At 44.8% G+C, this 71482-nt stretch overlaps 1 protein-coding gene across 3 annotated transcripts; it reads left to right on the top strand.

The window, feature by feature from the left end:
- The first annotated feature begins 16553 nt into the window (after positions 1–16553).
- On the top strand, positions 16554–48116 carry RGS8 (regulator of G protein signaling 8). 3 transcript variants are annotated; one of them, XM_030936481.1, is made up of 7 exons: positions 16554–16667; positions 17755–17828; positions 19727–19855; positions 22495–22596; positions 23443–23507; positions 41651–41817; positions 43045–48116. In XM_030936481.1, exons 3-7 carry the CDS (start codon positions 19830–19832, stop codon positions 43225–43227), a joined length of 543 nt encoding a protein of 180 aa, XP_030792341.1. In that variant the 5' UTR covers positions 16554–16667; positions 17755–17828; positions 19727–19829; the 3' UTR covers positions 43228–48116. The 3 variants fall into 3 exon arrangements, with proteins under 3 accessions (XP_030792341.1, XP_030792340.1, XP_010367221.1); XM_010368919.1 differs by lacking the exon at positions 16554–16667 and adding an exon at positions 17556–17636 and having other exon boundaries at positions 43045–43854; XM_030936480.1 differs by lacking the exon at positions 19727–19855.
- The last annotated feature ends 23366 nt before the right edge of the window (positions 48117–71482 follow it).

Genomic DNA, 71482 nt, shown 5'->3' with positions numbered 1-71482 from the left:
TTTCTCCTCCTGTACCTTAGGCATTTGTTGTGTTCCCTGTGACAGATCATACTGTATGGAAGAGCAAAGAAAGACTTCCTCAACAGTAGCTAATCAATCAGAGAGATAAAGCTATTTTTGCTGGAAGTAAGATATGCCGGGGAAGGAAAGGGATCCTGATAAATTATTTAAGATTGAGCTCAGATATTCACTTGTAGGGTGTGTGTGTGTGTCTGTGTGTGTGTGTGCACGCTCGCGCACGCACGCACAGAAGAGAGAGTGATGGAGGGGGAGAGAGAGAGAGATGCTGTTAGGGAGAGATTTAGATCTCACATTTCACTAAAAGGCAAAGGCCATCTAATTTCTGATTTTGGTTTTTCAACAGTCTTCTATATCTCTATATTGTTTTTTTTTTTTTTGCTTTTGGCTCCTGTTGAAATGCAAGACGTGTCTTTTCTACAACCAAGAACAACCCCTCTGTGTTAGTTTTCGGTTACTACCACAACAAATTACCATGGACACAGTGACTTAAACAGCACAGATTTATTATCTTACAGTTCTGTCAGTTGAAATTCACATAGGGGGCTCACTGGGCTAAAATCAGTGTTACTGGGTCTGCATTCCCTTCTGGAGGCTGGAGGGGAGGTTCTGTTTCCCTGCATTCAATTCTTTGTGATTACAGAACTGATGTCCTGTGTCCTTGATGAACTCCAGCTGGGGTGGTCTCTAGCTTTTAGTGGCAACTGTATTCCTGGGCTGCTGGCCTTCTTCCTCCATTTCAAAGCTAGCAAACATGGGTTGAATCCCACTCCTACTTTGAATCTCTCCTTCTTTGGCTTTATCTCTGACTCACTCTTCTGTCTTCCTCTTCCATGTTTAAGGACTCATATGATTTGATTGAGTCTGCCTAGATAACCCAGGATAATATTTTCATCTCAAAGTCTTTAACCTTAACCATATCTACAAAGTCCCTTTGCCAAGTAAGACAACATAGTCACAGGTTCCAAGGATTAGGGTGTGGACATTTTCTGGGGCCATTACATGTAACACTTTGCCTCTTTTTCTTCTTTTCCCTCTCTTTCTTCCTCCTCATCTTTCTTCTCCCTTTCATTCGTTCCTTCTTTCTTAAAAACGAAGATGAGAGAGAGAAAGAGAGAAAGTGTGTGTGTGTACTATCTACTAAGTAACAGGTACTGCACAGGGCACTGGCTAAAAAAGATGAATTAGTTATAGCCTCTGCTCTCAGAGAGCTTACAATTTATTGGGAGAATTCATTTCAATAAAAGACAAAAATCAAGACAAGGTGTTAGGTGGTATAAATTTCTTATACATTTAATCTCTTTAATCTCTTCCTCTGAATATTCAGATCTTCTTATCCTAAGAATAAACACTCTAACTAAATACTGGCAAGTGAATGAATAAAGAGATTTGCACAGTGGCAGAAGTTTCTAAAGCCTTACCTCTATCAGACAATGGGACCTATGGAGTTTAAAGGCTATGCAGTTTATCACAAGTCAGTGTAAATGTACCATAAATCCGTGTAGTCTGAGATGCCTTCCAATCCCTCTTCACTAAGGAAATGGTGGAGTTCCTTGACCAGGGATGGGTAAAGAAATGTTTCTGCCTTCTTAAACCTGGGTTTCTTTCTTCTTTATTTCTGTATTTTCTGTATTGGTTCAGTTGGTTCTGTATTTTCTGCAGGCAACAACTTCTCCTTTTTTCCTTCTCAGCCAAACTTCTTAATTTTATTCTAACAAATATAGAGTCCTTATATATGCTCGATAGTTACTTGGTGCTGGAGGTACAAAGATGAAAGAGAGTCCCTGTTCTTGAAAGCAAAATCCATTTCTGTTGCTTTGATAGCCTAGTGATCCACTCATATTTTGGTATTTTACCTTTTCCCCTTTTATCCTTCTCAGCCAAACCTCCCCAACCTGTTCACTTAGTGTACACTGCCATGTGCTGAGATATTTCTTCCCTCAGCCCTTGGGCAGTCTGGCAGAGCCCTGGGTTCCATTTACTCTGGTGTTCCATACAAAAATTATTTTCTGTGTGTGCCATAATTTGAAAATCTGAGAAGCAATACTCTAAGCCAATAGTTGTCAAGTGTAGTACCCAGACCAGCAACATTAGCATCTTTGGAAAGTTGTTAGAAATCCAAATTCCTGGAGCCCTCATGCCTGTAGTCCCACCTTCTTCAGAGGTTGAGGCCCAAGGATCCCTTGAGGGGCCAGGAGTTTAAGTCCAGCCTGGGCAACATAGTGAGACCCCATCTTTTGGGGGGAAATATAGAAAAAAAATGCAAATTCCTAGACCCCACCCTAGATCTGTTGAACTGGAAACTCTGGGAGTGGGAGCTAGAAATCTGTATTTTAATAAGTGTGCTAGAGGATTCTCATGCTCCTTAAAGTCTGAGGCCCACTGCACTAAGCCACATTCCCAGTGGTCACCTATGACTAAAATTCATTTTGCCATTTTCATCTCAGTTCTCACCCACATTAACTTCTCTGCAGTATTTGACTCTTCTCAAAAGCTCATCTTTCCCGGCTCCTGTGACACTTCATTCCTCTGGTCCTCCTACTCTCTTTCTCTCCGATGATTTTTCTCAGTATCTTTGGTCGGCTCCTCTTTCTCTGCTCCTCATGTAAATGCAGTGACTTCTCAAAGTCCTGCCCTTGGCCTCTCTTCTCTTGCTGTCCTTGGGTGATTCCATTTACTCCCCTCATCTGTTTTCTTCAGGCGGAGAGCTCCCAACTCCTACCTCTCTGGTAAGATCCAATGCTGTATTTCCATCTCCTCTTCATCTTCTGCCCTGGCCTATCTGCAGAGCTCAGCCAAACACACAGTAAGTTTTCATTTACAGGTCAAAGTCTGCTCTTCCTCTTCGGTCCCTTAGCCTTAAAAACTAGTTCTCAAATGGGATTGTAGAGTCATTCTCAGCTCCTTCCCATCCCCAAGCCCTCCATTCGGAGCTCACCCTATCCTGCACAGAGGATCACGTCATGCTAATTCAGTCTCCCCAAATCTCTGTACCTTGTCCTTTCCTCTCAAGCCCATTGTCTGTTTGTTGGCTCTCATCTTCTTTCACCTAGGAATTTATAATAAGTTTTGATGGGCTTCACTTGCCTCCAATCCCTCTCCACTTAGAATCTTCTCGAAACACAGATCTGATGATACAAAAAATACGTTTGATCAACACTTCATTGTTTAAAGTTTTTACCCTCTGGTCCCAATGGACCCTTTACATTGCATTCACCACTATGGCATCCTATCACACTCTGCTTTTTTCTCCTGCCTCCCTAGAAAGAACACTCACTGTTTCCCAAACATACCAGGTACCTCTAGACTCCATGCCATTGCCCAGGCTGTTCCTCAGCCTGGCATTCTCTAGCTCAGTCAACCCTGCTTGTCGAAATCCACATGTAACTTTCAGGGTGCAGGTTGTGTCCAGAGGATGCCTCCTCTGAGGGGATTTCCCTGACTTCCCAGTTGGACTTAATCCCTCTTCCTCTGTGCTCTCCCAGCATTTCCGCAGAGCTCTATGAGTACTGAACTCACTTCTCCATGCATTGGTGTCAGCTATTTAAATCTCTCTCCTCCACTGGGTCACCTAAGACATGACAAGGAGGTCTTAGTCGTCACCGCATCCCCCACAACACATACTAGGTTCCCAAGAGTTGTCTGCTGAATCGGCCTGATTTTGTTGAAATGGTGCAACAGTGAAATGGTGACCTGTCCCCTGAGGGGTCATCTCGTGGGTCAGCACTTGTTAGGACATCTGCAGTTAGGCTTGACTGAGAACGCCCAGAGTGCAGCAGGGAAGGACAGTTCCCTGGAGACCTGCAGCAGTCTCGTTCTGTGCTCCCTCTGCCTCCTGTTCCCTCCCTCCAGAGAAGGCCCTTGCTTGAGATCACTCTTCCCCTCATTAGCTGTGCTTGTGGAGAGTTCCCTAGCTGCAGCTTCCTTTGGTCTTCTCTGTCTTCCATGGTTTGTTGATTTACTTCCCTGTCATCCCCTTTCTCTGGCTGTGGTTGTAAATAGAGCTGGTGACTGTAAGCCCCGGGCCTGTGCAGTGAACCTGCCTCATATGCATGGCAGGTCCAGGAGACTGTGGGATCCATGGGAAGGGTCACCTCTCCATTCCAAAGCTGCTCTGGGCTCTGGCCCAAGCTCTCCTGGAGGTTTTGTCCTGACTCTCCGAATAGACCTTTACAGATAGAAGCATCACATTCTCTCCATTTCTCCACGATGCTCCCTCTTGCTCCTGTTCTTGTCACCATGACCCCCTGACCACAGGATGGGCAGGTGGTTGAGGGGACAGTCGGGCTTGTTTGCAGCAGAAGGTGACAAATGACACAGAACATTTCATGCATTACACCCTTTCATGTCTATTTTGTTTGTTTGTTTGTTTTGCCTCTTTGAGAAAGTCGGAGCTGTGCGTGATATAAATTGCCTTAGCCGTTGCTGAAATCCTAAGCAAGGGGCCTTGTTGGTTATGAAAGGAGAGCAACAATCTTGAAGCCAGACCAGGAATATGGGGCTTTATCTTTCCCCCTTCACTATCTCTCATAAAGCAACCACTTTCACCCTGGAATGTTTTTGAGCAAAAGCAGGTTATCTTTTCTCCCACAAGCCAGTTACCCTGCTTCACTTCCTTGTGTCCCAGGTGATCTTCTCCCTCCTTCACCTCCCCCTCTGCCATCCCCTCTGAGCTCTGCCTCTCCCTGAATTCTGGAGAGCCACCAGCCCCTCGGAGGCAGCTGCCCGTGAGTGAGCTGGGAGCGGGAGAGCCACACAGGCAGTGCCATCCTGCTGGAGCCTGTGGTCCTCCCCCGACTCTGCGTGGCAGTGCGCATCATCTGTCAGAGTGCCCCTCTCCCCTCCCTCTACTTCCCCACCCCCTCCCCTGCCGCTCACTCGCTCTTTCCCTTTTCATGAGATGCAGAGCCTGGAGAGGAGCGGAGCCGGCGGGAGCAGTATGTTGCAGCCGCTATTCTAGGGGCGCTGGGTGAAGTGGGCCGCCCTCTGCCACCCTCTCCCAGGTGCCAGGAGGAGGTGGCTGACTGTCACTCAGGGCCTCACCGAACCATGCCCAGCTGGGGACCGCACCAGCCACACCTTCCCAGCTGCGCTGCCCACCGCCAGGCAGGTAAGAGAGAGCAGCTGCTTCCAGCAGGGCCTGAGCGGGTCCCTGGGCAGGTCAGCCCGGGCTATAAGTCTTGCTGAGAGGTGCAGGACATTGCAGGACAGAAAAGGTTCTGGCCTCCTGTCATTGTCCCCATTTACTCTCTGACTCCTCAGAGCTATTAAGCCTGCCACCCCTGCCAGGAGCAAGGGTGTAGAAATATGTGTTCTTCCCAGTTAGCAGGTGCTAAGCCTCAAATGTCCTTTTTGTTCTCCATCCTCTTTCCTCAACCCCAACTCCTCAGGTCCCTTAAAACCTACTTTCTGTTCAAAGGTGATGCTGTTTCTTCTCTCAGCTCCCTTAGGGGGCTCTGAAAATATTGTAGGTTGATATCTGGACGATAACACTGTCTCTTTATTTTTAGTTTCATTCATGTCTTTTTCTGCTGTTGTTTTAAATGGGTTGCTTGCACAGCAGTCTGGCTGCACGCAGAATCTGTTTTGTTTCCAGTACATGTGCAGGTCTTTGGTAGTTGCTGGTAACTAACGTTGGTGATACATTCCGATGCAGAAGAACTCACAATCACAATGAGTTGGAGGGAGATTAAAATTGGAGGTCACCAATTTCTAAGCAGTGAGTTGAGGGCACAGTTACCTCCTACAGGGACTGAAGAGTCCATGGCATCAGCTAAATGTGTCCTTCTCAGCACTGTCTAGTTAGTGACTTTTTTTTTTTTTTTTTGATCACTAGGAGGAGGGTTGCTCTTCTCTTTCTGTGATAGAGTGGTGACTCAATATCAACCTATTGTTGAACTACATACTGAGAACCTGGCTTGCAAGTGTTTGTAGGTCCTGACCTTGGGGTGCTTACAATCTAATGAAATAATGAAGGCAAGCTTACCCCATCCTGAAGTGCGGGTTAATTCTGGATTATATGTTCCTATAGATTTGAAGAACTTTAGAGTTTTCCTGGAAAATGGAGGAGGTGCTGGCAAGTGGGAGTGAGATAACTGTATTCATGAGATCATAGTAGTGCTTGTTTATAGTTAAAAGCTATGAACATGCAACATGGTATTACGCTGATGATGGCTATTATTATTTTGAGAATGAGAGTCCGGTGAGCGTTCACTCCCGTAAACTAGTCTTTATTAACTGTTTGCTCTCCCCCCATTCTTAGAGCAGGTTTCCCGAAAGAAGTGTGTGTTAGATTGGAAAGTTGATGAGTGAGTGGGGAGTAGAGCGTGTAGTGTGGCTCACGTCTCACCATGGCCAGGCTAAGGTAAGCCTCCCTTGGGTATCACCTCCTTTTAGCTTCTTCTTTGTTTAAAAATATTTTCCACATAGTTTCTAACACACAAAGGGATCTGAAAACTTGCTCTTATTCTTTGTCCAGGTGAATGAAACATGCCAGTTAGGTGAAGGTCTTTCTCCCATGGGTCAGTGAACTCTGACCTGGAGAACACGGTTCCTTAGTCACAACAGCCATGCCACTACTGCTAGGGGCTCTTAGAGGACAGGGCAAGAGTGTGGATGGACAGCTGAGCCAAACCCTCATCTTTCTGTTAAGAAAACCCCTCCAAGTGTGGATCTCAGCCATGGGTCAGCAGCAGCATGAGCTGAACAGGCAGAGTTGGGGTGGAAAAAATACTGGAGGTCCTGGGTTCAAGTCTTCCTAGGGCCATTAAGTGAATTACCCTAAGCCCTCCACTCAGGGCCACTGAGCAGCTTCATCTGTCAAATGAGAGCTATAACAAGTGCCTGGCTCACTTTCAAAGGAGCTTGTGAGGATCAGCTGAAAGGAATGATAGCTCCCAGTGGTCAAGATGTGCTGAACAACTTTGCTAGGTGCTTGCCCTACATGAAGCTGTTTAATTATCCCAACTTGCTAGAACAAATTGAGGCTCAAAGGGGGAAAAAAAAACTCGATGAAGTTTAGCCAAAGAAGTGAAAGCACCTGTCCTTGTATCATCGTCCCCATTTACTGTCTAACAGATTCTTCAGAACCTTTAAGCCCGCCACTCTTGCCAGGAGCAAGGGTGCAGAAATTTGCCTGTTCTTCCTAGTTAGCAGGTGCTAAGCCTCAAATGTCCTTTTTGTTCTCCATCTTCCTTTCTGAATCCCAACTCCAACTTGTGACTTGTGATTATAAGTAACAAAACTCACATTTGTATAGCACAACCCCAACTTGTGACTGTGCTATACAAATGTAAATTTTGTTACATATTATGACTTTATGGCTTAGAACAATTTTCCTGTCCATTCTATTCCAGGCTGTCTGTGCTTTCTGGTTTCTTCTTTGTCCAAACACATTTCTAGAGATGTCAGAAATGCTTCCTTGCTTCCCCTCTGTGCCTGGGGGTATTTTTCACTGTCCAAGAAACATCAGCATCATCATCAGAACCTTTGCCAGTGTTCTCTGCATGGAATTTGTCAATGTTCTCTGTATGGAATTTTCCAAAGGCTTTTGAATTCATCTGTAAAAAGTTCTAGAAGGAAGAGGGTCTTGGAAAAGCTAAGTGACTTAAGGTAGATTCCTCCCAGGGCCTTGTCTCTCAAGGAAAAGTGTCAGGGGGAATTTGCTCAGCATCTCTGTGCATCACAGTGCACCCACCCACACAGCCCTCGTCCCTCCTCCCGCCCCCAGCACAGACATTAACGTGCACCAGCACATGCCCGCAAGCAAGGCATCTCACTGAGTGCTCTCAGTTCACAGTTCTCTGAATTTCGGAGCAGATACCAGTGGGGGAACTGTTCCCAGAGTCCCAGGCTCCACTCCACTATTCCCTGCTGCTGTTGCTGTGGCTGAACCCCACTCCTGGGTCTGATGGCTGTGGATTCTCCTTGCTGTGTGATTCTAGGTGTCTAGCTAGAATGGAGCTGGGAGGGAGGACATGAAAGCCATTGCCTGAAGTCATTAAAAATGAAGGATTAGAAAGAGCTTATTTTATATTCAGAGGAGGGGGAGAGTGCTGAAGCTGCTCTCTGCCCACAGCTGTAGACTCTGATGGCAAATGGTAAAGCTTTTGTTACTATCTGAGAAGGGGAAGAGATTGATAACCAGCACCCTGGCGCTGAGAGATAGGAGGGAAAGCCACATTTCAGATGTGGCAGGGCTTCATGCTTGCCTCTCAGCTCCATGGCTTTGAAAACTACATTCCTCTGCTTCTACACCTTTGGCCCTGCTGTCCCGTCCATGCAGCTTCCACACCTCTCCCCACTGGGTGTGGGGCTTCTGCCTTCTCTGACTCTGATGTTCTCCCTGTGACTTAAAGTTTTTGTAAGCCTTAGTGATTTACATCCAATGTTTACTTATATATTTCACTGAATTCTTGCAGTAACACAGGAAGTGGGCATTGCCTTAGTAATTCTGATTTCAGAGATGAGAAGGCAAGGTCCTAAGCCAAGAAGAACCTGCCATACAGGGGCAGAGTTGGAGCTTGAACCCTTGTTGCTGACCCTGGACCCTGTGCCACACTGTGACTCCACGCTGTCTCTGTTGGCCAGCATCCTACACCAAACATAGTTTCCTTACCTACCTGCTGGGGTGCTTATGTCAGCTCAACATACATTAACTGAGCCTTTTCCTGTTGCCAGGGACTGTGCTACACTTTGGAGGTATAGAGATGAAAAATACATTTTTTTTACCTAGGCAATGTACATAGGGAATGTAATGTACCCACGCCTGGGACCTTGCTTGGCACATAGGAGACACTTAAATGTTAGTCAGATGACTAAATGAGTGAATGAATGAATGAACCCATGCTCCCTGCCCTTGATGAACTTAGGGTCTGGTTAGGGGAAGACAGTTGCAGGTACCTAGCTATGCCAGGTGCTGACATAGAGAAGTGTGCCTGGAAGCCATGGGAGCACAGAGGACACTCCCTGAACTTGGGTGTTCAGGTGAGGCTTTTGGAGGAGTCGTCCTGAAGTGCAGCTTAAGGATGAGCAGGACTCACTCAGATCAAGAACATTCTGGGCAGAGGAAATGAAACAAAGGAGGCCCAAACCCATGGAACCCTGTGATGTGTGCTCATGATTGCGGAAAGTGTAGAGTTGTTGGGGCCTGAAGGACAAGCCAGGGGAATGGTAGGTGACTCTCAAGGTAGCCAGACCTTGGGGAGTTTGTGTGTCAGGATCCTTCTTAAGCTGGAACTTTACCCCTAGAGTAGGAGAGCTTAAAGATTTTGAGGAGAAGGAAATGCAGTCATGTTTGTGACTAACCAGGTGATTATGGCTGCAGATTGGAGCTGAATTTAAGAGAATAGGCTGTGTCATGGAGACCAGAGACTGTGAGGACATGAACCAGGACCATGAGGACATGAGCCAGAGCAGTGGTAGCAGGGATGGAGGGAAGGAGGCAGATTTGAAAACTATGAAAGATTTAATCAGTATGATTTGGTAATTGGTTGTCGACAGGAGATGAGAGAAAGGGAGTTGCCTGTAATTACTTTCCTATTTCTGGCTTGAGTTACTCAGTAGATGGTGGTGCCAGAAACTGAGATCAGCAATTCCAGAGGAAGCCAAGGTTTGTATGTGTGTGTAGGGGGTGTGAGTGGGGTGGGAGGTGGGCGTGGTGAGGGTGGCAGATAAAATAGGCCAAGAAAAGATGGAAATATGATGTGTCCATTATTTAGATATACTTGCAGTTGTTGGGCCTGTAGGATATCTGAGGGGTACGTTCAGCAACCCAAGGGCTATCTGAGTCTGCATGACTGGGAGCTATTGGTGTCTACATGTTGGGAGAGGGGCTAGAGTTGGAGAAAAATATTTAGAAATGGTCAATATACCCAATGTAGTTAGGACTATGGGCAAGGATGAGATTGCCCAAGTAGCAGGCAAGGTGAGAGGAGCAGGAAGCTAAGATTAGAGAGGAAGGAAAATAACAGTGTTTATGGAGTGGACAGAGGAGGAGTAGGAGGAGCCAGCAAAGGAGACCAAGGGGACGGGCAGCCAGGGGAGTGTAATGTTGGGAAGTCAAAGGAGAGAGGTGCAAGAAATGAATGGTCACCATGGCAAAGGCAGCAAAGAGGTTCATAAAGACAAGTACTGGAACATTTCCACTGGATCTTACAGTATGGAAGCTGTGTTTTGGGGCAATGGTGGGAATGGAAGCCAAATGGCAAAAGGAGCTAGGAGCGATAGGAAGTGAGGAAGCAGAGGAGACTCTTTCAAGCAGTTTTGCTGATAAAAGGAGAAATGCCCAACATGTTTCCCAAAGGGAATTTTTTTTTAATAGAAGAGATGAATATTGTTATTGTTAAGTGCAGAATAACATGTGAGAAAGAGAAAATAAAGATAGAGGGTTCATAAAGCAGGGTCCACGGGAAAGGATAAGCGGAAGGCCACAGGAGGAAGGATTCTCCTTAAATAGACATATTTGAGAGCAGCTGGAAGTGGGTCAGTGTGTGTAACATGGATAGATTAGTAAGGGTTAGGAAGCAAAACGAGGTCCAGGTATTTCATACCTGAGGCCTTGATGATCTTGATGGGACAAGGAGATCAGGTTGTGAGGGTGTGAAGAGTTGTGTGTGTTGGGTGAGCTCTCTCTCTCCACTCTACCTTCTTGCCCTTCAGCTGCCCTCACAGAAACCAGTTGGTCACTGTAAAGGTCATTTGTAAAACCTGAGTTCAGTGTTTAAGATTGCTATCATAGTAGGAACAGAGAAGGGCTGGGGAGGTGAGCAAACAGGCCATCATTTGTCTCCTTGTCCAGTGTTAACGTATGGCCCTGGATTCTGCATGTGTAGATAGGCAGCTCAGCAGTGGGAATAAAGGATGTGGCTGGATTCCACCCGGGAACTCTGAGTTGGAGTCCTGGCTATGCCTCTAAGAAATGCGACATTGGACAAAGTCTTCAAAGTTTAGTTTCTGTAGTGATGTCTAGGAGCTATATCCACTCTAAACCTCTGTGAATTTTAGCGCCTGCTCCTTAGGCATAAAATAATAGATTTTTTCTTAAAATGGATTTATTCAAGGGGAGAAAAACTTACAGTGGAAAATGTACAGAAAATCAAGTTCCATTCAAACAGTCTCCTCCTTCTGTATTTCAGTATTCTTGCACTTTACTGGCTATTTTACTGAAGCTACACGTTCTAGGCACAATTTCAAATATACACAAGTCAAGAGAACAGAACAGTGAGTCCCTATGTACCTACCACTCAGCCTCCCACCCAAGACGATGTTAAAGTAGTTCACTGATAGCATATCATTTCAACTATAATATTTCAGAGTATACCTCTAAAAGATAAGGTCTCTTAAAAAAACCTCAATATCAAAATTGTACTAGAAATTAACAATAATATCTTAATACTATTAAATATCCAATCAGTGTTTGGATTTTCTCAATGGCACTGAATTATTTTTAAAATTTTACATTTGAATCAGGGTTCAACACAAAGTCCACGTATTACATTTGGCTGAGGTGTTTCTTAAGCTTTATTTTTAACCCCGATGGCCATTGTCTGCGAGGGAGCACTGTGTAATCCTCTAACATCTCCTGGTTTTGTTTCATTTTCCTTGCTGTTGCTATACCATTTCATTTTAGGAGACATAAGGAAGAATTGCAGGGTTATAAACCAAAGCCTCCAAAATTTAACTTTGAAATTTCTTTCTAGACACACTTAGAAGGGGGAGTATAAAGATAGTGAATAAAGAAAAGAGGCTGGCAAGAGGAAAACCCTGCAGTGAGCAGTGAGGAGACAATGAATGCTCAAGAGGAACAAAAGGAAATGAGAAAGGTAACAGAGACTTACGTAACCCCCAGCCACCGAGCAGCTCGAGAATCATTACAGATGTGCTATCTTATGCATTTTTGTCTCACCTTGGTGAGCAGGTGGTAAAAAATGAATCTTTAAATAATGACATTCTATTTATATAGCACCTTTCCCCAAACAGCTTATTAAATAGCTGAACAGACATCTAAGTAATTATCTATGTAAAATGAGGAAGTACCAGGAAATTTAATTCCCATTTTACAGATGATAAAATATAGTTGAAAAGACTACGAATAATGATAAAAGTGGCTCACCCAGAACAGCTATTTGCCATTTGTCAAGAATTGTGGTGAAGACTCCATTACATTATCTAATTCAATCCTTATAACAAGACTATGACATTGCTATTGTTATTATCTTCATTTTACCACGATGAAAATGATACTCAGAGAGGGCGAGTAGTTTGCCCACAATTCTGGATCTGCCCTTAATCTGGAAAATTATGGAGTTGGGGTTGAAGCTCAGGGCTGTCAAATCCACCACACTTTCTTTTCCAGTCATTCTACTCTCTAGTAAATCAGGAATCTCTTTTTTTTTTTTCATCTCCTTGCTCACTGGCAAAATCCCATTTAAAGGGAAGCCAAAATCATCTTCAAATATAATAATAGGGTGTGATGTACTGGAATTTACGGCGCATTTCCCCCACAGACTTTCTCATTTCTTTGCATATAATCACCCTGAAAAATAGACTGGGCAGGTGTGTTAATTTGTGTTTTACAGATGAGGAAATTGAAGTTGAAATGTCTTGGTGATGTTAGTTGGTGATCACAGAGCTAGTAGAAGTAGTTAGTGTCATGGAGCTAGTTAATTGCAGAGTTAGTATCAAAGGCCCTTTCTTCTGATTCCAAATCCTGTGCTTCTTGGTTTTCTTTGCAAACCTCATGGGCACACAGCTTTAACTGCTGACTTTTCTACATGTCCCCTCTGATGTTCCTTATGAGGAGCTGAGCAGCATTATTACAAATTAAATATGTGGATGCTTGAACTGATGAACAGGAAATGAGGCTGCTAATGCTCAGAGGAATGAGATCGAGATGCATTTTTTAAAGTAGAATTTTGGGCCAAGTGGCCTCCTTCTGTCCTGCCCTTCCCTGTGTCCTTCCGGTCTCCATGGAAACCCTAAATCAATGCAGCATATGTTGATTCATGTTTCTACTGTTACTAGGAAGCTACGAGGTGGAAATTGCTTTTAAAAGATTTACGGAAGAGCTTTAGCATGCTGACCAGAATTCAAATCTAATATCCAAATGACTGTTTTATTAAAAGCTTTAAATGTGGTATTATCCTAGGTGGTATGTTGGTTAGATAAACACACAGGGGCATTTGGCAATAAACCTCCTCTTCCACTCTGGTGGCTTTTAAAAATATTATATTACAGATTTAAGCTCCCTTTATCTTCAATTTAATTACATTCTCATGGCCTGTGTGACAATGCCAGGTGCTCCTTCTGCTCTTGATGAATTCCACCCTGCTCTGACCCGGCTATTGGGTTAGTTTGCAAATGCCTTACGTACCTGTGCAGCTGACCCTGAGTGTCATTAGCATTCTGTTGACTTCAGTCTTGACCAGAAGGCTGCAGAAGTCTAACATGTTTCTGCCATAAAGAATCCTTGCGATTTTTCAGATTTTTTTCATGAACTCGAAATCAAATTTAGCCGACATTTACTCAACACCTGCTCTCTGTGAGGCAATGAGAATTAATAGTAAGGGCAGTAAGTAAGAGTCTGTCTTTTTGGAGCACACAGTCAGTTGAGAAGATCATAAAACATAAATCTCAACAATAAACTATGCCTGTGATGTGGGCTGTCAGAGAGCCTTACAGCAAGGTGGTGCTATTGGGATGGAGGGGGTTCCTTCTGATTGGGAGAATTCTGAAAAAGGTTTGGAAAGGAGAATTTTTAGCTTGAGGTAATAGGTTTAGGGAAGAAGCTGAGAGTTAACAGGCAGATCAAGGGTGGGGACATTCTGGGCAGAAGGGACAGCAGAGGAATCAAGCGTGTGTGTGGGATAGAAAACTGGGATAGGCAAATGGGACAAACTCATTGTCAGGCAGGACAAGGAGTCATTTGGATATTAGATTTGGGGCCCATCAAAGATGATTGCACAGATGATCCACTTTATGGCATCTATTCAGTGGTACTCCAGCAGTAGTGTGGTGTGCAAGGTTTGTGGGCGGACAGAGAAAGAAATGACGGCAGGGAGATCAGTTATTTAAGAGAGGGCAGGGGGTTGTGCAGGTGCTGGGGGTTGAATAACCTCTCGTATGTCAACATCAATGGATGGGAGGGAATGAAGTTGAGAAATATTTCAAAAATGTGACAAGATTTAAAAACCAATTTAGGAAGGGGAATGGAGAAAAAGAAGCCAGAAATGTCTGTACTTGTTGGGGTTAGGGTTACGGTTAGGGTCCCTTGTGGGACTTGGGCAGAGTAATGTCACAAGCAAACACAGGGAGCCCAACAGGAATGGAGGATGTGGGAAGGTAGTTGTTTAGAGACAGTACGGCATGCAGGGTCTATTTAGAGCCAGTATAGCGCGCAGGGTCTGAGATGTGAGGAGCTGTCCAGCAAACCTCTGGAAAAGCAGCCTAGAGCTGAAGAGGCAAGATTGAAGCACTGATTCTGGAGAGGAGTGGTGGGTGCCTGGAGAGGGCAGGGCTTCCCAAGGCAAGTGAGTATAGACTGGGAAGTGCAGAGGGGGGCAGGACAGCCCAGAGGCAGGAGCAGGGCTTGCAATCACTGTGTTCCTGTAAGAGACGTGAGTTGTGGCCAGTTGAGATGTCCTGTGCCAACTCCAGCTAGCAAGTCAGGAGCAGTAGCCGGAAAAGAACCCAGAGCCCTACATTTCTGGGGCAGAGCTCTAAGCCTGGGGACTACAGAGTCCAAGGTGATGAATTCCTTTCTCACGAGCACTTAGCCCTGCTTGCCTTTTCTGTTTATTTATTTCAGGAAAGAAGACAATGCTAGAATGCTTAACTTTAGGTTCAGCTTAATTCTCCTTGAAATTATGCACCGGTCTCTTTGGAAGATTATGCTGGTGTCCTCTTGTGAGAGGGGCCTGCGCTAGGTCTGTGCTTCTCAAACTGTGGTCCTCTGTGATTACTTCTTGACATTTAGCAGTGTTTTGGTTAGAAAAAAAAAAAAGCTTGGACTAGTTTTAATGTTCTGTTTCCTTGTATTATTCATGTCCACATACTTTTTTTCCTTCTGCTCTTTATATTCCTGTTACTTCTTTTACATTTTTCTTGTTTACTATAGCTCTTTTTAAACATTGGACTTATTGACTTCCTATGACTGTATTATTTCTCCAAAGGCTAATTGAAGATTCTGATGCCTGGTTAATATTGATTAGCTTCCACTTGTGACTCAGGCCCATTTGCAGCCCTGCTCTCTTTCCTTGGGGCCTTTACCCCCGGATAGTGGCCTGGGCAGTAAGAGATCTGGAGGAGACCTTTGTTCTACTGTTTTAGTGCTGGTAGGAAGTGTCCTATGATGGCACTACCTTTGTGTTAAAGTGAGGAGCAGAGCAGAAGCTGGAAGCACCAGGTTTGGTGCTAGATACCAGCTCTGCCACTTTTAAATGACATGTTTCTGTTTCTCCATCTGTAAAAGACGGGTGATAAAGGTGTTGGCTTTGTAAATTTGTTCTGAAAATTAAATAGATAACTCAAAGCAATGTTTGGCATAGTGTCTGGCACATACTAACTGCTCATTAAACATTAGCTATGTGGATTCACCTTATTCTATAAACATATCTTGAATTAGGGGAGTGCTTATCAATGGGCTTTTATTCATCAGTTTATCTGTGTGCCAGTTTCTTATGGTGCAGTGTACCAAGAAAATGTCCAGAAATGAAGGGTTCTCTTTCTGCTGACGTTCTAAACCCCAATTAGCAACAGGGCTCAAGAAAGGGGTAATAAGAAACGAGAAACTTTTCTTTTGCCTCTCATTTTATAACACAAAGTTCCCTTTCTTTAATAGTGGGGCACTGTGGACGATATCAGAAAGAGACAATGAGTCATTGTGGAGGCAGCATCAGAATTTTTATTTCATCTTATCATCAGGCAATGAGTAGTTGCGGCAGAATCATTTCACTGAGAGAATTCAGGTTATGCACCAATAGATCTGCCCAGCAAGACTGGGTCCTGGTATGATATACTAGAAAGAGCTCTGCTGTTAGAGTCATAAGGCTCAATTTCTGGTCCTTGTGCCTCCTCTGGCATGTTGTGTCGCTTTGATAAAGGTACATCACCTTTTCTGGCCTCGGTTTTTTCATCTGTAACATGGGAATAATAATAATACCCTCTGTGACGATGGCGTAGGATTGTTGAGTGACGATACGTGAAAAAGCTTTATACATTTAAAAAGGTTGAAAAATGGAATTCATTTCCATTATTATAAAGCCATCACTTTCTGTTGAGATTTCTGCTGCCTTCTGGGTTTTGGAAATGGTTTGCAGCTAAGGCTATGTGTCTTTGGAGCTAGTTCTGAGAGGGAGTATAGACTCAGCCTTAGGAACCTAGAGCATAATGAGAAGACAAGCTTTCTCCCAGGGCAGCGGTTTGCAAACTTTAGCATGCATCAGAGTCACCTGGAAGGCTGATTACTGTCCCCAGAGTTTCTGATTCTGTAGGTCTAGGGGTGGGGCCTGAACATTAGCATTTCTGATACTTCTCAGGTGATGCTGATGCTGCTGGTCCAGGGACCATGCTTGGAGACCCACTACACTAGGGCAAGCAGGAAGAGGGTCCTCCTTCTGGAACTGAAGAAGGCAGTGTGAAGACCCATGTGGGTAAGGAGGTTTGGAAGAAAAAAAAAATGGAAAAGACAGAAAAATAGGGATCATGTGCAGATCGGGCAGAACAAAGGAAAAAGTCTCACTCCATAACAAATGCAAGTAGGGGGAAGTTGCTAGGTGATGGATGAGGGAGAGAGGTGAGTTTCTACTGTAGGAAAAGCCAGGTGAGAGGCAGGAGCATAGAGTTGGAAATATGCCTGTTTGGGAAGGCAGAGGAGGTGGAAATTTCTCATTAAGAAGTGGGGAGTGGTGTGGTTGGTGCTGGTTAGGGTGGGAGTGGAGATGAGCTGGGGGAGAAATGCCTCTGTAGAGTAAGGGGCACAGCTGAGATGTGGCAGAGAGGTCGATTTCAGGGCTGTGTGGTTTGGCTTGGTAGCACAGCACAATAGAAATTTGGAGAAAGGGGGTGGAATTTAGATGTGTGACCTGCCCTGTAGCTTTCTTGCTCTCTGCATTTATCACATCACATCACACCCAGCAAGACAGCCCCCCTCCTCCTGGTTCATTAGGAGATTTGAATTGGAGTGGCTCCTGCTGTCAGCAGCTGTCTGGGGCAAGATCTTTACGCTCCCCACTGCCAGTGCAGCAGCCAACCTTCAGCCAGCAGCAGGGCTCATTAGAAGAGGGCCCCCTGGACACTTGATTTTCAGCTCACTGGTGACTGGAAAGAGTTAATACCTATTCTTTGCTGCCCCCCGCACAGCCTCTGGGTGCAGAGGGAGGCAGCTGTGGGCTGTGGGGACTTCTCCCTGAGCTGCAGCCAGAGGAGCTTCAGGTTAGTGAGGCTGAGCTCGGCTCAGGGGCACCTTCTGCATCCTGCCAATGAGGATGGGCGTGCAGACCGTGCCCGGGAGCTGAGCCGCCGCCCGCTGGGTGTAGGCTGCCTCAGTATTTACTGGATGTGACAAGCAGAGAGAAGAGCTTTCAGCGGGGCCGCTTGCTGCCTGGCTCAAGTGGTGGGAGGTGTGTTGTGCATGCCTGTGTGTGTATATGTGTGTGTGCGCGCCTATGTGTTCATGCACACATGCCCTTCACTCGCCGAGGATTTGACTGCTAAAAGAAAGATCTACTTTTTCTCCAGAGCGCCTTAACCCGCAGCCTCTCTGACCATCCAGTTGGCAAAGACCCTCAGGCCATGAGGACTGGCCAAAGACAGTGAGTATTGCCTTTGCTTTTCTCTTTCTTCTCCGGGATGTCTGTGTGCACCGATTGCATTATCCATATTTAATTAACTTGCCTCTTCATGCATATTGATTGCTTTCTTCCCGCAGAGGCTCTAGTTTCTCTCCCCCTCTGTATAAATCTTTGCTCTTTGCTTTTAACCTTTGTTTTTTCTTTGAGTATCCTCTCTTCCCATTATATCTCGTCCTGTCTGCCCCAGACGCACTTATGACTTGATGCCCATCTATGAGGGCACATGCACTGTGCGGGCAATCACACCATTGAACTTCCTGGGCTTTGGGTAACTTCTAACTCTCAGAAGTCCAGGGCCAAGTGGGATAAAAGCCCTGAGGTGCTGGGATGAGCAAGGCAGCTGGGTCAGAGTGTCCTGCTGATTCTTATTTATTGGCATCTGCGGCTGAGCGCATCAAATGGGTAGTGGAGGGTCTGAGCAGCAATTCGGGCAGTGCTGGATTTGAAGGAGAGAGACAGGCATCTGAACAGCATGGGCAAGCTAGTGTGGGCTGGCAGTGGGATGGGAAGAGAGACAAGGTGGGGACAGAAGGCTGGGTGATCCCCTGCCCCAAATGACCTTGCCTGCAACGTAGGTGGGTAGTCGTCTCTGGTTCCACTTGGCTCTAGGATAATAAAGGTCCCTGCATGGACTTCCCCTTCCCCTGAGGCCATATCCCACAGCAAGAGGCCTAGGTGCCCCAAACATGACTTCTAGGGACCATCACAGCTGCAAAAGCTTTGACTTCATGACTCCTGGTGTCTAGGTATAAGCCTGGTTAGGAGAAAGATGAAGGAAATGTCCCTGCAGCCGGGGAACACAATCCATGATGATGGGCCCTCATACACAGTCTAACTAATTTTTTTTTTCTAGTTTTAACAAAGCAATCTTTTAATTTTATTAATGGTAGTGTTATTAAAGAAGCTATTTTTAAAAGTGCTTGTGAAATAGTCACGGTAGTATAAAAATAATTTAAATGGTGTAGCTGACATAAGAGTCTTATCTATCTAAATTAGGTTTCTTTTAAAATGGGTTCTATGTTCAGAGTTCCCCAGGGGAGCGCTTTATGGATAGGCTGCTCTCCTCACGTGTTTCTTCCTATCAGAGGTCTTCTGCGGGAACAAAGGGTTTGAAGCACTGAGAATGGGGCCCTCAGGAGAGGAAGACTGTGAGTCAATCAGCTTTCAACCTCAGTGACCCCTGTCTCCCCACACTCATGTCCTTCCTGCTTCATGTCAAGAATAGGCCAGTCCCCAGACTGAGGAAGGTCATATAGGCTCCATATGGGCGAGAAAGGGTGACTTGCATATTCATTTCTTCAGCCTGCACCTGTGATCCCTGCAGAGGAGCAAGCCTGTGTAGTGACGGTGCCTGACAAGCCTCTTTTGGAGTTCCTCCAACCTCCCTCCCACTCCCACTTTCCCGAGTCTCCACGCACTCCCACCTGGGACAGGTGCCCTTGGAGGGAGGCGAGAATCAGAGCAGCATCCAATCAGATTATTTTGGAGCAAGTACTGACCCCCTCCTCCAACCCCGCTGGCTGGTCACTTGGGCCCCACTTTAGTAAGAGAAAGAGAACAGTAATTTTTGGTTTGCGAGGCCCACGCCTCCCCTGAGGCACACGTCCCAATTTATTTTTGATGGCCAATGGTTGGGGAATCAGGAACTCCTAACCAATAATCAACAACATGAAGCGGCCAACAATTTGCTCTTGTCCATCCTTGGTTTGTCGCCCCTGCTAAGGACAAGTGGACATTTGTGGGGCCTGGGGAGATGTGTGTGGGGAGGTGTTCCGCTGGCAGAAACCCGTCTGAGAGGAAATGTAGTGCAGTCAGATAAGAGAGGGTGGCCCCTCTTACAGCAGATTCTTTGATTTTAGGTGAGAGGACGTGCAAGGGTAAATTCCTGAGCCCCGCAGTCTTATTTCCTGCCCTGACGTCCCTGCAAACCAGCCCAAAGGTTAACCGTAAGCGGATGCCTGTATGGCGGCCTTACTGATGCCACGCAGGTAATGAATCAATGGCCTGTTTTCTTGCCTCTGACCCTTTCCTCTTTTCTCCACCTTGTCACCCCCTCTGCTATTTGAGCCTGGCCAAAGCCTCCTTAGCCCATGCGTGGTCTAATTGCATCTGTCCTCATAGGCCTCCTGTATGAACTGCACGGTTCTTGTCTGTATGCCTCTTGCAAAGTTGTGGCCTTGCAAGCAGGACCTGCCTTAGCTGAAGCCCTCCCATTGACTGGTGAGACAGCTTGGCAGTGACTTATGGGGTGGGATGAGGGACTGTGCATGAGCTTGTATGGAACCATTTAGGGATCTCTGTGAGTTACTGGGATAGGGGCTGTGGAAAAGAGACAGACAAGGGAAAGCCTCGTTGTTTTTAAAAAAGTATCCTTAACCTTTGACTCCTACTTCTAACCTCATTATTTCAGACCTAGCTAAGAAGATTATAATTGAGGTCTTAGCTGGAAAGATGAAAAATAAACCCATTTTGTCCCAAAGAATATTTTGTTGAAGATTTTTGCAAACTATTTGGGAGAATCACAGTTGCCTTGGTAACAAGTAGCATCCTTTACACTGGCCCCTGCTAAACCTTGTTAAATGGCTTGCGTGGATTTGCCATTTTTTGAAAGTCCTCTTGATTGCTCTTTGAGGACAGTGACCTGAGTGTTTTATGATTGATGATCCTGAGGCACGAGGAATGAACCAACTCACTGAAAGTTGGGCTTTGGCCTATGGGGCAGCCTGAGCAGGACCTTTACTTGAATTCATGGAATATGATGACTGGAGGGCCCTTAATCAGCTGCTCGCATGGCGTGCTGTCAGACACCCTGCAATTTGCAAGCACGAGTGGACACATAAGATACTCGCTGTCGCAGGAGAGAGAATAGCAGTAGCCAATGTTTGGAAATGCCATGAAATGGATGGCTTTACAACGCAGCCTGGCTGAGATTCAAGGTGGGAGCAGGGGACGTGCAGGCCCAATTTTTTGCAGGAGAGAGGATATTTCTGGGAACTTGGATGTTCCAGCCCTAGGAGGCTCTTCAGAGACGTGCTGTGGAATACAAATGCTGTCCACCCCTGCCAAATATAATACCATCCCAGCAGACATTTCTTGGATAAGATTTCTGTGAACGAAGACAATTACCAGGGATGAAAATCCATTTGAAGTAAAAGAGATTGAATTGGATGACCTCTAAGGTCTCTTCCCACCCCTAGGAAAAAGAGGAAAGAAAGCTAGGTCAGAAGGACTCCTTTCAATGTGCAGAATGTCATCTTCTAGGACTATTTCTGTGGCAAATTGTTGCGAACATGCAAGCGGCAGTCCTTTTTTCTAAGTCACTCTTAAGTCCTGATTTGATTATACTAAACCCGTCCCACTTACCTTTGCCCTCAACACAAGGAGTTGTCATAGTTAAAGGTCAGGGGTCAGCAAACTTATTCTGTCAAGGGCTAGAGAGTAAATATTTTCGGGTTTGTGGGCTGTATGGTCTGTGTTGCAACAACCCAACTCTGCCCTTGTAGTTGAAAGCAGCTTTAGACAATTTGTAAACAAATGGTGTTGTTGTGTTCCAATAAAGTTTTATTTACATAGACAGGCACCTTTTCAGGGCTACAGTTTGTCAACCTCTAATTAAAGGTTAACAGAGGCTAGCTGGGCATGGTGGCTTGGGCTACTCAGGAGGCTGAGGCAGAAAGATCACTTGAGGTCAGGAGCTTGAGACCAGCCTGGGTAATATAGCAAGACCTTGTCTCTAAAAAAAAATTAAACATATAAAAAAATGTAAACTGGTAAACGGAGGCTAATGTTGGGAGTCAGAAAGAGACATTAGAGTAACTTCTCACTGGATCTGTTATAAGAGATAACTATTTAATTGCCCGATGTCATTATATGGGTCCTTTGGGAAATAAAACATATGAGAAATGTAAACATACATGTTAAAAATTTAATTATGCTTATTGAGATGAGCCTACATGTAAATAGGAATACATGAGCTTAGTTAGGCAAGCATAAGAACTGACAAACGGGACATTGGTTCTTAATTGCTGATTGTACCAATTACTCTTCTCCCCCTGCAAGCATCAATCCTATGGGTTGACTATAGCTAGATTTGTGGGATGAGTGGGGAGAACTTGAGTTGGAACTGACCTGCCTTGAGGCCCCCTACTTTGTGCTTAAGACTCTGATATGCACCCTGCACCTTGCAAACATTCCTCTGCTCCTGGTGTGGGTACTCCTTCTGGGTCTTTGCAATCAGGAGCTGCTGCTGCTGCTGTTACTTTGCCCTCCTTGTGGAAAAGCAAAATGTGGATTGTTATTTTGTTATCACTGTATTTTCTTTCCCTACAGAGAATCCTAATTTAGAAATTCTTCCAAGCTAATGACCTTCATTGACTTACCATCAACTTGCCGAGTCAGCTTTAAAAAGCATTAAGCCTCTAGGGGGCCATGTAGGGTACCTATGACTGTTGAGGTAGTTATTGATTCTCTAGGTGTTCTCTTCCTGTTCGTGAAGTCTTCAGAGACCACCTGGGGAAGGGTGGGGGCAGTGCTGGCTCCCGTAGCAGCAGCTCCAGGGGCCCTGTATAGAGCTGACAGCTGTGATCATGAGAGTTTCCCCGTCCTTCTGCCCCTGTGCTTGTTGCAGGAACAAAGGGATGAGGACTCGACTGGGATGCCTGTCTCACAAGTCAGACTCGTGTAGTGATTTCACAGCTATTCTTCCAGACAAACCCAACCGCGCTCTCAAGTGAGTATTACGGCCACGTGCCATTCCCTGGGTAATACAGCGGGTAATATAGTTCACTTCTTTAGTGAGTTGCTGACCAGATGAGCCACAGGAAAAATCCTGTCTCTTGGCAGCTCCTTTTATATCACTGGATATGAGTGAAAGGAATGTTTATTTTCCTTTTCAAAATGTATAGCTTAGTGATCTCAGAATGGGAATCCTCTTTTTTTCCCTAAGAAAGCCATATCATCCATCACTCTTAAAACTGTGGGTGGCAAAGGATACTTCTGGGTTCTACTTAGTTGTCAATCTGAGCTCTCAATTTGGAAATAAATGTTCAAACTTACTCTAAAAATATGCTTAGATTCAAGTAACCTGAATTCAGCACCTCTTCTATGCTGGTGCTGTATTAAATGTCATAGATGTTACCTTGTGTAACCCTCACACAACTATGTTATGGGCATCATTATCCCCATTTCAGGAGTGCAGACCTTTAGGTGACAGTAAGAATGGAGTCAGGAGCTAAGTCTAACTTTTCTGACTCTAAGACCAGTTTCTTTCCATTGTTACCTCGACACCTTTAAATCATGTACTTACTTAGCTTTGTTCTTTAGACTAAAAGCCAACAGACAAAACTCACTGGATTCCAGTCTTGAGGTTTTTTTTTCATCAGTTACTTAAGAATGTACAAATTTACAGCGACAGAATTGCAGGAATCCAGGTATAGCCTTCATTTCATTTGCTACCTGCTCCCCCCATCCACTCCCCACATTTTTCCAATTTGTTTTTTTGAGAAAATCTTAGTGGTTGTTGAGGGCAAGGAGGTTATTTCAGAAACATTCAAGACAGATGTTTCTTTTTTTCTAGGAGATTATCCACAGAAGAAGCTACGAGGTGGGCAGATTCCTTTGATGTGCTTCTCTCTCATAAGTGTAAGTAGAATTCAGGTCATATCATGACATGGCAAATCATCCATTTAGTGAGAGATGTACCAAAGGCCTGTGATGATCCAGGTATGTAATAGGTGATCCAGACCTCTGTGGGCCATGCTGTCACAGAGCCTCCTGCCTAGAGGAGCATATAGAAAAGAAAATGAATGATTTAAATGCAGTGAGATGAGGGCCTTCTTTTCTGTTTTCTGGGTTCAACGTGTGATCCCAAGAAGCCTTTGTATTCTCAGCAGTTTTAGCAAGAGAGAGCTTAGCTTAGAAGTTTGGAATGATGGGCTCATTTGGGAATGAGAGAAGCTAGGTTCCAGCCAGATCTCGTTTGTAGAATTGAATGGCCTCCCCCCAAATTATGGGAGAGTCTTGGGCTATGCATCAGTCAAATGAATATTTTGTGCATTTTATTACTCTCTTGAGTTGACAGTTTTTGAGTTTTATTGTTGCTTTTTGTTTTGAGGGTTTGCTATCCCAGCTGCATTTTACCCCTCAATTTCTTACTGAGTATACATTTTACTGAAATACAACTTCTGCTATACTTCCTCTTCCATTTTTCCCTTCCTCGTCTGTGATGCCTTTTGTTTCCCACAAAGGCAGAAATAGTTGTGCATATTGTGGTGTGGAGAGGGCAATTTGATGTCAGCCAAACTTTTCATCTCTTGCTTTTTCTCATTATGTGCAAGTTCAAATTCAATGGCCTTTGAAACGAGTGGCATTTAACACCTGGAGATGGCAGAGCAGGGGTGAGGAAGAGGGAGGGGTTTTGTGAAGAGAAAGAAGGCTTCAAACAGACATTTCCTGCTCCTCTTAAATATGTCGCAGTGACACTAGAAGCCCTAAGTGATCTGGCAACAGAGGGCTGCTTTTAGTTTGGAGTAGTGTTTCCACTTACTTGGAGAAAATGGTTTGGTACAATTAAGTGAAAGGCACTGGGTGGAGGTCAGACCTGCGTTCTTGATTTTGACTCAGCGTTGTTACTAAGTAGTTGGGTGGTCTTGATAGAAACTCTCAGTCTTCAGATGTCTTTAGAAGTGATTTTGCTTTCAATTTGATGAGCAGTTCCCTCCAACCATGCTGCTGATCTCGATACACTGATTAATAAATACGTTTGAATAGATTTTAAAATGAAATGCAAAATCTAAGAATAAGTACATATTGTAACAAGCAGTTTTGTGAGACAAATAGTCACTTTAGTATTCTGTGGATTGCACTTAGGAAGGAAAATAAGACAGCATAGATATAGCATATGTAACATATGGCTACACCCCAAACAGCAAGCTTATGTGATGAATTTGCCAAGGTAATGGCAAATGTATAATAATATTAGGATTTGCAGTAATGCTATTTTTTTTTTTATGAGGCTATTCTGACTTTTTTTCTGGAGTCACATTAGGCTAAACAAGTATCACTACCAATTTTCGCCTTCTTTTCTGGCTGGATTTCATTCAAGGTCATCTTGAAGTTTGGTTTCTATTTTAGCCTCACAACTGACTCAGTTAGTTCAAGTCCCTGAGGCTGTTTTCTCATTCTAAAATGGGGATGGAGATGCTTGCTACCTGTCACTGAATATGAGAAATTTAATAAGAGGACACCTTTAGTTGATTTTGGGTTCTCTACTTAAAGATTCTCTACTTAAGAATCTTTTGTAAGGATATGGTGGGTTTTTTTTTAAATGATACTTTTATTTATCAAATGCAAAATAAATGTGCCTTGAGAATAAGATTACAAATTTTGCTGCCAGTTATTAATATTAAGCCATTATGGTCAGAGTTTATGGTGTTGAAATTAGTGATAGGAAGCTTAGGGTATATTTAGATTGCTGCAGTAGCAAGACCTAGAAATGTAAGAAGTTTAATTTTATTTGTCTGATTTGATGACTTTTAAATCTGAAGACACTTGGTTCTGCTTCTGTCAGGATGCTTTTGGTTTTCAGGAATGCAATGACACTTTTCTGAGATGGGGACTCTGATAAGGAGTTACAAGCTGACAGGTACAGTTGCTCAGACCTACAATTCCAGCATTTTAGAGGCTGAAGTAGGAGGATCACTTGAAGCCAGGGGTTCAAGGCCAGCCTGGGCAACATGGCAACACCCCATCTCTAAAAAAGTAATAATCATAACAAATTATCTGGATGTGGTGGCAGGTGCCTATAGTCCCAGCTACCTAGGAGGCTGAGGTGGCAGGATCACTTGAGCTTAGGAGTTCAGGGCCAGCTTGGGAAACATAGTGACCCTGTCTCTACTAAAATAAAAAATTAGTGGAGTGTGATGGTGAATGCCTGCTGTCCTAGCTACTCGGGAGGCTGAGGCAGGAGGATTGCTAAAGCCCAGGAGGTCAAGGCTGCAGTGATCTATGATCACACCACTGTACTCCAGCCTGGGTGACAGAGTGAGACCCTGTTTCTTAAAAAAACAAAGCAACAAGCTGACACCAGATTGCTTCTTTGTAAAACTACTGCAGAAATATGCTTTTTGAGCTTTGAAGTTTTGTGATCCTTCTCGGAGTCTGATGTTCTGTTTATATTTCTGTTTAGTATAGAAGTAAACAGCCAGGGGAGTAAATGTCTTTGAAAAGAAAGGGATCTTTATTCAGGAGTCACTGGTAGAATTTCAAGCTTTTAGAATTTGAGCATGTACTCCCCAGTGAAGGCTATGGAGTAGTCAGCCCAGGTTATCTTGAAAGATGTTGACAACTTTCTGAAAGTCTAATTAATTTGGGTTGGTATTGTGACTCAATTAGGGCTGACTGAGCTTTTCCAAAGGGATTGCACGTGTGCGGGTCTCTTAGGAGAGACTGTTGATCAGAGGTTTGTGGAGCTTGCAATTAAGACAATAACATGTCCTAAGAAGTGAAGAGTGAAGTATCCCTGAATGACTGGGCTCCAGAAAAAAAGTACATGAGTCTAGAACCCACTCCCTGGTAATTCTATCCATGTAGGCAGCCGTCCCCCTTAAGATTTCTATTTCAGAAAATACAGATGATTATTTTACCCCCCCTTCTCAATCTATAGTACATCTTTGCCATCCCTGTTCTGTTGGGTGTTTTAGGCACTCATTTATGTTTAAAAAGATGTACCAAGTGCTCATTATGTGCAAAATCTATGGTAAGCAGCTGGAGGAGGGGAAGCACAAAAATGAACAATGCATGGTCCATCTCTGGTGAAGAACGCAGCCTCTGAGCGAACAGGCATGCATACCAATAATACAGGAAACAATGCAGTGTGCTGACTGCACGCTGGGTGGCCTCAAGATTCCAAATAGAATCCTGACATCAGTGCTCCTCTTCAATTCCGTCTTGTCAATATTAGAAGACCTAACTGATCTGCGGGTAGAGGCTACTTTTGGTTTACAGCATGGTTTCCACTTAATTGGGGAACATGCTTTTGGACAATTAAGCGAAGAGCATTGTCTGGTAGTCACATCTGTGTTCTCGATTTTGACCCAGCTGTTACTGGATATCTGGATGATCAGGATGGAGTCTCTCAGTCTCTTAGAAATTCTGTTTCCTCATCTACATAATGAAGGATCTGGAGTAGGAGGAGGTGTCAGAAGCTGGATCCAGGATGCTCTCTGTAGCAAACAGAGAGGCTGGGCAATAACCAATCACCTTTGGCAGGTAGTTTGACTCAGCGCTGCCTGCAGGGTTATGTAAAATACTGCTTCAGAGCTGAAATGGCTCCAGCACCAGAAGAGGGGCTACGGTGCCTGTGTTAAAACGCTGCTCCTGCCGGGCGCGGTGGCTCAAGCCTGTAATCCCAGCACTTTGGGAGGCCGAGACGGGCGGATCACGAGGTCAGGAGATCGAGACCATCCTGGCTAACACGGTGAAACCCCGTCTCTACTAAAAAATACAAAAAACTAGCCGGGCGAGGTGGCGGGAGCCTGTAGTCCCAGCTACTCGGGAGGCTGAGGCAGGAGAATGGCGTAAACCCGGGAGGCGGAGCTTGCAGTGAGCTGAGATCCGGCCACTGCACTCCAGTCCGGGCGACAGAGCGAGACTCCGCCTCAAAAAAAAAAAAAAAAAAAAAAAAAAAAAAAAAAAAAAAAAACGCTGCTCCTCTCCTTGACTGAGCACCTCATAGGCTGAAATCTCAAGCAAAAGAAAGCAACTTTGCTATTTTTTAAACCTTAGAATTTAAATAATCTGGAGGGCAAATGTTTGGAGCCATTTTATTTCCAATTATATGTGTTTACAAACGCCACACAAAGTGGAAGAAGTACCCATGGCGGTCCGGGAAGTAACCACTAGCTAAGCACTCTTAAAAACAGACAAAAACTAACAAACGAACAATGAAATTGAAATTGCTGATGGCTTCATTAAGTAGGGAAGGATTTCTAATGTGCATTAATTTGGCATCTTTTTCCTGTCCACCAGTAACAATTAGTCTCCATGTCTATGAGTTGTGTGTGTAGTTTGGCCCCGAGTGTGTGTGTGTGTGTGTGTGTGTGTGTGTGTGTGAGAAAGAGAGAGAGAGAGAGAATGTGTATACACTCAGGAGACTTTCTGCTCTGCAGCTCATACCCAAGAGAGAAAAGATTCCTCGTTTGTGGAAGATCTTTTCTGACAGATTGCTGGGAAACAGGCACAAAATGCTGTGTATTCTTCTTTATTCCTCATGAGGTTCATGCAAATGTTTAGTGGGACATTAAGTCCTGAACTCTGAGTTGGTACTCCCTTCCTCGCCTTCACTCTCTCTCTTTCTTTCCTTCCTCCCTTCCTCCCTGCCTTCCTTCCCTTCTTTCTCCCTTCCTTCTTGCCTCCCTCTGTCCTTTGATACTTTTTGGACATAAAAAGTTAGGCTTATTCCAGTTTTAAGGTGAAGGTGAAGGCAGGGTTCCCTCCCCTTCCCTCTCACTCCTTATGTGTGACCACACACCTGAGTGAATGAGCACCTCACCCCAGTCATTTACTTGGTATTTAGCCTTGTTTCACTGTTTGCACAGAGCACAGAGGCTCTCCCTGACCCATCCCGCCAGGCCCAGCGAATGCTGGGTTAATGGATAGTACAGTTAAAAGCTCTTCTGCATTTGCAGAGCTGTTATCCACCTCTGAGAACAGGAGACCCACAGAGAAAGTTTAGTTTTTAAAAACTAGCCCTTTTGAGATAATGGTTGAGATGTAAAAATATAATGACTGGAGCTGGTCACACAGCAACCAAGCAGAAGACCCCAAACAATCAAATAAACAAACGTTAAAATGATCAATTCATGAAATTTCTTAAATTATTTGTCTAAATGGCCTGTAGCTCTAGAATGTACAGTTGAACAGTCAGGCTTCCATTCACTGCACAGCCCTCCCCACATCCCTCTCCAAGCCAAAACGTTCTAGAACAGCGTTACTCCAAGTGGTATCCAAGGGAGATGGCACCAATATCTGCTGGGAGCTTGTGAGAAATAAAAATTTGGGGATCCTCTCAGACCTACTGAATCGAGATCCCTGGGGCTGGGGCCTGGGAATCTTTTTCCCATAAGCCCTCCAGGAAGGTTTATGCACATCTCAGCTTGAGAAGTCCTGTTCCCAAAGGCACATAAGTAAAACCAGGAATCTGGAGCATCCCAGTGGGGCAGGTGGCCTGTGCTTTCCAAGAAACACACTAAAGACTGTATCTCGTATGGAAGCTTTCCAAAGTGCTCAGGCAGTGCGTCCCTAGCGGTGCATTGTGTATCCCAGTTTCCACATATGTAGGGAGGAGGATTCCACAGTAAACAAACAAATATGGCAGGTGTGCTTTCTGGATAGATTGAGGATAAGAGCTAGAAAAAGATGTGCGAAGTAGTAGGGTGGAAAATAAACGTCTGCTTCCTTGCCATCATCTTCACATTGTTGTAGTTTGCACTTGGACCCAGAAATGTGGGTGCATTTGGCCTTCAGTGAAGGAATGCCTGGAATATATTAGGCAACTATTAAAAGTCTGTTGAGAAAAGTCTGAATGAAAGCAACTGGACAGGCTTCTAACCCATTCTGTCACTCACCAGCGATGTGACCATATTCAGATTACTTAACCTCTGTGAACCTCACTTTCCTCATCTGTAGAAGGGGAATGATGAGACTTACCTTGTACAGTTGTGAGAGTTCAGTGTGATCATGGTTCTGAAATGCTAAGCATGATGACTTCTCCACAGAGGTACTCAATAAAAAATAGCTATTCTAATTATTTTTGCTGTAACATAATATTAAATTCATTGAGAAAACATGCATTTCATGCCTCTTATGTGCCAGAGATGGTGTCAGCTTCTTGATCCCACAGGCAGCTTGAGTTTGTGGATTGGAGGTAGTATCAGAATTGCCAATAGGGCTTCTTTGAATCCCATAATACTCGTCCCCTTTGCCTCATGAGCTTTTGGCAGCCCCTCTTCAAACCTCCCCATGCATGTGTGGGAATTCCATTGAGGATGTAGTTTTTAAAAGCCCAGAAGGTAAATTTGATATATTCCCTTTTGTGTGTGTGTGAATCCCTGCAGTATTTCTATATCAAACTAACTAGACCATTATTTCTGGATACTTGATTTTCAAAATCTTTTAGGCTACGGACTCGTGTTCATGGGGGTTTTTTGGGGGGCTGGGATATGGAGTCTCACTCATGCAGTGGCATGATCTTGGCTCACTGCAACCTCCACCTCACGGGCTCACGCGATTCTCCGGCCTCAGCCTCCTGAGTAGCTGGGATTACAGGCGCCCACCACCACACCTGGCTAATTTTTGCATTTTTAGTAGAGACAGGGTTTCACCATGTTGGTCAGGCTCAACTCCTGACCTCGCGATTTGCCCACCTCCGCCTCTCAAAGTGCCGAGATTATAAGCGTGAGCCACTGTGCCCGGCTACATGAGGTTTTATAATACTTCTCCTGTATTAAAGGATTCCTTTGTGAATGCTAACCTTCACCCTGTTAGGGGCACACTTCTTTTGTCTACCCCTTAATGGAAATTTCTTGCTGATTTCTTATAATAGTTGCAGATACAGGCTCCACCTTGATTTTCTGGTTACTTAATTCAGCTTCTCCTTGATAAAATAGGAAAGAACGTTGGAATAGGAGTTGTAAACCCAGGCTCTCCTTACTCTTCTGCTATCACATCCTAGGTATAAGAAGTCATGCAATCTCAGAGCTCACCATTTTTATGTCCGGTGTAGGGTTTGATCATAGGCTCTCTCATGTCCTTTCTGGTGCAAAGACTTTAAGAATCTTCAAGTCCTAATACAACTATAATAAATCACCTTGCTATGTATATATTAATGAAGTAGAGATCATTGAAGAATATTACATTAATCACACTACTGAAGTATAATTAGCATATCAAATGTTTGCCAATAAAATGTCACAACTGGAAATAGTTTGTTCTCTACATAATCTCTCTACATAAATCTTACTTAGCTCCAGTTATTTTTAGAATTTTTTAGAGACAGGGTCTTGCTCTGTTGCCCAGGTTAGAGTGCAGTGCAGTAGCATGATCATAGCTCACTGCAGCCCTGAACTCCTGGGCTCAAGAGATCCTCCTGCCTTGGCCTCCTGAATATTTGGAATTACAGGTACAAACCACTGTGGCCACCTCCAGTTATTTGTTTAAAAGCATTTATTTCACAGATTTCACAAAAGAAAAGCTCTGATCCTGATGCTATTCTCATCACAAATTTCAAAGCAGTGATTTGTTTCTGGATCAAAGAAGTTTTGGCATCACTATTAGTATATGTATCCTGGAGTTTAGAAATGTAATTTCCATTCTTCTCCTCTATCTGGTCTTGGAACACATTCACCAGCTTATTTTCTCCAGTTGTTCAGGGATACAAGAGGACTCTGGTTTTTGGGACAGCATTTTTCATAAATAGAGAACTTAAAATAAATTGTTGTTGTGCTCTTGTATTTTTCCAAGCCTGGGAACTGAGCTAGGCTCAAGCCCACCCTGATGCCAGCTACATCAGGGCTCCTGGGCCTTGAACTGTCACCTAAGCTCCACTCCCTGCTGTACCAGCTGCACTGCTCATTCATAGTGACCCAGATTCCTTTCTTATGTAAGCATCCTCCATCAAATAACTAGAGGGAGAAAGTCAGCTGCAGGCAGCATGTACAGCCGCGGTGTGTTCTTGGAGGTTCTGTGGATGCTCAGGTAGATGCCAATATTCTGCTCACTGTTCCAAGAATTCTGGACACAGGTCTTTCCCTTTCTGTCATTAGATGTGTATCAATCTCAAAAATTTTTAATTTTCTTAGCACTCTTGACTTCTTGAAGGGTCGTACAAAGAAAACCAAAGTGAAATAAAAATGAAACGACAAAACAGCAGGTCCTTCTGCCATTTCTCTTCCCATTTTCCCAAACTGTTCGCCACCTCCTTGCCTTTCAGTTACTCAGGATTGTTTTGTGTTGGGTATATTATGTTCTGTATGATGACTCCTTAAGCCACTGAAGTACAGGAGTAATAGTCACTAACCTGGATTAAGCAATCACTGTCTATGTGTCAGGCCTGCATGTTGTTTACACGTATGAACTTACCGCATCCCATAATCCTATGGAGCAGATGCTGTTAGGACCTGCACCTTACAAGTGAGAGAACTGAGGCACAGAGAGGTTAAGTCTCTTGCCCAAGCTCACACTTAGCTGGTATGGGTTAGAGCCAGGACAGAATCCCAGAATTCAGGGGTCAAAGAGTAGTCACTCTTTCCAACTACCTGAGGTCTGTTGGGGGAGACTGGGGGGGGCACTCCAGTTGCCTGGGCTTGGGGAAGGAGCAGGGTCTGGGGTACATGGGGCCCCGGCAGAGGAAACACAGCTAATGCAAAGCATGTCACCCTGAGAGATGCTGGGAGACACAAATGAGCCTTTCAGAAATAAACCAACGTCCTGTGTTTGGAACCAACTGCAGTTCATGGACAAGTAGGAGGGTCCTGGTGGAGGGAAAGTGGCAAGATAGAGGAAGAGGACAAAAAGGAAAGAGAACAGGAGAACAGGGAGAGGGGCAGGGAAAGATGCTGAGGAGTCAGGGAAAGGAGCAGATGAAAAGCTTGCTGGGAGGAGGTGGGAGGTAGATGGAAGGGGAGAAACAGTGTGGAGCTGGCTCTATTCTATGCAATAGGCTAGGATTTTACACAGTTGTGCTTGGATTTGTTTGCTTGGTCACATAAGCAGGAAAGGTGGGCCAGGTGGGTGGGTGGGGAAACAAGTGGTCTGTCTACAGAAGCCAGCTGCTGCCATCTGCTCCAGGCAAGAGGAGGGGCTCCTGCAGCAGTGCCCTCTACCACCTTCTCCCTTCCATTGTTCAGACTAAAGTATCTCTGTTCAGTGCAGGCTCCGGGAATATAAAAAGTGTTGGGGGAGATTGGGGCTGAGAGGGGTGGGCATACAAAGTGGGTGAGCAGAGGAGGAGGGGTGAGAGCAGGTGCAGTCTGCACAAGCCTTTGTGATCTGTGTCTATTGGGGCATCTTTGCCACAGTCTGTTCTCTGTTGCATCTCAGGTCCAGACCCTCCCAGGAAGGGCCCATGAGGGCAGGGCCATTCTCCCTTCCTTTCCCATATCTCAAGCGCTTTCCTTGAAATTCCAGGCAACTTTCAAGTTTCTTTCGGTTTTCCTCTCACTCTTTCTGAGCCTTCCCTGAAAATGCAGGCCACCACATTTTGGGCTGAGGCTACCTGAGAGAACATAGCATCTTTGCAAGGCCACTCAGCTGTTCTTCATTACAGCATCCCCTGGACATGGTTGGAAAGGATGCCTTTCTGCTCACACTTCAGCTCTTTTGACATGAAAAAGCCACTCCACTGGGCCATCAGTGCTGTGGGAGAGAAGAGACTTTACACAGGTTCCAAGTTAATGGTGGCACATAATGGCCTCAGTTCTCGCTACAGAAAAGGTGACAGCAGGTGTCCTTTTGCTGGAGAATCTCCAGGTCTGTGAGCCAAATGGTACACTTGCTGGGCCGTGGTATGTGTGTGATGTGTTTGCCTGATTTGGGCTTACTGTCTATCTCTCCTTTGGAGGCCTGCCAGCCATCACCAGAGTAGAGACGAGGGTGGCTATGAAGTCAGGCACATGTGTGTCCAAATCCACTTCTCACCTTTTACTGGTCAAGTGACTACAGACTAACTCTCCATGTCTCACTTTCCTTATTTATAAAACATACTTTGCTAAGAGCTAACACTTATTGACTGCTTATAATGAACTACTAGGCACTTTTACATGGCTTGCCTCATTTAATCCTTATAACAGCCCAATTCAGTAGGTCCTGACATTATTCATTATTCCCAGTTTAGATATGAGAACACATGGGCTTGGCGATGTTAAGGCACTTTTCCAAGGTCATGCAGAATTCAAACCCAGGCTGTGTGACTCCAGAGCCTCTGTCTGCTTAGGAGCAATGATGTAAGGATTGAGTTAATGTATATAAACTGGGCAGCACAGAATTCAGTGATGACATTGACATTGACATTGATGAGGAGAAAGATGGAGTCGTGGAACTGTGACAATCAATCCGCTAAGAGCTATGTCTGATACAGGCTAATCTAAGTTGCCATGAGGACGTGGAACAGAGTGCTAACTCTACCTGGGAAAGCTCATCATATTCAACCCCTTCAGTTTACAGATGAGGATGCTGGGGCCTAGTGAAGTTGAGTGTGTTGTCCAAAGTCACACAGTTAATGATGGGGCTGATTTTGGTCAGAACTGGTGCTGCCAGCTGAGACCTGTGGTGCTTCTGCCTCAGCAGGCTGCCAGGTAATGAGAGCTGGCTATGAGTTCACCACACATTTCCAACTCCAAATCTCCATCCCCGCTGAGTCAGCCTTAACTGCTTACGGTGTAACTTGGTTGAACTCTCCTGCCCATGTATACCCTGTTTCTATGTTGACATATGCTCAGATACCCCTCCGCCTTCCGCAGTGACTTTTCTCACTTTCTCTCCACCCCACCTGGAAATGTCACCATCTATGGTGTCACTTGTGACCTCTTTGTCTTGCCCTACAGTGGGGGTCCTCTCCCTCCACTTCAGTGGTCACTGGCACAGGCATCCCTCAGGCTACTGTCACACAGAGCTAGAGGCTAGACCTTCTACATGCATGAGAATGCTGGCTTTGCAGTTTAGCATCCTTGCCACTTACTGACTGTATGACCTTGGGGAAGTTATTTAGCTTCTCTAAGCTTTGTTCTTTTCTCCTAAAAAGTGGTGAAAATAACAGGACCTAAGCTATAGATGTGTTATGAGAAGCCAGTACTGTTAAGATTCATAAACCACTAGGTGTGATGCCGGGCCCAAAGTAAGTGTGCCATCAATGGTTGCTGATGTTACTTTAAAATTCTTTCTTTGGCTTCAACTGTTTTTTTTTTTTTTTTTTTTAAACTTCCTTCTTATCATTCTCCCCTTCCTCTATGTCCCAATTGCCACTTGCTAAATCCTTGCTATTCTCCAGCTTCAAGGATCATCTGCCGGCCTGGAACTGATGGGTCCTCTCTTTGAATGATTGTTGCACCATCAAATTAAAAGTTCTTGCTCCCTTTTTGATGCATTGTAACTCCTCCAGGAATCTAAGTCTAAACTTTTACAATTGTTTGACTGTTTTTTTTTTTTTTTGTTGTTGTTGTTGTTTTAATCACATGCTTATTTACTTTTCCAAGGTCGCTGTTCCAAATCCTTCCCACTCTCTTAGACTTCCCTACTATAGCCCACTCTACATTTATAATTACTCAATTGATTATTTTAAATTATTGCTTAATGTTGGTTACACTAGACTAGCCTCTAAATTCAATGAGGTGGTGACTTTATCTCATTTGTTTGTGGCATAGCCCCAAAACCTAGCACATGGATGCAGCCCACATTCACAGTGACCTTATCCCAAATTAATAACAAAGATTAAGGCTGTCCCACTTGACATATCTCATATATGTCCCTTTTCTAGCTGTTTTTCTCTATCTTCCTCTACCTCTCTCTTTTTTTCTTTGCCTTTATCCTTAAGGAAAAGAAGTTCTTTCACTTTTTCTTGGTCCCTCTCCTCTAAAATTTCTCTTCAGCAAATACTATTCTTTTGCTTCTTTTAATCTCCCATTTTCAGTGCCCTTTCCTTTCTGTCTGCATACACATCAGGAGAGACCTTGCTTTGGAGTCATACGGACCTGGCTGGGAATCTTGGCCCTGCTCTTGGTGGTTGTGTAATTGGGCCATGTATTCCACTTCTCTAAGCTTTAATTTCTTCCTGCAGAAAGTGGAGTGATATTATCTGTGGATCAGCGTTGTGAAAATAAATTGGGCTAATGTTTTGTAAAGTCCTGAGCAAAAAGCATGGTGTATAGTAAATAAGTAAAATTCCTTATCCCAAATCCTAAATAAATAAGTAAAAACAACACCTACCTCTCCTAGGCCCTATCATCTTCTCCCGCTAACGTCAGACAGACTTTCAGGTTCCTGCCTGAAATGAGAAACTTCCCTGCATTCACACATTGTCCTTCTTTTTGCTCCTCATCACATTTCTTCTACCTTCCTGGGTGCAACATTTTGTCAATTAGATTCTTTTCTTGAACTTCAATTCTTGCTGCTCAACTGGTCTTTTCTGATCAGATCAACATTTACATATACCCAAGTCTATCTTTTTTTGTTTGTTTGCTTGAGACAGATTCTCACTCTGTTGCCCAGGCTGGAGTGCAGTGGTGCGATCTTGGCTCACTGCGACCTCCACCTCCCAGGTTCAAGTGGTTTTCCTGTCTCAACCTCCTGAGTAGCTGGGATTATAGGCACATGCCAGTGCACCCAGCTAATTTTTGTATTTTTAGTAGAGATGAGGTTTCACCATGTTGGTCAGGCTGGCCTCAAACTCCTGACCTCGTGATCCCCTCTCCTCAGCCTCCCAAAGTGCTGGGATTACAGGTGTGAGCCACTGTGCCCTGCCCTACCCAAGTCTATCTTAAAAAAAAAAAAAAAAAAAAAAAAACGAAACTCTTTCCTGATCTCATGTTTCCTTCCAGCTATGCTGTCTTATTTCTCTACTTTTTTATCTACCAAATTTGTTGCAAGCGTCATCTGAATGACTGTTTCCACTTCCTTCAGTCTCATTCACCACCGTGCATACCATGGGACAGCTAGTGCCCCATTACACCGTGAAAACTCTTCCTGCCAATGCTTGCTGAATCTAGTGACTGTTTCTCAGACTGTATCTAGCTTGACCTCTGGGCAGCACTAGTCACAGTGACCACTTCCTTCTTGAAATGTTCTCTTCCTGGCCTTTTGTAGTCCTGCAAAATTCTTCTGTCTCTCTGGCTCTTTCACAGGCCTCTTGGTGTATGCTATCCTATAAGCAGGCCTAGTCATTTTCAGCTGTATTATTATTAAATGCTAGTCTTAGTGAACTACTTCCAATTACTCAAGTAAACTTTCTTAATTCTAGGCCTTCATTCCTGTGGTTCCCTCTTGCTGAAATTCTCTTCTCCTTCCTCTCCTTCCTTCCCTTGCTTAGCTTCCCTCTCCTCTACTTCCCATGTCAGCTTAGAAGCCTCTTCCTCCCACAGGTCTTCCCTTCACTCCTCAGGGCTGGCAAAGGCACCCCTTTTGGGTCCTTCATGACCCCTCTGCTTTCTCTATCATGTAACTTATCGCACTACATCATAATCATCATAATTATGTTTTCTTGGCTCAAGCTTGCCCTTGATGGCAAATTCTGTGAAGCTACGATTATATCTGCTTTTAGCACATAGCATAGCCTGAGTCACATAACAAGTGAATGAATGAATGAAGATGACATTATTGCTATGTTGGATTGAAGGTGAGTGTACTTTATATGAAGTTTTCAATGCTACATATTGTTACCTGTTAAAACCAGGCAAGTCCCTTTTCTTAGCATCGGTTTCCTCATCTGTAAGATGAGAAGTTAAGCAAGGCTCCTGAGAGCACGTTGCAGAAGTTATCTCTACTCATCCACACAAAGACCCAACAGAGTTGAAACCTGGATTTAAGGAGGTGATGCCTGTACCTCATCTAGCACAGGGCCAGACAGTTTCCTTAGCAAGGCTATCTTTACCAGCACCATGAAGGAAGGCAGAAAGGTAATATTCTTTCCTTGTCTATAACTACATTCACCTTGCTGATAAGCACCTGTTTCTGTTTGGTTAAAAATTAAAATCTGACACAAACAAGCTTAAACTCTCCCATTCGAAGAATGTAGTCTCTTCTGGTTTAAAACCAACCACAGGCTCTTCTGAGTTGCTTTTCCAAGTCACTTTCCAGTTACTCTTTTAGATAAACACACAGTCTTTTACGGCCCCCTCATTCCCCTCCTCATTCACTGAATACAGTGGAAGTGTGTTAAGATGGAGGCAGAGAGGGAACCTCTGGCCTACGGTCCCTCGGGTCCTCACTGTGTCCATTGATAGTGAAATTGTGGACTGGTCACTGCTCAGAGTCCCCCCTTGCTAAACCAGCCCTTCACTGAGTTCTCAAGGGCACTGGGTCTTCTGCAAGGAGAAAACCTCCTCCAAGAGCACTGAGGCTTCTACAGCTCCAACTATTTTTCCCTTCGACCTCTGCCAATAGCCTCTGCCTCAGGGGCCCCTCCTGTAAGCAGTGGGGATCTCCTGGCAGGGAGGCTGGTTCTCTAATCCAAGTTCCCTCCAGAGCCTGTGGAGACTTCTGGATCTTCTCCATGGAGGGGACAGAGTGAGGGAGGGGTGACAAAGAGAGTTTCCTTGAGAGATTTCATGGGCAAGGATTTTAAGATTTTGTTCTCTTACAGTACCAATGGTCCCCGACTTACTATGGTTCGACTTACGATTTTTCAGCTTTATGATGGTGTGAAAGTGATATATATTCAGTGGAAACCATACTTCAAATTTTGCATTTGGATCTTTTCCCAGGCTAGCAATATGTGATGTGATACTCTCTTGCAATGCTGGGCCAAATAATCTAACACAATGTCTGTTTTATAATAAAGTGCTGAATAGCTCATGTAATTTACTAAATACTGTACCAAAGTGTTCTGAGCACATTTAGGGTAGGCTCAGCTGAGCTGTGATGTTAGGTTTATTAAGTGCGTTTTTGACTCTTGGTATTTTCATTCTATGATGGGTTTTTCAGGACATACTCCCATCATAAGTTGAGAAGCATCTGTGCTTTGTTACATTAGTAGCTGTTTTAAAAGACATTGCTGAATTGAATGAATGATTCTCAGTCCATCTCTGCCTAAACATTGCTGTGTCATTGTTTCATTTTGATTTTCAGTTTATCTCAGGTTTCTAGTCCCTTCTTCCAGAGTTTTGAATCCAGTGTAGGAATGGGAGCAGGAGGTGCCCTGAGCAGACCTCTCATACGAGTCTAAACTACGTTACTCTCCTCTTCTCTTTCGGTACAGGAACAATTTTATTTTCCACCTGCCTGACAGGAAGTAACTTTACATTATATTCTACTTTCTCTATACTTTATGGTTTAGAGTTAAGGTGATCATGTGTTCTGGGTTTTGCCTGTGGTGGTCATGGTTTATAACTATTGTCTGCATGTAATTAACAGTAATGCAACCTTCACTCTCAAAATGACCTGGCTTGGGTAGTAAATAACATGGTCATCTTTCTTTTCTTTTTCTTTTTTTAAAGATAGGGTATCGGCCGGGCGCGGTGGCTCAAGCCTGTAATCCCAGCACTTTGGGAGGCTGAGACGGGCGGATCACAAGGTCAGGAGATCGAGACCATCCTGGCGAACACAGTGAAACCCCGTCTCTACTAAAAATACAAAAAAAACTAGCCGGGCGAGGTGGCGGACGCCTGTAGTCCCAGCTACTTGGGAGGCTGAGGCAGGAGAATGGCGGGAACCCGGGAGGCGGAGCTTGCAGTGAGCTGAGATCTGGCCACTGCACTCCAGCCTGGGGGACAGAGCAAGACTCCGCCTCAAAAAAATAAAAAAAATAAAAAAAAAAAATAAAGATAGGGTATCACTCTGTCACCTGGGCTGGAGTGCAGTGGTGTGATCACAGCTCACTGAAGTCTCAACTTCTGGGGTTCAGGTGATCCTCCCATCTCAACTTCCCGAATAGCTGGGCACACGCCACCACACCTGGCCAATTTTTGTATTTTTGGAGAGATAGGGTTTTGCCATGTTGCCCAGGCTGGTCTCGAACTCCTGGGCTCAAGCAGTCTGTTTACCTCAGCCTCCCAAATGTTGAGACTATAGGTGTGGGCAACTGCGCCCGGCCATTCCTACTTTTCAAAATGAGTTTAAACTCAGGTTTCCAAACTTAAATCTCCTTGTGACTTAAAGCTTAGTGTTGGGAGCCACCCAAAAACCTTTCTCTTAAGTTCCTGGCTCTTGCAAGTAAAGGTCTTGGCTTTTATGATACTGTTCTAGTATAGACATTAAAATATCTATTTTGAAAGACAAAGATATACAATGACTTTTTTATTCAGAGAAATGAAAACATTTCAAGAAAGTAAAAGTAAGCATTTGAATGTATCAACAGCCTGGCACCAGCAATCCATCGAATGACCCTGGCCAGTGTACGGTCCTGGTGGATAGTGGTGGACGTCAGATGCCCAGGTCATCCTGTCATCTAGAATTAGGAGTTGTTAACATTTTGTTCTTCTAGGGAATTTTAGAAAAGAAATAAAAGATTATTGCCAGCGTCTTTTATAACCAGTAGAACACTTCTTTATTCTATGTTGTATGTGCCCTTCCCCTGAGGACCGTTTATAGAAAACTATAGCTGTTATTTGATTAGAGGGGAGTGTGTTGAGGTTGAAATAACTTATAAAAAATATTTTTAAGTAAAAACATTAACTGGATGCATAAGCTATCAATAAATGTGATTTCCCTTTCTAACTGGACATGGTAAACCTGCTCATCTTGTGTTGGTTGGAAGCACTGCTTGACAATATGTATGATATTGATTAACAAAAATGAAAAGGCATATTAATTTGTTAAATCACTTGGCAGGAAAATTATGATCAATCTTAACTAAAACATAATTTGATAGGCAATATCTTTTAAAATAAAGTATACATGGAAGAAAAACATCAAAATATAGCACCTCAAATTTTTTTTTTTAAAAAGGCTTGCAACCCCATCCAGGTAACAGAATGACACTGCTGACTGCATTTCAGTAGGTAGTTTACTTTCAGATTTTTTTGGTAGTAGCAAAGGATGAGACATTCACGTTCCCTCTGGCTCATCTTGTAACAAGTTTTGTGTTTCCTCAGGATGGTTGACTTGGATTAGGTTAGAGAACAAATAATTTGACCTGATTATTAAATAGCAACATAGCTCACCAATAGACCTAGGGAACAGATACCTGTGCCCCAAACATATTACTACACCTTCCTAAATATGGCTTTGTAATATCATTATGACTCTTTATTTTATTTTATTTTATTATTATTATTATTTTTAATGAGATGTACTTTTGCTCTTGTCGCCCAGGCTGGAGTGTAGTAGTGTGATCTCGGCTCACTGCAACCTCTGACTCCTGGGTTCAAGCGATTCTCCCACCTCAGCCTCCCAAGTAGCTGGAATTACAAGCATGCACCACCACACCCAACTAATTTTTTGTATTTAGTAGAGATGAGGTTGTATCATGTTGGCCAGGCTGGTCTCGAACTCCTGACCTCAGATGGTCCACCTGCTTTTCCCTTCCCAGGTGCTGGGATTACAGGCGTGAGACACCGCGCCCGGCCCCGTGACTTGAATAAGAAGCATGGCTTGTCTCTGAGGACACTTGTGTGTCTAGGATAATGAAGTCTTTTTTTTTTTTTTTTGAGATGGAGTCTCACTCTGTCGCCCAGGCTGGAGTGCAGTGGCGTGATCTCAGCTCACTGCAACCTCTGCCTCCCAGGTTTAAGTGATTCTCCTGCCTCTCTGCCAAGTAGCTGGAATTACAGAAATGTGCCACCATGCCCAGCTAATTTTTTTTTGTATTTTTAGTAGAGATGGGGTTTCGCCATGTTGGCCAGGCTGGTCTCGAACTCCTGACCTCAGGTGATCCACCTGCCTCGGCCTCCCAAAGTGCTGGGATTACAGACGTGAGCCACTGCACCCAGATGAGAATGGGGTCTTCAAGAGGGTGTGGAGGAGCAGTGAGCTTGGACAATTAGGGGCACCCTCACACTATTACTTCCTTTCTTTCTTCTACAGTTCTTAAACTTAAGCTGCTTCCTATCTCTCTTCTTTTCTTCCTCCCACATCCACAGATGGGGTGGCTGCATTCCGTGCCTTCTTGAAGACGGAGTTCAGTGAGGAGAACCTGGAGTTCTGGTTGGCCTGTGAGGAGTTCAAGAAGACCAGGTCAACAGCAAAACTGGTCTCTAAGGCCCATAGGATCTTTGAGGAGTTTGTGGATGTGCAGGCTCCACGGGAGGTGTGTTGGCAGCGGCGACCATCCTGTCTGTCCATGGCCTCTGGCCTGCATTTCTCTCCTCAGAGAGGATCTGAGCCAGGCTTGATGAGGACTTTCTTATACAAAACTGAACCTCATCGCTCTGGTGGCCCTTGATGGGAAAAAAAAAAAACGATCATTTTTAAGAAACAGAAACCCAGGGCTTCCATCAGAGGAGCTCCATTAGGAGTGTTTTAGTTGTCTGTCAGTTAAGCATGTGCTAGCAGGAACTGTGTTGCTACAGAGATTTTGCAAGAATAAATGCTACCCAGTCTACGTTCATTTTCCTGGTGGAAGGCAGCATAGCTTAATGAAATGTGGATCTGCTTTGAAATCTTGTTTCAATTTTAGCTCCACCACTTACTAGCTATGAGATCTTGGTCAAGTTACTAAACATCTCTGGGTCTCAATTTCCCCAATGTAAAAGGGTACCTACCTTTCAGAGTATGAGAGATGAAGCACCTGTTCAGTATTTGCCACTGCTCATTAATGAGTAATTATAATTATTTATATTATTTAATTATAATGATTTATAGTAATAGGATGAATTTCTATTATATTGCTGTTCTGAGTTATAATACAGAATTTTACTTGGGAGGGGAGGGTTTACATGAAGAAAAATGTTTGCTACCAGTTTAGGTGCATTGCATTTTTAGATTCCTTCAATTATGCTTTGACTTGGGATGCAAGAAGTCTTTACCAGTTGTCTAGGATGCTACAGGCCCTTTATAATGCTGGTTGGAACAAAGATGTACATTCTAACCAGGGCCTCCCTCCACAAGGCATTTGTTTCCTTAGTAGACAAGAAAAGACAGGAGAAAAAACTTACTTCAGGGGAGTTGCATTAACAACTGGCTTGGATCTATCCCTTTGCCTGCCAGGGTGAAGGTCCCTGGATTAGGGATTCAAGTAATTTGGGATTTTGCCTTGGCTCTGTTGCTAACTTTCCATACTACTTTAAACAAGCTTTTTAGTTTCTTCTTTTCAGTATTGTTGTCTATAAATTGGGACTGAGAATATCTAGTCTTCAGACGCTGCAGGATTCTTGCTGTGATCAAAAGGGATGACCTCCATGGAAGCAATTTGAAAAGCCAAAATCGCCTTAAACATGTAGACGCTGTCATTAATAATTATTGCATAGTTAGGGCCAGCTGCCAGAAACCTTGGCCCTTGAGGGCCTGTGACCTTGCTCTCTGTTTGTATCTCTAGGTAAACATTGACTTCCAGACCCGAGAAGCCACGAGGAAGAACATTCAGGAGCCGTCCCTGACTTGCTTTGACCAAGCCCAAGGAAAAGTACACAGCCTCATGGAGAAAGACTCTTACCCCAGGTTCCTGAGGTCCAAAATGTACTTAGATCTGCTGTCCCAAAGCCAGAGGAGGCTCAGTTAGACCTCAGAAGCGGACTCCTGGAAATCACCGGCTTTCCCCTCCCCTTGCTGCAAAGATCATATTCTAATGTGAAATGTCATAGGTGTTCAAAAGCAGTGGCATTGGGGGTGGGAGGCTGGGGGTGAGGAGGGAATGAAGGGCCTTTCCAAAGTATGACCCAGCTGCTGGAGCTTGGACTCTATTCCATTTACCCATGTTTGTGTTTTGGTTAGTGGTAGCGCCTTGCCGCTGTCACCCTTTTCTGGGTCAGCAACTTGCCCTTCATAATGCCTTGGGTCACCTCTGCTGAGAGGGCAGATTTGCTGTGCTAGGCTAATCTGTAAATAATGCAAATGCAATTCCCACCACCTCCACACCCTCCTCAGTTAGGATTCCTGACTCCACTTGTTGTAAATCCCTGGAAGGAGTAGCTGAAAGACTTGGGCTCCACTCTGTGATTTGTGGTGGCCAGCTCTGCTCACTGGGACCTCACAGCTTAGGAGAGAGGTTTCTGTGGAATTCCAGGTTTCTAGTGCTGTCATTGACAGGTGACCTCTCGGAGAAGGAGTGAAATCCATGGAGTTGTTTGTTTCTTCCATTTCCATTGGACCAGTGTGAAAAACTGTGATTACTTTCCATCTTGGCCTAGGAAATTCACAAGACTACCCTACCCTTACATTTCCAGAAAGAGTCTTGGGACATGTCCTTCATGACTTCTGAAGTGGAACTGCCATTAAGAAAGATACAGCTTACAAATCTTCCTCAATTCTACGAAGAACTTTTCCAGAAGTCAGGAGACGAGGGAATGTAGCACCAGTAGATTTCTATTCAAAGGGGTACCATATAACCTGTCTGTTGCTCTGTGTCTTCTCTGCCCTCACCTCTCTGCAGCATCATACATCACTGATCTCTTAGGATGACAACTTGGCAAAGGGAGGTGAATTCCTGTAGCATGGAGTGCTCCCACGGTGCCTAGTACTTTCCCTGTATCTCCACCTCCCCCCTTCCATGCCGGTCATGTAATTATGATGGGGGAGAACGGGAATTTAGGCTGAAACTCTTTCCAGCATACTTCCTGGGAACATGCTTTCTTAGAAAGATCTCTCTCTTGGATACCATGAAGCAGCTTCTTTCTTGATCTTTGACCTTTTGGAATTGAGCATGAAATAGGAGGTGTGTCTAAGAAGATCACTGTGAACATCTGGACGCGGAGAACCTTCCTAAAATGCTTTCATGATACCCTAGAGCTGCTCTTGGAAGTGTGTCAGGCAACTCTTCCTTGGAGGATGAGTGAACAGCCTGGAACCTACTCTAGCTACCCAGGAAAAAGCTGACTTTGGCACAAGAGTAGTGCCAGCCAAGGAGATGAACCTTTAGCAGAGAGACCAGAAAGTGAAAGAAGGGCATGCAAGAGGTTGGTTTCCAGGTGGAGAGGATAACAGAGTGGAGTTACTGTTGGAATAATTCACGATCAATGGATTTGGATTCACTGCAGATCTACAAAACTTTCAGCTTGACTAAGTGGAACAGCACATGATTAGGTATAAGCTCTGTGCAGGAGATTGCAAACTGGGCTGAACCATTCTCGTTTTAAGGGGTGAGGGGCCTTTTAAGGTTATGCTGGTGGTGTTCTAGTGCTTGTGTTCCTCTCCGTTAACTTTGAGAATCTCTTTCTTTTCTAGCTATAGCTAGACTAGGCCAAGAAGGCCCTTGAGTCCCACTAGTGCTAGGGCCCACTGCACTGCCACGGCACATTGTTATCTGTGAGTGAGGGTGGGCGTGACTGTGTGAACCTCAAGGGGAGAGAAGAACACACATCTCCTAGCCCTCACACCGAAGAGACCTGTGGAATTTCGTGTTCGAGAACTCCAAAGCCTCAAATCGGTGATCCTAGTCAGATCAGGTAGTATCCTCTCAACCGTGGTTAAAAAAACAAATCATTCTTTCTTAGATAAAGCTGCCAGAATTAATTTAATGATTAAATTCTCTAACAGGGTATTTTAAACATTGTTTACATATGAAATGTGCATCTGCTGCCAACTCTACTGTCGAATATGAGGTGCATATAAATTGGAATTGCACAGAGTTATAGAAATGTGAAACATTCTAAAAGGGGCCTTTTTCACCACTTCCACTATCCCAAGGAGAAAAGCCTGAACAAGAGTGTCATGCTATGGCCTCATAGAGGGGCCTAGAGTTCTTGCCAACTATTGAGGAAACGAAGGCTGCAGATGGTGGTGTCATGGCGCCCTGGTGACTTCCTCCCACAATGGGGAGGTGTGAAAGACCCAACTTGGGGATCCTGAATTTTGCAGCTAAGCAAGAGTATGTGGGCGTGTGTCCGTGTGTAGAGGAACGTGATAGCTAAATTTATGGTACTCCTGTGGAGCGTCTCTGTGTGTTTGTGTGTGTGTGACAATTGTGAGCATTAGACTAGTACAAGGCAGACATGATCTTCCCGTGGGGTGGAGCTTTCCTCATACCCTGTATGCCCTGCTTCCCACAAGAGGCGCAGCACTCTCCATTCTGATGCCTAGTTTTAGGCACTCTGGTTGTGCCAACCCAGATTTTGGTCTGTGATAAAACAAAGAGAAATGTTTACAACATCTAGAGCAATATCCAAGCATACCTCATCCCTGAGCTTCCATGTTTCCCAGTCCTGCCCTCTCTCCCATTGCCTCTTCCACAAGCTCATGTCCTTGGGTATCACTTCCATTTATTGCCTGTCTTCCTTTGCTCCTCAAGCCGGGCCTGTGCTGTGGACTTGCTCTCTGGACTCAAGGCTTGCTGGGTCGTGGGCCTGTGCAGGCTCCAGGCAAGCCAGGGCAGGAGTCCAGGCAGAGCTGTGACTTCCAGAATTGCTCTCCATCCCTGAGTGACCTTGCCCCACTGGAGGGCTAACTTGTTTGGGGGCTGGCGTGAGATTCATCATTGCCCTTGGCAAACTAAATAGAATACTGTCAGTATCAACCATTCATGGCCTTGGGCACCTCTGGGGTGAGGAAGAATCCTCTGAGGCAGTCCTTCTCATTAAACTTGAGCATGCACAGGAATCACCTGGAAAGCCTGTGACAAGTGCTAATTCCCAGGTGCACACCCAGAGATGCTGATCTGATAGACCTGAGATGGGGCCCAGAAATCAATATATTTAATAAGTTCCTAGGTGGCTAGTGGCCTGTGGACTTGGAAAAAGGATGGTCTTAGACAGTGGCTCATGACCATGGCTGCTCCTTAGAATCACCTAGGGAGTTTTTAAAACCCAGATGTCCAGGTCCCACCCCAGAACAGCCAAATCAGAAGCTTTTGGTAGAGACCCAGGCATCAGTCATTTTTAAAGCTCCACAGGTGATTCCAATGTGCAGCTGAACTTAGGAAGCATTGGTCTAAGGAGTGAGGAGGAACACAGTGTAGGGGAGGGGAAAGGGCGGGGGGAACACAGCTGTGTGGACCAAGGGGGCTGGCACATTTCCAGATGCAAACACGTAGATACTGAGGAACCTGGCCAGTCCTGGAACCTGACTCGGGATGCTGCCTCGATGCCCTTGGGGTCTGACTTGCTCTTTTAAGATAAAGGTAATTTGGCCCAAGCTGCATGCATTGCTGGGCAGCGGCCTTGCCGAAGGTGGTAGCTGAAGGGATCCTTGATCGAAAGACGCTCTGCCATGCTTTCCGAGTCCTGTCTCCTCCAAGTTTGTCTCCTAGGCTGTTTCCCCTGTCTGTTTTCCTGCACCCTTGTGTTTGGCCATTTTTGCATTAGGGTGTGTCTCTGTACCCAAGGCCACACGACAAGGTAGTTGGAACCCCCACTCACGTGGTGAGTGAAGAGTGTCGTGGTAATAATAATAGTAGTAACACAACTTCCAAATTTCTCAGTGGAGAGTGTCACGTCCTGGGGATATCAAGATCTGTGAGGCCTTTCCAAGCCCTCACCATTCCCTCTTTGGTCCCAGGTTGGGTGGGCAGCTGGGAAGGTCCTAGTTGGTTTTAATCTCCGGTGCTCTCCCCAGAACTGCTGCTCTGAATAAACCAAAGCTGTGAAAGAGCGTTCTGCGCAGGCTGTGGGCCCAGCCTCTGGGTGCAGGCCCTGGGCACTTGAGCTGGGCAGCTCAGCTGGCTCTGCTGTGAGGGGAAGCTGTGAACTTAACGGTGCTGAGAGCTGGGGGAGGGTAGAATGGGGAAGACTGAAGAGGAAGGAGCAGGTGGGAGAGATCAGCCGCTAACATGGTGTCTGCTTCTCCGTGGACCAGAGGAGAAGGGATGAGTAGAAAATGCAGAGGCAGGATGGTCTCCCACCAACAAGAGTGTCCAGAGTTCTCCTGACCCTGTCTGTGCCCAGTTCCACGGAAGGCAGAGGCATCACGGTTTTCCATCCCAGGCCACCCTTCCAAGTGTCAGGCCTCTTTAAATCTGCGTCCCTCTGGGTTAGAAGCAAAGTCTCCCTGGCACTGAGAGCCTGTTCTACCGTGCCACTCGGCATGAGATGGTGGAGGAAGAAGCCAAGAGCAGAGATGCCTTCCTGTTCCCGTGGCCTCTCAGGACTCCACAAGATGCTATGGACCAAGACGGGAGATCTCAGGATGGGGCCACTGGCCTTCCTAGGTTGGGCTCTGGGTCCTTTTAATAAACTGTTCCTTTCCTGGTTCTTACGCCCTTTTGGTCCTTCCGCTCCCTTCCCTCTGCCAGGTATGGAAAAGGTGGCTGGGCTGGGTGTGCGCTCCAACCCCGGTAGCATTAGCTGAGTCACGCGGCGAGCACACAACAGATTTGTAGCAGCTCATCTGCCATATAAACCGCTTGGCTGATGGAGTCCTCATTGAGTTGTTTCATTACCATGTAAAGTGGAATCATGTCTTTCACCTTTACTATAAACAAGGCTGTGAGAACATAATAAACGGAACCTGAACAAGCTGCCCTCTGGTCTCTGCCCACATTTCTGCCCAGCTGACTCTTTATGAGGAAACTCTCCACATCACACATGGACTTGCTGGAGGGAGGGCACGTGGTCCTATCTGGCAGCAGCTGGCACAGGGCTGGCCATCAGGAGAAGCAGGGGTGTGGGTGGAAATGGATGGGCCTGGCTTGGGGATGAGCGTTGGGTGGAGAGTGACTTTGGGTTATGAAAGTTGCTTTGAAACTGTAAAGTGCTGTCCCAATTCGAGGTGGTGTTTTTATTACTACCACCTACTGCTTGAAAATGCAGAGAGGAAAAAAAGGGTGAGGATGGTTTGTATATTTGTTCAGCTGGAGCAATCTGGAAATGCAGTGGGTTGATCTTGCTTAGGGCTGTACCTCACTTTATACAATCAATGTGTCCCCAAAAGTGTGTAATAGTCATCAGATCTTTAAGTGCCTCTGGTGATCAGGTCCTGTGGAGGGGAGGAAGGAGAATAAGGCACTGTATCTGCTCACAAAAGCTCATTCTTCAAGTGGGGTGATAAGACAGAGATATGCAAAACCTTAACCATCCAAATAATTGAGAACGCTCTGGAAAAGGTCTGTCTTTAAAGGAAAGCTGATGCTTCTTCAAGATGAATCCTTTGGGTTAAAAGAAAAGTCCTTTTGTAAAGCAAATGATCACCCTCAATTCCAATTGGGCAAGGAGTAGTGGCAGGTTGGGCTGCTGCAGACAGGAGTCCACCACTGGGGAGGGGGTGTGGCTGGTTTCTGTCTTTCTGGCTTTGCTCTTCTACTCCTTCTACCCCTATTCCCACCTGGGGCTCCTGACCCCTGGAGGAGAGAGTGGAAGGGGAAGGATAAGAGGCCAAGGATGAGGCGTGTGGGTGGGGGGGTCAGGCCTGATGTAGATGCCATCTGAGATAGGCTGTGGGCTCTCCAGCCTTGGAGGACTCTATGGAGGGGAAAGGGGAGTCCTTCCTGGTTCATTGGAGACCCTGTGTCTTGGGAATCTGCTCCCTGCAAGTCTCCTGGTGAGGGTGAATGATTCCCTCTGGCAGGTGGACTGGTCCTTCCTGACAGTGCCCCAGCTTCTCTCTGCTGCTGTCCACTTGCCCACTTGGACAGGTCCTAGGTTGAACTCATGCTAGTCTCCTCTCCAGAGGCCCATAGCGGGCCCATTGGCACCACTTGGATCGTATTTTTTCCTAGAATTAGAAGAAAGCAGCTGCTCTTCTTGCTCTGCAGCCTGAGCCACCAGCCAGCCCGCTGCTCACATTTTTTATTTTCCAGGCTGGAATAGACACCAGTCTCCTGGGTCCTCAAGCATCAAGGGGGCACATGTCAGGCTCCAAGGACCCACAGAACCCACACTCTCTTGGAATGAGGTGAGAGTAGGCACCCTGCCCGTCCTTCCAGGGGGCTGGGGCTCACAGCACACAAACAGTTTTCTCCGAAAACCTTCACAAGTTCTCTCCAGCCCCTGATCTTTTGCTGAGGGACAGGTTCTCAGTGCCACTCACTGGTTCTCCACTCCCTCCCTGGAGTGTTGGCTTGGTCTGGAACCTACTTTGGTATCTGAGATCACTCTCTTAGACCTTGACAGAGGCTCTTACACATGTGAGACACTTAGCACTATGCCCGGCATCTCGCTAACATGCAGCACATGTAGCGAAACACAAGCCTAGGATCTACAAACAAAGCCACGGAGAGAGAGAGACAGAAGAGGTCACTGAGATAACTCCCTCTGGAGGATGTGCTTCTTAGTCGGGGCCTGTCTTAGTCTGTTTGGACTGCTATAACAAAGTGCCATAGACTGGTGGTTTATAAACAACAGACATTGTTCCTCACAGTTCTGGAGCCCAGAAGTCTGAGATCAGAGTGCTAGCATGGTTGTGCTCTGGGGAGGGCTCTCTTCCAGGTTGTGGACTATCGATTTCTTGTTGTATCCCCACATGGTGGAAAGAATGCTACCTAGCTCTCTGGTTTCTTATAAAAGTCAATAATCCCATTCACAAGGGTTCCACCCTCATGGCCTAATCACCTTCCAGAGGCTCCACTTTTAAATACCATCCCATCAGGTTCATGGTTTCAGTATATAAGTTTTGGGGTCTGGGCACAAATATTCAGTCCATTTTAGAGTCTGTCCTAGTCCCCTATCCAGAAAGGAGAATAAAGCTGGAGGGAAAGGGTGGGGACATGCCTCCCCTGTTCTTGCCTCATTCCACAGCACAGAGGGACATCCCAGTCCACACCCCAGGTCACTGGCTGGATGCCCAGCCATGGAAACAGAAAAGCCATAAGCCTGAGAGCCTTTGACTAGGGTTACGTGAGCACACTGTTCCTGATAATTTGGGCTGTGATGCCAGATTGGGTTGAATCTCAGCTTTAACTCTTACATGTTGTGTGATCCTAGGGAATTTACTTCCCTGTGCCTCAGTTTTCCCATCTGTGAAACTAAAATAATAACAGAGTCAACTGGTTGGGGTCATTATGAACATTAAGCAAGGAAGAACAAGGCACCTAGTAGGCACACAGTGTGTGCTAAGTGGCATCATTCTCTCATATTGGAATCACTAGGGAGTCAAGCCAGCACCTCATTCACAGCTCACTTACTTCTCAGATAAACGCAAAAGAAAAACACTCAAGGCAAATGATGTTACAGAATCAACATCACATCCCTTCCCTACTAAACTCTAAAATCCCTGAAGATAGACTGTAATTCCAGACCCAGACTCCCTGGGTCTCTTTTGTTTACTGCCCTAGTTCCTAAATATTTATTGGAAGAACATTACATCTACAAATGTTTTTTGAGCACCTTTTTTTTTTTGAGATGGAGCCTCGCTCTGTCCCCCAGGCTGGAGTACAGTGGCATGATCTCGGCTCACTGCAAGCTCCGCCTCCCAGGTTCACGCCATTCTCCTGCCTCAGCCTCCCAAGTGGCTGGGACTACAGGTGCCCACCACCACGCCTGGCTAATTTTTTTGTGTTTTTAGTAGAGACGGGGTTTCACCATGTTAGCCAGAATAGTCTCGATCTCCTGACCTGGTGATCCGCCCGCTTCGGCCTCCCAAAGAGCTGGGAATCCAGGCGTGAGCCCCCGCGCCCAGCCCCACCTCTTATAGATTAGTCACTTGGGTAGATTGGGGGTGGAGGCAAGAAATCTAAAACCTGGACCCTCATAGAAGTTACTTGATTCTTAGAAAGACTTAATGCTTTATAAGCTTTGGCACTCACCGAATGAGTGGTATAGAAAGTAAATGGCTGCGTAATGAGAAGCTGCTATACTAACAGGAAACACTTAGGGGCCAGGTACTTTACCAGCAATTTAGATGGTTCATCTAGTTGGGTCCCTGCAATGGTTTATTATTATTATTATTATTTCAGAGACGGGTCTCATCTATCAGCTAGGCTGGAGTACAGTGGTGCTATCATAGCTCACTGCAGCCTCAAACTCCTGGACTCAACAATCCTTCCACCTCTGCCTCCTAAGTAGCTGGGATTGCAGGTGTGCATCACTACACCCAGCTAATTAAAAAAATTGTTTTGTAGAGACAGTTTCTCCCTATGTTGCCCAGGCTGGTCTTGAACTGGGCTCAAGCACTCCTTTCACTTCAGCCACCTGAGTAGCTGGAATTACAGAGATGAGCCACCAAGCCCAGCCCCTGCAACAATTATATGAGGCAATGTAAGAGTTTGCTCGGGCTACCAAAACAAAGTATCACACACAGAGTGGCTTAAACAAGAGTTTTATTGTCTCACAGTTCTGGAAGCTAGAAGTGCAAGATTAAGGTGCTGACAGGGTTGGTTTCTTCCGACAAGATTAAGGTGCAGACAGGGTTGGTTTCTTCCGAGGTCTCTCCTTTTGGCTTGTAGATGACTGCCTTCTTGCTGTGTCCTCACAATCTTTCCTCTGTACCCTAACCCTTGGTGTCCCTTCCGCTTCTTGTAAGAACACCAGTCATATTAAAGTCCCATCCTAATGGCCTCATTTAACTTAATCACCTCGTACCAGCCCTCTCCCCAAATACAGTCATATTTTGAGGTACTAGGGTTAGGCTTCATCATAGGAATTTGGTGGACTCAGTTAAGCCCATCACAGATAGACACTATTATTAATCCCCACGTACAGGTGAGGAAACCGAAGCAAGAGAAGTACTTCAGTGATCTACCCAAGGCTGTACAGTGTGTACGTGGCAGAACTGGGATTTAAAACCCTCGATATAGAAGTCCAGAGCTGGTGCTCTGAACCTCTACTGTGCTGTAGACTAGATGTAAATATAGGGAAGGGGTAGGAGTGGGGCAGGTGCCTAGGTGCCAGGGGGCAAGGAAATGGGGGTGGTTGGGTGTTGTCAGGGGTGCTGGAGCTAAACTGCTCATAGGATGTCATGGATGAGTCCACACCAATGCTGGTCGGCTAGAGATGAAGGTAGGAGGAGAAATGGGAGCGTCAATTCTCTCTGTCTTTTGCTCGCTCAGAAATGTGAGCTCCCGGAGAAGCTGGAGGCCTGGTGGGAAATGTTGGTGGCTAACTTCCTTCCATTTCTTCCAAACATGCTGCAAAGCCTGCTGGAAATTGGACTAGCCAATTATCCGCCCAAGATGTTCGTTTCCAGGCAGTGGGTACAGGTGCAGCCATGCGAGTTTGTCCCACATCCTCGGAGCATGTCATTCTTCCTGGGGAGGCAGAGTCCTGGCCATGCCCACAACTCCGAAGACAAGTGTTGCTCCATCCCCTGAATCTGCAAAAAGGAGAGCACACCATTGGGGTGCAGGCTGCAGGCATGCCCTTCTCAAGGAGAGAGAAGTAGCCCCCATCTCCTCTCATACTAATACCAGCTCACAGGCACCACGAATGGCAGGGGGCTCTCTCCAGAGTCATGTGATGTAGGAATAGAGGTGAGATTTGGATGCAGACAGGCCTGAGTTCGAATCCTGATGCTGTTGCTTACTCGGTGTGTGTGAGATGCTGGGGATGGTACTTGGCCGCTCATCGTCTCAGTTTTCTTACTAGAAAAAGGGGGATCACAAAATCCACATTTCCAGGCAGGTTGCTGCAAGGATGAGAGATGATGTGCAAAGCATCTGGAGCAGGACCTGGTATTGAGTAGGTGCTCAAAAATTAGAAGCTGTGAGTATTGGAGATATCCTGGCTTGTGGACATCTTGGCACTGGGTCTGTAAATCTTTATTTTACTTATTTATTTTTTATGAGATGGAGTCTCGCTCTGTCGCCAGGCTGGAGTACAGTAGCACGATCTCGGCTCACTGCAATCTCTGCCTCCCAGGTTCAAGCGATTCTCCTGCCTCTGCCTCTCTGAGGAGCTGGGACTACAGATGCGCACCACCACACCCAGCTAATTTTTGTATTTTTAGTAGAGACAGGGTTTCACCATGTTGGCAGGATGGTCTCAATCTCTTGACCTCGTGATCCACCTGCCTCTCCCTTCCAAAGTGCTGGGATTACAGGTGTGAGCTACCACACCCGGCTGATCTCTAAATCTTGTCTGGGGGACAGAGCATGTTGTGGAGCAGTCAGCAGCAGACAGTCAATGGAGTTGGGTTGAATATAAGTGTACTTGCAGAAAAGAAGGCCCTCTGTCAGATAGAAACAAAACAAAATGCCTTTCATTCAGAATTGTGCTCCGCCCCAACTAGGGTATTAGCAGCCCTCCTTAGGTGCCCTATGAGCTAAATATAACAGGGATGATGCACTGCTCACACAGGCTTTTCCCTGCAATCCCCAAAATGCAAGCAGATTAACTGAATATTTGAGTTGGCAGAGTTAAAAAAAAAAAAAACCGTAAAATCCCTGAGCCAAATCAACTGATCACGTACTTTCGACATGCTGTTATCTCATTTATCCTGGGAGGACCAGAATTGTACTTTTGCCTTGACTTTTGGGAAACACTGGAAACATAACTGATGTGGATGTTCTCATTCAAGGTGTAGAGTTTGTAAGCGGCTCTGGAATAGGTTAAAATGGAACCTACCTTGATGACAGAATAGCTGTGTGTAGGTTTGTTGGGGGGGGGGGGTTTGTATTTATTTATTTATTTATTTATTTTTGAGACAAAGTCTTGCTCTGTCACCCAGGCTAGAGTGCAGTGGCACGATCTCGGCTCACTGCAACCTCCGTCTCTTGGGTTCAAGCAATTCTCCTGCCTCAGCCTCCTGAGTAGCTGGGATTACAGGCATGCACCACCACATCTCAAACTCCTGACCTTGTGATCCACCCGCCTCGGGCTTCCAAAGTGCTGGGATTACAGGAGTGAGCCAACGTGCCCAGCCGGTTTGCTGGATATTAAGGGAAATGGTTTTAATCATATGTTCTAAAAATGAAATTGTCAGGATTTTCCAGTAGGTGCTTTATTAGGTCAGTTTTTACCAATAAACAAGGTTGATTGAAACCTGCAACTCCTCAGAGCCTAGATCGGCAGCATCTCCCAGGAAACAGCGAGGAGAGAGTGAGGAGCTGGGAAGAGGTTGTGGGACCATGTGTATCATAATCACATCCAAATCACAGCAGCCTAGGAGACAGTGGCATGCTGGGTCAGGGCAAGCTTCCTCTCCCGTCTCCCTGCAACATGGGGAGAAGGAGAGTTGGCTTCTGGGGAATGAATATAGAGCAAGTGCTCATAAGTAGTCTTGGCCCTCATTTTGGCCATGGCCTGGTTGAAACGAGGCAGGCCCAGTGAGGACTGATCTAAGACCAGAGGGAAAATAGGCTTGCATTCTGGACTCAGGGGCTGCAGCTGCTGTGATAAAGTGACTTGCAGAAGAGGAGGGGAGCTATGGCACCCTCGCTCATCCTGCTGGCCAATGGCCCTTTGCAGGTGACTCTGTGGAGAGACTTGTTTTGCTCATGCAAAGGGGCAGCATCTGGGCCTGCTCTGCAGTCGTGGAGACAAACTCGCTCTGTCGAGGGAGCAGCTGCTGTCCACCTGCTCACCAGCCCAGGCTAAGCCCTTTTCTGAGCAGGAGTATAGGAGCCTGATCCCTAGAATACAGGGCTGGAGGTACAGTGTTGAGAGAGCATGGTGTGTTTTTGCTATCCTGGGCCGTTAGTTCCCAAGGTGGCCCGGGTGCCCACCTCACCTAAGGTCCCATACATAGGGAGCCCTCAGCATGCTGAGGTTCCATGCATAGGGACCCCTTAGTTGTCCTTGCTTGCTGACCTTTTTGTCTCAGTAACACCTAGACCTGCTCCCACTTCCTTGCACCAGAGGCAGCAACTGTTGCAGAGCTGGGCCAGCCAGCGGGAGGCTGGGCAGAGGTTAGTGAGGCCAGGCCACTTTGGAGGAATTCCGGGGTTTCAACCTACTCTCCTTTCTCCTCCACAAGGACACATGCAGCCTACCCTGCAGGCCCGATCAGAGCCAACAGTTGCCACACTGCCTCTCTAATGTTTATTCTCTCCCTTTTTACCCAGACTATAAACTCTCAAACGACAAGACTAAATCTGATACTTCCTGGCCAGGACACTTACAGGATGCATGATTGACACCTACATGCTCTGCGATGCATCAAGGTAACACGGGGCTGTCCTTCTGTGCGAAGATGATATCCTGACCCTCTATATGTAGGGCTTCAATATTAGGTCATTTTTCCAGCTATGATCCACACTCTCTCCTTATCTCCCTTAAAATCTTCAGTAAATTCCACCAGAAGAAGAAGGCCAGGCTGAGGGAAGATCTGTGGCCTTGGGAAAGAGTGAGACTCCTGTCCCTGAGCCTGAAGGGACTCCGAAGAGGGGTTTTATAGGCCCTGCCATGACGTAAATAGACACAGATCGGTGAACCCTGTCAGCCTGAGGGCAGCGGACAGCTGGTGTGCCAAGGGCATATTTGCCTGGTAATTTTAATTTTTATTTGAATGCCCATCTGCCCCATCACTGACATCATAGTGCAGCTGCAGGTCTTGTTTTTCCTTCCTGTTTCATGCGCCTGCGGCATGGCCTTGCACTCAGGGATAATTAAATGGCTCTGTGGGTGGCCTCACCCTGGTTAGTGGATGTATGGGTTGGGGTTGGGGGCAGCCCAGGCTAGAGGGCCAGAGGTCTCCAACAAAGGAGCCTCAGGCTTTGTGTCAGTGTACTGTGGGGGAGGGTGGGGCCCGGCTGGGGCAGAGCCTGGGAATACCTTATTTGATGGGAGGGAGTAAGTGTCTTGGGAACAGGCTCATCCTGAAGCCCGGAAAGATTTGCCCCTTCTGTAACAAAACCCTCAGTCCTGGAGATTAAAGGGTTCTTGTTCAGAACCAGGGCCAGAGGTTTCCTAACTTCTGGGGCTTCCCAGCATAGGCCGAGGCACATGAAAACAGGTATACAAGTGCCCAGAACCTTCAGTAAATAGAAAATCTTGTCTCAAGCTTGTATAGTTTGTGAATGGTCACTCTGATTTCCCCCTATATCCCCCATCTCCAATGTTTTCCTCAACTTCTGTTCTTTAGAGCAATCCTGGATTCAAATCCTGATTCTGGTTATTTACTAGCCGTATTATTTTGAACAGTCTCATTAACTTCTCTTAGCCTCAGTTTCCTCATCTGTAAAATGGAGCCAGCAACTCCACTCCTAAATATGTAAATCTCAGAAACATTTTTTATGTGAACACCAGAAAACATGTACAAGAATGCTCTTAGCAGCACTGTTAGCAATAGCAAAAGACTGGAGACCATACAAAGGGCTCTCATGAGAAGAATGAGAAGGATAAAGTGTGGTACATGTGCACAGTGGAATATCATAAAGCCGTGAAAATGAATGAACTCTAGGGACACTATAGTAACCATATAGATGAACCTTAGCAAAACAATATTGGAAAAAGGCAAGTTATTTTATTACAATTTAAATATAATCAAAATAAGCAATATATTTTAAGGTTTCCATATATATGAAATAAATCTAAAAGAGAGCAAGGAAATGATTGGGGATGGGGTTGGCTTGGGTAAGGGAAGGGAGGGAAAGAAGCAGATGAATAGATGTAAGTTATCATCAGTGTAATTCCTGGGTTGGGTATAGGTTCAAGGCTATTCACCAAATCACTAAAATAAATGATTGAAAGAGAGAACAAATAAATATTGAAGACCCAAGCATGCACCAATAAGTATAGGATGAAATGAATCAAGGATTATAAAGATTAATTCAATTTTGTGCACTAAAGTCTATTAACAAATATGATTGCAGGGATTGTGCGATGGCATTAAATGAGATAATGTACATCATGACCTACTAATGCACTGGCTGTCATCCAGTAGGTGTTCAAAAATAAAGTTAATCTCTCTACTCTCCTAGCCAAGCAGGGACCTTATCATGCTTCTTATAATTCAGGATTCTTAGTGCTTTGATTCTTTAGGGCTGAATCCTAAATCGCCCACTAACTTCCTTCCATTTCTTCCCTCCCTTCCTCTACTCTCCTGCTCCACCCCAGAGCAAATAAATCTTCTCTGTCCTATGTTAAGAGTTGTGGGAACAGGTTATATGAGAAGGCTCTTTGAGACTATTCAGTACCCCCAAAACACTCTTGTTTTCCTGTGTGCCCTGCATGCCATCAGTGGATGAAAGAAGAAGACACAACTCTTGAGCCTCGGTGGCTTCCTTTGTGAGGCTCACTCACAGATGGAAAGGACACATGGCCATACTCTTGGTGTTCGGAGGGGAGAGAGACTCTGTGATCTGTAATATTCTAGGAGGATATTGGAGAAGGTGGCCTGAGGTTGCACCTGAAATGACATCTGTGGGCTTAATGGAAAGTACCTTGGACTTGAACTTGGAGCTGCAAAATCTTGTAAAATCTTGAGATTCTCATTCACTGGCTGTAGGTGGGCAAGTTGATTAGCCTCACTGAGCCCTGCTTTTCTCATCTGTGTAATGCAACTTGGAATGCTTAGAATGTAAACTAAACCCACACACTCACAACCAACGCAACACTGGGCACAGAGTGGACATTCCAAAAACATTTGCTGAATCTGAACCCCATATCCTCTCCAGAGCCCTAGTTTCCCTCTGGGAGATTGGCTGGCACACTCACTCCAACTGGAGTGGAAATGGCTTTATCTAGATTTGGCAGGAAAGTGTTACTTTGAGTTTCAATGCTGGCAAATAGGTAGGACAGATAGGTGACATTTTTCATGGGGTTGGAAGCAGTTTTCTGATTCCCATCCATGCCTCCTGAGCCCCATAGCTATTGGAGCAGAACGCCGGGAAAAGATGTGACAAGTCACACACACAGGTGCCTCTTTTCTCAACCGTGTGCCACATGGAACCAAGGGAATGGGGCAATCAGAGCAGTCCCAGGAGGGAAAAGAGATCGCTGAACAGCAATTCTGGAGAGCCCTGATGGTGAGGGAAGCTGGGAGAGGACTGATTAGGGGCATTGGTGATTTTATAAACCATAGGCCTTTTAAAGATTGTTAGGCTTGGCTGGAGAAAGTTACCTCTTTTTACCAAAAATGTGACTTAGCCCAGCCCAGTAGCATGATTCAGTCTGTGAGACAGACAGAAAGCCTGGAGTGAACGCTGCCATTTATTTTCAAAACAGAGATATACTGAACACCCACTATGTGCTGGCCATGGTGCTAAGCTTTTTATATACTTAAAAAAAAAAAATCTTCACAGTATCTAACCATTGAATGTCTCCAAATATTCATTTTTCTAGGTAAGAAACAGACTTGCCACAGTTTCTTAGGTCAGATGGGGTTATCCAGAGATAAACAGTGAAAATGTGGGTGCAGAAACCAGGAGTGGGGGTGGAGGTGACTGATGGCAGTGGGCGTTGCCCGCTGCCACAGACAGGAAGTGAGGGCATCCTGTATCTTAGGTCACCCCTGCCTGTCTAACTCAGAGGCGGGGGTGGTGTCTGCGGATTTTGACCAGGGCACAGCTATGAGACTTCGGAGGGGAAGGTGGCTCTGGAGGTCCCCAGCTCAGTTAGAAATATCCCTGCCATTCATTACTGACCTTTCCACAGAGCCAGTCCTGCCACACTACATGGTAAATGAAGGATGACTAACGTGTGCCCATCACAACAGCCACATTTGCATTTAGCTGAGACAAAAACCTCAGTTACAGCAAGCTGGGAAGAATACTTGGTGAGATTTTGAGCATCAGTCAGAATTTGGGAGAGAAGGGAGAGTTTAATCAAAAGGCCCTTTGGGTGCCCTGCTCACCATGCAAAAGAGGAGCTGAATTTTGTCCTAGTTGAAAATGCGGCCTGCCTTCTCCTCTCCCCGACCCTCCCATATATTTGAAACTCTGGGATGTTTGCTTGTCTTTGTGTCTTTGTGAGTAGGGTTGATATTTGGGAGCTCTTTTTTGAGATAAAGTATATGAAAGTGTTTTATAAATAGTAAAAGGTTACGTAAGAGCAAGGCGATGCTTTCATTACTGCTTCCTATGGGGCCGGCTGCAGGAGAAGGCCTCTGATCTCACTCCCAATAGGAGCCTTTCTCCATTCACTGGAGCCCGACCCAGATTGGACACTCAGGAATATATCTTATGTAAGATTTGGCTAAACTGAACAGAGCCCGTCTTTCCAGTCCACATTTGGGTTGATTTATTTCAATTAAAAGCTTCTATTAAGTGTTCACAATGTGCGCAGGCACTGTATATAGCTAAAGATACAAAAGAGAATAATATATGCATGGTTTCTACCTTCAAGGAATTTACAGTTCAGTGGAGAGACTTTTAAAAAGGGGGAAATATTTTTGTTAAAGAAAACTTTAGTTAAAACTCCAATACCTAAAATGAAAAGGGAGCTGCTTTGATTAAAGTGGAGGTAGAAGAAGGGAGAGGCAGAGAAGGTAGGGGAGGAGGAGGGAGGCCAGAGTGCTGTTGGCTGGACCTCACCATTGCCCCCATAGGCCCTTCATGGGTTTCTCAGAGGCCATGCCAGTTCAAGCAGCAACAATGTCCATAAGGCTTCTAGACAAAAACAGGAGAATATTGTAATGGCTTGAGGAGAGGCAAAAATTTCTTGGGATGTAAAGAGCTCTAAGCATAAAAGGAAAAAAAAACTGATAAATTTGCTGGGTGCAGTGGCTCACGCCTGTAATCCCAGCACTTTGGGAGGCTGAGGCAGTTGGATCACCTGAGGTCAGGAGTTCAAGACTAGCCTGGCCAACATGGTGCAACCCCATCTCTACTAAAATACAAAAATTAGCCAGGTGTGGTGGTGGGCTCCTGTAATCCCAGTTACTTGGGAAGCTGAGGCAGGAGAATTGCTTGAACCCGGGAGGTGGAGGTTGCAGTGAGCCAAGATTGCGCCACTGCACTCCAGCCTGGGTGACAGAGTAAGACTCCATCAAAAACAAAAACAAACAAACAAAAACTGATAAATTATACTAAATCAAAAATGCAAATTTCCACTTATCATGTAATACTGTTGAAATAAATAGGGAAGCCAGACTGGGAGAAGATATTTGTAATACATATATCTGACAATAGACTTGTGTCAAGAATATGTAAAGAATTCCTTCAACTCAATATAAAACAAACAAAATACAATTTTCAAATTAATCAAAAGACTTGAACAGACACTTTACAAAATAATATACATGGATGCCAATAAACCAATCAAAATCTGGTGAACACCATCACTTGTTAGAAGAATGCAAATCAGATAATTTGCCAACAGTTTGCTTTGTAAACAGTGGTGCCAGAATTGGAAACAGCCTGTGCCCTTCTCTGTTCCATGGATCTCCAAGTACATTTTCCTATTTTAGTTATACAATGTTTTTCATATCCCTTCTCTGCCTCCAAATTATTTTTATCTACAGCACTAAAGCCATGAGGAGACAGCTAGATTTCCATAGATGTCAATGGTTATGTAATTCTTCACTTGCGGCCCTGGAGGCCTCTTTTCTAAGTTCACAAATGACATATTAATATTTCTCTTTGCTAGGGAGCAATCTCCCAGTGAGCTGCAGTTACTGCCCTCTGTAAACATGAAACGCACATTACTATTAGTGTATTACCATAATGGTTTTCTCCTGCCCATAAACAGATGCACATGTGAAATATAAATGACAACCAAAAAGAGTGCTAAGAGCCCCTGCTCAGAGCTGTAAGAGGGTCTTCCAGGGACTAGGGACCATTAGGAAAAATAATGCCAAAACCCACAGTGAAGTTCCACTATGTATCCACTAGAATGTGTAAAATGAAAATCCAGATAACAGAAAGGGATTGGTAAGGCTGTAGCATGACTGCAATTCTTATACAGTGCTGGTATAAATGTAAAATGGTACAAAGCACTTTAGAAGGCAGCTTGATAGTTTCTTATAAAGCTAAATATATGCCTTCCGTATGGCCCAGCTACTCCACTCACAGGTCTAAAAACGTATGTCCACAATAAGACATATCTGCAAACGTTCATCACAGCTTTATTCACAATAGGCAAAAACTTGAAACAACCCAAACAAGCAAGACAATGAATAAGAAATTGTGGTGTGGTCATACTGTGGAATTCTACTCAGCAATGGAAAAAGACACACTACTGATAAATGCACCAACTCAGGTGAATCTCAAAAACATGTAGTGTGCAAGAAGCCAGATGCAGAAATGTTCACAGCAAAATTGAGCAGAAGGGACAGAGATTCCCATAGATTTCTGGCCCCTATACATGCACAGCCTTCCTCATTATCAGTATCTGTACCAAATTTGATACATTCTGTATCAAAGTCTAGAGCAGGCAAACTAATCTATGTTTTAAAAAAATCAGGAAAGTAGATGCCTGGTTGGGGACAGGGTGGCAGTGGGAAATTGGAAGAGGGTACAAGGGAGCTATCTGGGGTGATGGGAATGTTCCATGTATCAATATTGAGGTGGGTTATATGAATGAATGCATTTGTCAGAACTTCTTGAATTAAAACTGCTAAGATCCCAGCATTTTGCTTTCTGTAAATTATATCTCAATATGAAATGTTAGGCAATGACATTCTGCAAAATAAAACTATAGATAGTAAAAAGATCAGTGATTGCCAGAGGCTTTGGAGAGCAGAATAGGCAGAGTTCAGAGGATTTTTAGGGCAGAGAGATTACTCTGTGTGATACTGTGATGTGGATGCATGTCATTATACATTGTCCACACTTGTAGAACGCAGGGTACCAAGAGTGAACTCTAACATAAACTATGGACTCTGGGTGATAAGGATGTGCCAATACAGCTTCTTCCGTTAAAACAAATGTACCTCTCTGGTGGGGGATACTGATAATGAGGAAGGCTGTGCATGTTTAGGGGCCAGAAATCTATGGGAATCTCTGTCTCTTCTGCTCAATTTTGCTGTGAACCTAAAACTGCTCTAAAAAATAAAGTCAAATTTTAAAACATATTAGGCAAATAAATCACTAGTTTCTTATTGAAAGAAGGCAGACTTGAGTCCTTTCTGTACCCTTCTTTCTTAAAAACAACAGGCAAACAATTAGAATAAGAAACAGCAAAATCAACTTTAGCTCAGTGAAACTAGATAACATCTGTAACCCACATGAAGACAGACAGCAGAGGGAGGAATGACAAATGACTCACCAGAGAGGATGGAAGCCAAACCTGAGCCCAAAGGGCGAGCAGGGAAGGGAGGGGTGGGGGTTAACTGAAAAGGGGCAAGTTCTTTGCCTCAAGAGTCCCTGAAAGGCTCAGGTACTGGAGGAATCAGCAGGAAGGTGGGCAAGAGGGATGCTGATGGAGGCATGACTGTTTCAGAGCCTACTGAGAAGTGTTCACTTTACCCTTCCCTCCACTTCCCTAAGATACCATCTGTATGAACCCACAGATTCCTTCTCCTTTTCCTTTTCTGTAAACCTGAACTCTTCTAAAGGCTTTAGGTCTGGGAAATCCAAAGCCAGGGAAATCTGCAGGCTACTTTTGCTTTTCTACTGTGTACAATCCTTGCCTGACAAAATCAGGTGCAGAATCAGCTATTTGCTTGAATGAAAGGAAATAGGAAATTTTAGGTAGAACACACACACACACACACACACACACACACACACACACACACACACACACACACACATTAATATTGCCAAATATCATCTAGCTACTTACACATAAATACTTTATGGCTTGTGCATTATCCATTTTTTAGTATTATACCTTATGCAGTATTTCCACCTTAAATAAATCTGGGGGGTAGAGCAGACACAATTATTCCCTACCATAGTGCAGATAAGGGGAATTGAGTCACAGAAAGGTTATATGACTTGTCCAAGGTCAAACAACATGTTGCTCTCTAACCAGAACAACAGTCCTGGACTCTGGGCTCCAAGATCAGTATTTCAGCATTCTGTGATGAATGCTTACTGCTCTTCAAAAATATGAGCAGACAGACAGAAAAAAAGAGGGAATATACTATATGATGCCATTTATATACAACTCTAAATAATGCAAACTAATCCATAGTGACAGAAAGCAGATCAGTTGTTGCCTGGGGCTAGGAGGGTGGGGAGGAGGGGAGCAGGGATTACACAGAGGCATGAGAGACTTTCGGGGTAGTGGATGTGTCCACTCTTTTGATTGTGATGATTTCACTAGGTGTTTGCCTATGTCAAAACTTGTCAAGTTGTCCATTTCAACCATGTTTACTGTATGTTGATTATCCCTCACTAAAGCTATTTTTAAAAATATGGGCATAAATGACTCACTTGCTGGGCCTTCCTGCCATAGTCATTTCCACCTTTTTAACATTTACAGAACATCCAAATACATACTAGACGTATAGAGGGAATATATGCAGAGGGGTACAATATCCCCCTGCCTTCATGGGAAAATGCTTAAAAGAGAGGGTTTCAAACAGGGAAGTAAAGAGAACAGACATTTACCGAACATCAAACATATTATCTTTTTCGATCTTCACTAAGCTGCACATAATGGATATTATCATCATATCCATTTTCCTGGTAAGGACATTCTCAAGCCAGTAATAGCTGGGGTTTGAGGGAGCCAATAACTAACACCTCTGCTTTTCACTCACTTCCTGAGTTCAGAACCTTTTGACACAGGAGTCAGACATCTGATGATGAAAACATCATCTTTATTACAGAAAAAGCTGGTTTTGAGGACTTGGTTAAGAGCTACATGCTGCCAAATGGGTCTGCTAATAGATTCTCCTGAATTGAACTTAATTCTTAAATTGCAGACTTCCTCTCAGGCTCCACTAAACTTACCGTAGAGTAGGAACTGTGGGTCTCCTGGGGACAGGCCACTCCTGAAGAGAAGTGGGTATGTCTGGTTCCTTTTTCTCAACTCACCAAGCAATGAGTTGCTACTTGTATGGGTAGGGCTTACTAAATTTAGGGGGAAAGTTGGGGAGAGAGGCCACAATTATAACTTTAGGGCAACCCCTTCTCATGAAAACACAGGAATCAAAAAGAAGTGTTCCCTTGAACGGTTAAGTGAGATTCAGACCCAGATTCATGTGCCAAAGCATTTATTACATCCATGGTTTTCATTCTAAAAATTTTGTGCAAACTAATTCATGTGCACCGAGTCCTAAATTAAATGGACTAAGGGATATTGGATTTGAAGGAACACAGTGGTGAACTTTTTGCTAATGGGTAACTTTTTATATTCTTTCATTCATTTAAATAGTTTTCGTGCACCTACCCTGCAATAGGCCCTGAGCCCATCACTAGGCAGGCCAGGATAAATGTTCTGGCCTCTCCCTGTCCTCCGGGAGTTGGAGGACTCGTCAGCCATCTCCAAGTTTCAGCTCTGGTCTCAGCTTTCTTTTTCAGCACATATTCCGTTGACTGATTCCTTTTGTGCCTGCTGTAACCAACAAATAGGATTTCTCCTTGAGGCCTCGATACATGTACCCCACTCCCTTTCTCATCCCTTGACTTTACTTATACTGTTTCCTATACCTGGAATCCAATTCAATTAAGCAAACATTTTTGAGCATCTGCTGTGTTAGAACTGTGAGAGATAGAACTACAAACAGGAATAATATCTAGCTACAGGATTCTGTAAAGCTTGGCCTTTAACTGTCTAAATCCTATCCATCCTTCAAGGTCCATTTCCTCCATGAAGTCTTCTTAGATTTCTCAATCAGCTGTAATCACTGGTATTTGCCTCAATTGTAGCTTTGAATGATGCTTTCACCTGCTGACTGAGGACTTCTCAGCCACATTTGCCCAAGGGAGCACAATGGGAACATCCCATAATTCCATGACTCACCTCTATAGCCAGGTCCCTGAAAATCAAGTATTTCGTTCCCTTCCCTAAAATGTTGCTGCCCAGCATACAATGTGCAGGAAAGGACACAATACATGGATGACAAAGACCGCCACCTACTTGACCTCTCCCTACACCTTGCTTGGCTACCTCCCCCCAAGTTCACCTTTGCCTCAGTGGCAAAGGAAGACCCTCCTGTTGCCATGGCTATTGGTCCTCTCTCTGTACCACTCTCCTGCCCTCCCACCACAGCCTCTGCACTTCAAGCTTGAATGAGCCTCAGCTGCAAATGCTCTCACCTCCCACTCCAACCCAGGACCTCAACTTTTCCGGTCCTTCCTTTCATCTCTTCCCATAGTCCTAACCCTTCCCTAGGAAGCCAGAGCTGCTCTGTCCTGGGCCGAGAGCCAGGTTATATTTTGATGCAACCCTAGGGACTCTTTGGGGTTTTTTCCAGGCTTAGACTTATCAAATGTCTTGCCAGACCAGGGAATATAGTCAGATCTATTTTTCTGCTGCCTATACAGGAGGGAGAAGTGGGGGAGGCTCCTTCTATTATTAGAGAAATTTTGGTTTGCAACAGAATTCAACTCAAACCAGCATGAATAAAAGGAAGTTTTGGTGAGAATATTGGAACACCCCATGGAATCTGTGAGCAGAAACAGTGAGCAGAACCCTAAGGAACACAGAAGCCCCATCTTTCCTCCTTTTTTCAGTTTCTCTCTGTGCACTACCTTTCTCTTTTCTTGCAGATAGTTCTCCGTTTACCAGTTCACATGCCAAAAAATGGTCAATAGTTCCCACATTTACATCATCAGTCTTAACACAAAGACACCGAGAGGGAAACAAATCTATCCCTCAGCCTGGGATCCAAAATTCCCAGGTAAGAGACGGATTGGCCCAGGTTAATCTGAACGTGCCCACTCTGGTCAAGGAGGCAAGATCGCATTATCAGAGCACAGCATTTCTGCTGCAACCACGTGGATGCAAGAGGGGAAGAGAAACTTTCTAGAGAGGGGTACTGGGGCCAAAATCCAAAAGGTGTCTCCCAGACCCTCTCATGGAGCAAATTTTAACAGCCACTTCTGTAGGAAACTGGCCCCCCTCATTCTACAACTAGCCACCTAGACGATATTGCTGATAATATGCTATTTACAGTTGTATCTTCTGCACCACCCCCCTACCCCTCCTTAATCTCCTGGAGGACAGGGGCATGCTTAAGGTTGTTTGTGCCCTCCAGTGCTTATCCAGTGCCTGCACTCAGCAGGTTCATCTCATGTCTGCTGAGAGAACATGTACCAAGAATTGTTCTGGGCCCTTGACACATTAACTCATCTAATCCTTGAAATAACCCTATGAGGTAGGGACATGTGAGGAGGGCGAGGAGGGTATGTAACTTGTCCAAAATCACACTGCTAGTTGGTGGCAGAGCCAGGATTCAAACCCAGGTGGTCTGGCACTCTGCTCTTGGCTCCTGGCCAGTAGACTTCGCTGCCTCTCCATCAGCTGTTTGGTGAATTTCTACCTTGATCCTCAGGTTTTCTCAAAAGAGCCAAATCTGTAGATGCACATAGGCAGTGGTGTTTCTGAATAAGAAGGGAAAATAGGAGTCAGGAAGTACTTGGCCCTTCCAAGATGGAATTGGCTACTCTTTCTTTCATACCCCTATCTTACCTGTGCACAGGTAGCACCTGGAACTTTTTCCTTCACTGATTTGTTTATGTGTCTGTTTTACATACATAACCAGTAGGGTTTGTTTTTAAACTTTATTTAACATAGTTTTATTTTAAATAAAAGTATTGCTGGGCAAGTGGTTTTAAGTTGTATATGTAGAAAAAAAATAGTAAAATTATCTCTTATTCACCTCCCCTCTGCCCCACCTCCCTTTCCCCAGTGGAAACCACTTTCAACGTTAAGGTATTCATCTGGTACTTCCCCTATATTTCTAACTCACAGAGTATGTGGCTGTCTCTTGAGTCATTAATTTCAGACATTAGTTATAGACTTCCTATTATGGTAATGAAGTTATTAAAATCATGTACATTTTCCTCTTTTCTGTTAGCTCCCTAGTCCCCCAATTTCTGGTTAACAAAGCTTTTGTAACTGTGATTATACAAATATTGTTTACTATTAAGCTGGGTAATATATCATAATTACCTGTACATTCTTGCATATTTCTTTTCTTTTTTCCTGGAGTTAGTAATTGCCTCTAATTTTTATTCGTTTAGTTTTCTATCAGCACCTGACTAAGCCCTCCCATGTGCTCCCACAGCTCTGTGAAACATGGCTCAATAACATTTCCACATTGTCAAGTCTATCAGATTTGTTTTTGCCTCTGAGACATCTTTCCTGGAGCTCTTCGATGTCTTATTCAAGGTTGGCTGCTCTCTAGACCCGTTGTTGTCCTACCCTTCCTTTGCCTACTTCCTGAGAACTCCTTCCACCTTCCTCTTATCCCTCGAGTTCTGTCTTTCACTCCATCCTCTTTCTTGTTTTATGGACTTACGTATTTTCTAGTGTAGCTTTCTAAGGCTACATGGCAGATCATTTTCTCGAGACTTTTCTGACTGAAAATCTTCATTCTCTGCTCACTCTTGAATTGGGTGACATAGAATTCCAGGTTGAAAATAATTTTCACCGGGTATGGTGGCATTCACCTGTAATCCCAACTACTCAGGAGGCTGAGGCAGGAGAATCACTTGAACATGAGAGGCAAGGGTTGAAGTGAGCTGAGATCGTGCCACTGCACTCCAACCTGGGCGACAGAACGAGACTCTGTCTCAAAAAAATTATTATTATTATTAAAAATATAATAATAATAATTATTATTATTTTCACTTAGAACCTTGGAAGTGTTCGATGTTACCATTGAGAAGACTGATGTCATTTCAATTCCCGTATATTGTTTGCGGTCTGTTCCCCAATCCCCCTCGATCCCCGGTCTCTAAGTTCTTAGGACCTCCTTTGTATCCTAGGGTTCTAAATTTATAATGATGTCTGTTTTTATATTCAATATAAGCTGAGTGCTTGGTAGCCTGGTCAGTGTGGAGACTGACACTTTGGAGATGGCTTGCTTAGAGCATTTCTTTGATTATTTCCTCCCCACTGTTTTTTTCTGGCATTCCTATTAGTTAGAAATGAAACATCTTGGCTTTATCCTTTAATTTTCTAATTTATTATTTCCTAATGTCCCTTTTTTTCTGACTTTCTGAAAGATTTCCTCAACATTGTTTTTGAACACTTCTGTTGATTTTTTTGGTATCATATTTTTAATTTCCAAGAGGTTATAATTTTTCTCTGTTTCTTAGAAAACAAAATTCTGTTCTTGTTTTATAGATGCAATATTTTCTCTTATTTCCCTGAAGATATGAATGATGGGTTTTGTTTTGTTTTAATTTGTTTCCCTTCTATTCTGTTTCCTGAATTGTTTCTGTTTCTCTTGGTTCCTTTTTATTGTTTATTTTAGTCTCTTTCTTTGAAGTTCAGGGCTTTGCTCTAAGGTCTGGTGATCCTTGATTGTTCACTCATACTTAAAACCAAGGCAATAAGAGTGTGACCTCTGCGTGTGTAAGCAGGACTTTTACAGCAACTCACTGTTGTTTTCCATGGGGAAGACCAAATGTCAGCATCTGGTCTCTTCTCTGGAGTGGTTTGATCTCTCCATTGGAAAGAGATTCTGTTGGGGCTGGGACATGAAGGAATAAATAGCTTCTGGATTATTAAAGCAGAAGCAACCTGGGTCTGTTTTCCAGGGCATCCCTGGGGACTCAGCGAGAAGCTGGAGAGGAGTGGCTGAGAGGGCAAGGGGTCCATAGACAGCACTGCAAGAGGTTCATACAGACCAAGAGAAATAACGGAGTAGCAGAGAGCCATCAGACCCGAGCAACATGTAGAGAGGGATTGGCTATCTCAGCAGAAACCTGAGTGGACAGAAGACCAAATACCAGAGGATCACTCACACTCACTATTTGGTGCCTTGGCATTGTATAAAGCCTCATAATCTTGGTACCACTCATGGAGAGGTACCTTGGGAAGGTCTGATTTCTTGTTTGTTTGTTTTGTTGCCTAACAGTCTGCACAGGGAAAACTTTGAGAAATCAAGTTAAGCTATAGGAAATAGAAAAAACAGTCTGTGGACTGAGATTCATAATTGGTATGCACCATTTGCATTTAAACAAATGCCAAGTGTATTAAGTAATAGTGACATTAAATAAATTCCTAGGCTCCAAATGCAGGAGTTCCGAATAGGCTTCTTAGGCTCCCTGACTGGCCCCAGTCTCTACATTCTGGGTCTAGGTTGTATCTCTCATTGGAGGAGGCTGAAGAATGCTTCTCCCTGCATCACTGTAGCCATATATCATCTGGGAATCACCAACTCTACAATGGGAAAGCTAAATAAATGCAGCTGAAGCTGTTGACATTTCTGGAGAGAATTTCAATCTTTTCGTTTAGGAATCACACATGTGATATACATAGGCATGCACACATGAACTGGGTTCTTAATTCTAGCATTCATGGGAAAGATGGGGGAATCAAGCTCACTTTCTTCCCAAACCCTGCCCAGGGGTCTCTAGGCAGGGCCCCACTGCCTCTGGAGATGTAATCACAGTCCCAAACAGGAATCCAGGGCAGGAGTCTGTCAGTTCCAGAAAGGCGGGGTGAAAAAGAGAGATGAATTCAGAGCAGTGAGGCACACAGGAAGATGCTGAAAGGGACTGGACTCTCTCCTGAGTGCTAGTGAGCAGCAGCCCTCGCTCCCCTCCTCCATCTCCCTGAAAGCCCCAGCGCTGAGACAGTGTGTCACCATATTTTCAGCAATTCTGCTAAGTTGTGTCTCAGAGAAGGGAAAGAAAAATCTCCAGAGGTTTGCATGTTTGATTCACACCTAACACAGCAGCTGTCTGCTGCCAGGAGAAACACTTCTGTGTAGATTTCCAGCAGCAGCCAGAGACAATTCTCAACCTTATTGTCAGTTTGCCTGTCGTGTTTTCTCAGGTCTTGGGGAAAAGTGTGAATGATGAAATGCCACCCCCCACCACTTGCTAGAAATGACTCAGGCACTGGCACTTTGGGAAAAAAATATGTGCCCAGGGGAGGGCACATAGCAAGAGGGGGCAGCAACCTCTCCACCACACCCAGAGGTGATATGTTTCTCTCTTCATAGGTGCACACAGATTGCAGTTCAATAATAGTTCGTGCTTATCTCACAGGTGCTTAAACAGTGCCTCATTAAAATCTCATGGCAGCCTCATGATGTACACTAAAGACTCTGCTCTATATTGCAATGACAGAAACCTAGTCCTGAAAGGTTGGCTGGGGTAGCCCACATCTAACCAGTAATAGAAAGGCCCAGAAATCCATATTTATTTTTTACTGCCTCTGTCTGTCCTCTTTTTCCTCATTCTTTTTGATCAGATTACCCATTTTAAAGGACTGATATATTACTACACCACTAAGTATATGCATGCAACCTGATTAGTAAAAGCCAAGAAAAAAAATCAAATTCACAATACAAATGTCTTAGGGGATGATCTTTTTTATCAAGCAGTAATTTTTTCACTTTATAAGATGATCCCCTTGGGAATCCATTAATGATGAGCTTCCTTGGTATATTTAAATATTGATTTATAGATTGCTGCTTGCCAAGAAAAGTAAGGAAGTGGGGGCAATAAAACCTTAAGCTAAAGTGCCTGGTTGTCAATGAGAGCTGAAGAGCAGGTGGAGATTAACAATGGTTTTTGAAATGATGATGTAATCCTATCAGTATAGAATCAGTTCACAAACATTCAACTCACATATGCGTTTGTGTAAAGTGAGCCCTACCTGTAGCAGTGTAAACCCATAGAACCTCAGAGGACCTTTATGGAAGCTATGAGGGCTACAGGTCAGCGGGGTGGAGGAGTCTACCTTGACACAGGAGGAACCAAGTGGCCTCACAGAGCTCATCTACCTGGGAGGCTGGGAGGGCTGCAGTGGTCAGGGTGTCAGGAGGGTTTGTAGGTGGTGGGCAGGGTCAGGGGCTGTAGAGCCCGTGGTCATGAATTCAGATGGAGCGTCCCCTCTCCTGACGTGTCATGACTGGGATTTTGGAGCAGGGATTACTTCTGTGCTAATTTTTTTTGCCTTTCTCCTTAGGAGGGAGTGTGTGGTCCCCAGAGCATTACAAACCTGAGTTCAAATTTGGGCTCCACCTCTTCTTACTCCAGAGAACCTGAACAAGAT

The sequence above is a fragment of the Rhinopithecus roxellana genome, chromosome 8 (assembly GCF_007565055.1).
Source record: "Rhinopithecus roxellana isolate Shanxi Qingling chromosome 8, ASM756505v1, whole genome shotgun sequence".
In the NCBI taxonomy this organism is placed as follows: domain Eukaryota; kingdom Metazoa; phylum Chordata; class Mammalia; order Primates; family Cercopithecidae; genus Rhinopithecus; species Rhinopithecus roxellana.
This window is presented reverse-complemented; position numbering and strand designations above follow the sequence as displayed.

Coding starts and splice junctions, on each gene's coding strand:
- RGS8 (XM_030936480.1), top strand. Junction 17,829..22,494: donor ATGAGGACTGGCCAAAGACA/GTGAGTATTGCC, acceptor TGCTTGTTGCAG/GAACAAAGGGATGAGGACTC. Junction 41,818..43,044: donor ATGTGCAGGCTCCACGGGAG/GTGTGTTGGCAG, acceptor TTGTATCTCTAG/GTAAACATTGACTTCCAGAC.